The following is a 72,089-nucleotide window of genomic DNA, read 5'->3' as shown; positions in this document are numbered from 1 at the left end:
CTTAAGAGTTTAAAAGAGGAGGCAAATATAAAATAATTGTTGATTTGAAAGCCATCAGCTTCATGCTGGTTTATGAAAATATGACAAAGGCATGACCTCTCCTTAGGGTAGGTAATATTTCCAATACTTTGCACCCCTTTTTAGATTTTAGCTTCAAATCCAGGTGAAGCCAATGGTCTGATAATTGTATGGTTTTTAACAATACAGAATGGGCATTTTGAATGGGCTGTGACTGGATAGGATGGGTGCCAATGCAAATGGTCGATGTATGCTAAGTGGGTGCCAAAGGCACATCATACTTTGCTTTGATGTTGAGCTGCTTTCATGACAGCAGAATGGCCACCAGCTTTAGTCCTTCCTTGTCAGCCTTTCCTTAGGATGAAACAGCTTTGGACCCTCTGGGGCTCCAGTGCAACAGCACAGTCCTCCAATACTGGTGGCAAAAAGCTCCATGAAAATATGAATTCACACTTCTCTCATTCATGTCTTCTCATCCCCATCCCAAAGCACTATCATACCATCAGATTCAGAGAGGGAGCAAGCAATAAGGTAAGGAAAGTGCAGGAGCCTCTTGGTTTTTTTGGTCTGGGTATGTGTATGACCAAACTGCAGAAAATCTGCTCTTCCCAGAGCAGTAAGTCCAGGTGAAGAACAGGAGAGAGATACCTCCTGACTCTCCCCAAAACTGGGCCTTGTTAGCTTGTTAGTCAAAAACCACATTTTCTGCTCCATCAATAAATGGAGCAGCATTTCACATGTTTGGTTCTCTGTGAACTGTTGAGTGTCACAAATGGACTCTATCACTATCCTTGTGTGTGTGCAGTGACACCTTTGACTCATTTCTCCAGGCTTGGTCCATGTGAGTCATTTTAATCTATAGCTAAAATAAACATTTTTTACCTACCTCCTTGGTTTCCACTTGCAGCTTTTAAGCAAACCACCAACTTTGTAAGTGTTAATCCAGCTAGTAGATAACTAGCAATGCAACACATTTTCAAAGTATGGTAGGCTTTGCAAATTCAACTTCTTTTATTGGTATCTTAAACATTAGTCCAAATAAGAAAATGACAGGGAAATGAGTTGATAGATGTTCAAGCAGATATATACCCCAGTAGCTTGTTTTTACTTAAATGAAATTTTTGTTCCTAGAAATGTCTGTGTGGTAATCTTCTGTCTTTAAAATGGAAAAAAGGCTCCTGATTCTGCTTTCTCATCTATTTCAAATCACTCAGCTATGTGTCATAGGCCATCATTTATTCCTGTACCACAGAGACCAAAAGTATTCTCATCACTGTGTTTCCTGCTGCTGTTAAGCAATCTTCTTCCGGAAGAAAATAATGCATTTATTTTTAAACCCCTGGTGTTTAATGTACTTAATGCTTATTTCCTGCCTAATTTTGACCTTTTCAACCAGAGTCAAAACCTCTGTTTCTTCACGAAATCTGCATTGGTTGTTCTTCAATGTCCTTGCCTTATTTCAATGTAGCTGCAATAGCTGAGGAGTTCTTTCTTTAGTAACCACAAATGAGGCTTGGGTACAGAAACTCCTCTCTTCCTGATAAATACTTCAACTTTTATGAATAATACTTGTGTTTTTCTTCCTTTCTTCTGGAAACTGATTTTTCTAAACAAGTTGTTGTTTACACAGATCTTTCCTGATTACAAGTTTTAATCTTATAAACCTTGGATAATATATTTGATTTTTACTGAACAAGTAGGTTTAATTATTAAACTAGGCTTAGAAAGGATAAAAATTACAGGATTGTAAAATTATAGAATGGTTTGTGTTGGAAGGCATCTCTAAAGATCACCTAGTCCAAACCTCTTACTGTGTGTGGCAGGGACAACTTTGGCTAGACTAGGTTGCTCAAAGCTCTGTCCAACCTGGCCTTGAACACTTCCAGCAATGGGGCATCCACAGCTTCTCTGGGCAACTTGTTCCAGTGTCTTACCATTCCTACAATAAGAAATTCCTTCCAGTTTAAATCTACTCTCAGTTTAAAACTGTTTGCCTTTATATTGTCTTTACAGGCTCTGCTGTAAAGTCTTTCTCTGTCTTTCCTATAAGCCCCCTTCCAGCATGGAAATGTCATAGTGAAATCTCCTTGGAGCCTTTTCTTCTGCAGACTGGAAAACCCCAACCCTCTCAGGCTTTCTTCATAAGATCAATGTTCCAGTCCTCTGATAATTTTCTTGATCCTCCTTTGAACCTGCCCTGAAAGGTACATGTCTTGTGAAAAAATTCTTTATGGACTTGTTGTCACATAGAGTTATTTTTTGTTAACATTTTTCCTTGTAAGGAGTTCATCTTCAAGGTTTTTATTCTGTTTGTTGCTTTTTTTTTTGTTCCTTTTCTTTATATAAGAAAAATAGATTAGACAGTAATTAATGGAAGATCGTTCCTTCCTTCTGCTGTTGTTACAACCCAGATCTCCAACACATTCCTCTATAGGGACTCATTTTTATGGGCAAAATTTATCCTGAAAGAAGAGAAATTTCTGTGCATCTTCTGTGCGACTTCTCTGAGGCTGGTTTCTGCTTATAAAAACCTCAGCTTCATGGGACTGGAGGGTGAGATACCAGTGTTTTCAGAATCCTATCTTCTTTTTATCTCCAACCTTAGGAACCTGGTCAGTTTTGGATGTGTGCCATGGTGATCTTGTGCTGCATACAGGGTGCCTACAGTTCAGTAGGTATCAAATTGCATCACTTGTTTTTAGGCAAAATTAATAAAACTAAATGCCACCTGTATCTTTCTTTCTGTTTCTTTTAATGGCTTTTAAAGTTATTGGCCAATTTTAACACAGTTTGTCAAAGGATTCATCAAAAGTACTTAATTCATGAGATGCATTTAGTGAAGTTGAGTGGCTGGATGGCAAAGAGAGGGCACAGGAGGAGCCCCATACGAGGCAGAGACTAAAGAAGAAGTTTTAAAAAAGCACAGGAATTATTCTAATACTTCTAGGACCGCTGATTTTATTTTTTAAGCATTTATGAGTTCTTAAAGGTCTCCATGGTGATCACTGACCTGGCTTGCTTTAGGTTAGCTTTCTGGGGCACAGTGCACTATTTTATTATTTATATCAGGAAAGTAGAAACCAACAGAACTGATGTACAGAAAATTCCTTCCAAACCAAGTACACTTAAAAATGTACTATATGATGAAGTGTTTCATAAACTTGTGTTTTCCAAATGCCAGTTTGAGCACCGCTTGTCCACTAAGAACAGTGCATTTTTGACAATCTCTTAGTGTCTCTAAGTCTGTATTGAGTGGTTCTCTGGAATAGTGTGCTGATTAACTTCAGAAACAACATGTTCTTCTACACTTTTTCTCTAGACTGGAAGAATATAATCTCTGCAAAACATACATAAACTAGATAGAATGTATATATAAACTTGATAGACTGCATATAAACTAGGTAGACAATTATGTTGGATTATAATTAATATAATATAATATAATATAATATAATATAATATAATATAATCCAACAATTATGTTGGATTATATTTTTGCATTCTAGAGTAGCCATGAAGATTGTGTTGGTGTCATAGCAAAACCAGTATTTGTTATTTGTATATTTTTTCTAAAATTAAAAATGCCATTTTATATCTGTCCTTGGTCCCCCTTTCAAATATTAAATTCTTTATTTAATTATGTTCATAATCAAAAAAAGCTTGAAAAACTGCTTTCATACTAAATTATTGTTATTTTTCTTAGACACTTATTCATGGTAGTTTTTTGTAGGTTTAATTAGAAGCACTCACACGACAACATAACTGTCCTCTCAAGTATTTTTTTTTATTTAACAGCAAAGAGGCAGTTCAACAAATTCTTCTTACAAAAGCATGTGCAAAATTTTCCACATAAGAACTAGATAGAAATCCGTTTAAAGATTTTTAAAGAAGGTAGGATATGCACTTAGGAAGAATTCAGTGTAGAAAAATTCTTCCATGCACCCAAAATTTCCTTTACTATGTTTTCTAAAACCCATAAACACTGTAAATGTCAGATACAGTCATAATGGTGAAGAAATCAAGGGTTTTTATTCTGTAACTATTCTGGAAAATGCTCAGGATTTTCCCTCTATTTTTAGTTTTGCTTTTATTACCTCAGATTTACAGCTAGTCCTATTGGAAGTGCCAAATTGGTTTGTGAAATGGTATCTCTTTTTTTTTTTTTTCTGTAAATACATTCTTGGATCAAATACTTCAGGGTTTAGAAAGGAGAAGACTAGAAGGCAAAGGCAGCAAAACGGGGAATAAGCCTTTAACCCAGAGTAGATTTTCTGCTGTTTTAACACATCTTTTGTTTTTCTGATTCCAAAAAAGAAGTTAATTTCACAGTGGTGGAGGTGAAGGCAACAAATGTTCATCAGCTGATGGGCCTGCCTGAGTCTGCTTCTGTGGCTCTAGAAGGTTCTCCATATCAGACTACAGAACAGCAGATAATAAAGGAGTCTAACAAAAGGGGCACAAGAATGACTTCACCACCTGCAGACATCAAGCAGTGAAATCACAGAACTCCAGAGGATCTGTTTTTTTTTTTCCAAGTCTAAATTCAATTTATTTGGGTGATTTACTTCAAAGCATTTTTAAAAATAAACTTAATGAATGTGATTTTAAAGGAGGTTAATTTTCACATCCACCTTGCAATGATGTGGAAAATAAGTAATTTTATGGTATTTCCTAGGGACATCTGAAGCAAAAAGGCAACATGGAGGAACACATGAACATAGTGATTGAATGTTGGAGGCTTGGAAGATGCCCTGCTGAACATGGCTTGTAGAAGAAAAGGATGAGCAGTAAAATAAACTGTAAAATGATAGTAGTAGTGATTTCCTGCACTAGTAATTTCTCTTAGTCTGACTTGGAGAGCCTTGAGTCTTGTGCTTGCTTCAGGCCAGAAAAATCAAAGCTTCTGGATGTTACTGTTCTGTGGCTCTGTTTTGGAAAAATATGCAGAGATATCACTCTAATCCTTGTATTTTCAGCTGCTTTTATTATATGTCATTCAAAGATTTGTGTGCTGATAGGAAATGCTATGAAAAAAATGTTAATGTGGAACAGGTAGAAAAAACTATTGAAGTGCTCAGAATTACGTTTACTGTCTCTGTTCAGAAACTAAAAAATAATCACAGACTATTTTCTTAGACTGGACTCTCTCTACAGACCTTATAAAAAATATTTTTTTCCATGTAGTTTCTACAGTTATTATGTTTTAGTCTAAAGGCAGAAGGCAAACAGCCCTCTGCTTTTGTTTGTCTCTGCCTCTTTCTTTGTCCTGTCTCCCCAGCCTTATAATATTCCTCTTTGTCCTTTCTCTCTGTGTATCCTTTTCTTTTCTTCTTTACCAATTTGTCTCAAAATCAATAAAGTAAAGGCTGAAAATTAGCATGAAGAAAAAAATTCAAGCAGATCCAGTATTAAAAGTTTGCCTAAAAACTGAAAAACAGTGTCTCAGAGAGGGCAACATTTGAGCATCCTCCTGCTGCAGCATAACTCAAAGGCTGATTTTCAACCCTCTGGGAAAAGCCCTCCACTGGGGAATATGAGAAGGGGCAGGGGGAGACTTTCTTTGCTTATTGTAGATGGAGATCACTCATTTTTCTCCAGGGATTGCTGATGGTGCTTTTCTGTTGGCTGCTGTGGGGCCACAATCTTGTCCTTGTGTTGCTGAACTTGGTGATTTGACAAAGTGGCTTAATCCCAACTACTTGTAGCCATCTAAGCCATTAGGAACATTTTTCAAAGAAAGCATATTTTCTTAATGTTTATTCTGGTTTTCCAGTTTTCAGTGGAAATGTATTTAGGACAGGGTAGGTTAAGCAAGCTTTTAAAATATCATTCTGGAAGTGTTTTCCTTGTTAGTCAGGCATAACCTATCTTTTTAGAATTTGATGATTTTTGACTACTGACAATTTGACTTTACATGAAGAGGGGAATGATAGTATTGGTAAAAATACACAACTCTCAGAAGATGTTCAATACCATCTACCATTTTCTTTCTTTTCATATAACTGTCTTTATGCTGTTTAAATGAAATTCTTGATGGGTGTAGAACAATTTTTTTTTTAATTGAGGAAGAGTCACTAAGCTCATCAGGATAGAACAAATTTGGTACTAAAGAAGATAAAAAAATCTAAATTTGAACCAGGGAGGCTGTCCTATTTTATCTCACATTGCATCTTCTCAACATGTATATGTCTGTATCTCAAAATGCAAATATGTATGTAGTGGAAATTAAGTTTGGATCTCACAGTGAAGAGATCAGTAGTTATATATTCAGAATGTAGTTGCAGCAGATTAGATTGTAAATGAAATATGTCTTTCCTTTTGAGGGAAAACTTTTGAAAGACAAAAGAAAAAATATGGTTAAAAATAATAATGGGAAATGTTTAATACCTTAATTGTTTTTCTAGGGGGATGTCCATGTATAGTATTTTAGAAGCAAAAATACATGCATCTTCTATGGCAGAAGAATAGTGTGGAATCAAGTATTTAGTGGAATAAACTACTTTGGAGCCATTTCTGAAATCTGTTTTAATATTTAGTAGAATTTTAAAGCCTCCAAAATTGAGTGCTCCCCAGGAGGAGAAAATTATAACTTGGCAGATATATTTCATATTTATGGTGGTTGCACCTATAGATAAATTCATGTCAGAATTAAATGAATCATTGGAACAGGCTGCCAAGGAAGTGGTAGAATCACCAGCCTGGGAAGTGTTTTAAAAATGAGCAGATGTGGTTCTTAGGGACATGGTTTAATGGTTGATCTTGTAGTGTTAGGTTAACGGTTGGATTTAAAGATCTCAGAGGTCTTTTGCAGCCTTAATGATACTATGTTCTATGACTTTCCACCCTTTCTTATTTTTTCTTTTTCTTATTTCTTGTTTGTAACAATGCTTCACCACTTTGAAGAACCATGTATAAATTCTTACTTCTTAACAGATACTTTTCATATCTCAGAGATGTAAAAAGCTTACCAAAATTATAAGATCATGTGCAATTCATTTACCTTCTGGATACATAATTGTAATTCAAACTCAAGTGGAGTGTACCCCAAAAATCCATTTGTACAATTATCTTAAGCCACACAGGGCAATCACAGAGAGAAAAAGCAGTAGCTGTGAATATATATGGTACATAGGTTAAAAAATGTTGAACCTGGATCCTTTCTCAGAAGCACCTTCTCTCCAGGAGGAATTATTAATCTGGAAATGGTGAAGTCTAACTTAGCCTTTCAAGTGACAGAATCTGTAAAAGAACAATATTCATGGATATAGTCTGCAAAATAATAAATAAAACTTGTGTTCAATCTGTTGAAATAAGCTGCTGCAGAAATGATGTCTGTAGAAAGCTCATATGATTTAGACAAGATTACTATTTCACATGATTAACACCATCTTAAGAATAATTGGGTTGCAAATAATGAAATACTCTATTTCTTTATGATTTTTTCCTAATACATTTTGGTAAAATATACTAATCCATGGAGTAAACAAGCAGCTATGGAGTAGGAATTGCAGGGACAATGGGTGGCAAGGAAAACCAGTGGTTTGAAAGGAGGGCTAACAAGTCAAGGCAAACCCCAGGTTCATAATTCCAGTGTCAGCTCAAGCACACCACGGGTCTCAGATTAATCACAGGGCCAAGGGAGTGGAGGTTCTCTGAGCCAAGCCACCAGCTGGTAATTGCACAGCAAAGGCTTATCAGAGCTGAGTTACTAAGAAGGCTCCATGGCAACACCCCTGAAAGAGGACCTTCACATAAAAACCTGGTGTGCCTGCATGAAGCACTTCCAGGAGCAGTGGGACTGATTTTTTTCATGGGGTTTGGCTCAGCAGCAGGGATGCCCGTGAACTCTGAAGAGACCTCATTACTTTATTGCCACGGACATTCAAAATAAGAGAAAATCTAATTATAGGGAGATATTATCTGCTTTCCCCCTATGGCACCTATAGAAAGCCAGGAATGTAACTCTTTGCAGCAGCCTTAGGATCATTCATTTATTTTTTTTTTTCAGAGGCAACAAAGGTACAAGAGCAGGGGACTCTAATGGTTCATTCTTCTGTTGTCCAGGCTACATATAAAATTCAGCGTGTCGCTTCTCCTGTAGAATAGCTCTTGTCTCTTTTATTCTCTTCAGTACCTAGAAGCTGGTCCTGTTTTTCAGTATTCCTGATAATGGAGGGAATGTTAATTGCCAGAGGTATCCTTGATTGTTATGAAAAGCATGAAGAACACCTCATCATGATCCTTTGCACTCAGTGGACCTGTCTATATGAGCCAGAGCCTCGTTTTCTTGGAATGAGGATTCATCCCTGAAAATGTCTAAGGTGATCTCTGAAACTCTGAGATGACATGTGCTCTGTGGTTTGTGAAACAGTACTGTGTGGGTCATTGATAGGCAGCATGAGAAGGATTCAGCATTCCTTTGAATTTATTGCTGACTAGCTGAAAAAATAAATCTTGTCTGAATCGTTTTGACATTTTCCTAACTCTTCATTAATTTAAGAGGTGTATCAAGCATTCTACGGGTACCATGTGACTTTAAAGTATACAATGCCCTTTAAACACTTGGTAAAATCAAGGTAAAAATAAAGAAAAATCAACAGTCCAAAGTTCAGATTTGAATTACCTCAGTAAGACACTCAGATTTACACTTTAAAATATAGTGAGATGGTTTTATCATTTACATTGAAATATGTAAGTTTTATTACTAGAATTTACAGGTTAAATTGCTATTGGGAATAATTTAAATATTAATATTCTGGATGAAATGAAATCCATTACTGGTGGAGCAGGCTCATTTGGTCAGCATATGGGAGATTAAGGCAGTTATAGTATCTGGTTTGGTGCAAGGAGGTGAGTCTGGGCTTTCCACATGTCTAGCAAGAGTTTTGGTTGATAGACAAGAGCAGCAATCTGTCTTTCTCTGAACACTTGTTTATCTACCATGGACTGGCTCCAAGAGAAAAGGCTCAAGCCTAAAAATGCCATTTTCCAGCCTCAGCAGCTGGAGCTCCCTCTCTGTCAATCTCCCTGTAAACGTGAATGCATCCATTTTCCACCCTTGGTAGCAAAAATGTGCTGTTGCAATAAATGGCTATTTTGTTCAGGAATGAGTTATTTGCAGATCTTAGAACCACAGAATACTTTGATTTCAAGAGACTTTTAAAGGCCATCTAGTCCAACCCCCTGCAATGAGCAAGGACATTCTGAACTAGATCAAAGTACTTGGAGCCTTGTCCAGCCTGACCTTGAATGTTTTCAGGGATGGAGAATTCATCATCTCTCTGGGCAACCTGTTTTTTTCTGGCTTGATGAAAACCTGCTGTACAAGACAGAGTTTTGCCAGCTGATCACAGAACAGTCTCAGGGAATTTGTCTGTTTTTTGTGCAAAATTGCATAGTGGTGCACCTTACAGAAAGTGTTTACATTTTGATAAACTTTAGATGTAACACTGGTTTTAATTATGAAGGAGATTTTCTTGGAAACTGTATATCTGCATAAGAAACTGGCAGCCTGATTCAGTTCTGTTAAGTATTTTCTAGGAGCATTTCTATCTGTAGTATGAAAATAAAACCATAGGTTACATGCCAGGAGCACGACCAGCTCTATGCATGTCTTGTATTTTCTAAAGCTCATCAGTGACATTTTTTTTTTTTTTTGTCATAGGAATTAAGCATTTTCATTAAGCATGTTTAATGCATTGTCCTTCAATAGCCTTCATGGATGAGCCCCAGATTATTTCACTTTCTTTAACAGCCATCTGTGTAAGATGCCTGACGGCCCAACTCTCCCTACTGGTGGAAAGCAGCAGTTTCTGCCAGTGTGTGGCAGAGCAAGTATGAACTCCCAGGCAGTAAAGATACACTTATGTCTTCACTTAAGTCATACTGTTAAATAAGGGGAAATAAAGCCATTGGGCAATAAAATACTTTATATTTTTGAGATTTCAAAGGATCTTTGCATTTACCAAAAATATCCTTTGGCACGTAGAGCAATTACCAACCTAAAGCATTTCATAATCTTCTTTCACCACAATTGAAAAGTGCTTTGGAAAATTAGCTGGTATGAGATTCTAGTTTATTAAAATAAAAAGGGACTGCCTCAGTCCCATTTACTTTATGAATATGCTGACAATTTGTAATAATGGGCTCTTGTAGTAACAGCAAAAGAGGTGAAATCAGAAAAAAAAGGTCAAGACAACACAGCCACAGGGCATACTTCACTGTAATGATTAAGTCTTTGATGATTTTCTTTGTTCTTCTTCCAATTTGTTATTTCTCACATGATATTTCTTCTTGATGCCACTTGGTTGCACTAGTCAACACTTTCTCCTTCTGTAGGTTTTGTTCACCTTGTGTTGCTTTTCTAATTTTCTCTTATACTTCTATTGATTTTCTTTTCCTTCCCCTCCTCCTTGTCTCTTAGAAATAAAATTTTTAGCCTAGTATTTTTATTCCATGAGCAGTATCACTGAATTTAATCATGCTACACACAGCAAGTAATGACAACAAAATTTGACTCAATATTTTATGCATCCCACTAAGTACCTTTCTAAGTGGAGCCTGAATTTTCCAGCTTTACACACAGCTCGGGTTTAAGCAATTGACAAATTGATCCCAGGCTGATTTTCTGCTTGCATCACTTATTGAAACAAATGTCTCAAAAGGAGCGCTTCCATATGCTGCCAATACTGGCAAGAGTTTTCAGATTCATTTTCACACTTTGTAATCTGCAGTTTATTAACAACATCAAACAAGACAGTGTAAAATGGCCATTTATCGTCTTTGTGACATGTATACATGAGCTTAAATGTTGTTTTTTACTTTATCAAACATGTTGATAAGGGTTGACTGCAAAAGGCTTAAAATTACCTTGCTTGACACTGCTAAATAATTGTGAGCATGGCTGCTCACAGCTTGGATGAATCTACTCATTGCTGAGTAAAATCTGGTCAGGCCCAGAGGGTGGTGGTGAATGGAGTTACATCCACCTGGTGCCCAGTCACAAGTGGTGTTCCCCAGGGCTTAGTTTTGGGGAACATTCCTGTTCAATACCTTTATCAGTGATCTGGAAGAAGGGATTGTGTCCACCCTCTGTCAGTTTGCAGCTCACATCAAAGTGGACAGGAGTGTTGATCTGCTGGAGGGCAGGAAGGCTCTGCAGAAGGATCCAGACAGGCTGGATCCATGAGCTGAAGCCCATTGCCTGAGGTTCAAAAAAGCGAAATGCTGGATTCTGCACTTGGGTCACAACAACCTCAGGCAGTGCTAAAGGCTTGGAGACAAGTGCCTGGGAAGCTGCCTAGCAGAAAATGACCTGGGGATGCTGGTTGACAGCTGGCTGAACATGAGCCAGACTGTGCCCAGGTGGCCAAGGAGGCCAATGGCATCCTTGGCTTGGCTCAGCAATGGTGTGGCCAACAGGACCAGGGCAGGGATTGTCCCTCGGTACTTGGCACTGGTAAAGCCACACTTTGAATCCTGCATCCAGTTTTGGGCCCCTCACTACAAGAAAGACTCTGAGTGGCTGGAGAATGTCCAGAGAAAGGCAGTGGGGGTGATGAAATGACTGAGGGAGATGGAGTTAAGCCTGGAGAACAGAAGGCTCACAGGAGAGGTTATGACTTCCTATCACTACCCAGAATAAGGCTGTAGCCAGGTGGGAGTCAGTATCTTCTTCCAGGTAACAAACCCAGAACCCGAAGAAATTGTCCTCAAGCTGCACAAGGGGAGGTTTAGATTGGATATTAGGAAAAATTTCTAAAGGGTTATCAAACACTGGAGCAGACTGCACAAAGAAGTGGTGTAGTCACTATCCCTGGAAGTATTTATAAAACCATGTGGATGTGGCACCTGGGGACATGGTTTAATGGTAGGCTTGGCAAAGCTGGGTTAACTGTTGGAATGCATGATCTTACAGGTCTTTCCCATCCTTAATGAGGCTCTTTGTGATTCTGTGAAATAGAACCAGGCAGAGTAGGGAGGACAATGGCCACCTTCACCTCAGGTGAAGGGCCACCTCAGCCCCACTCCTGGAAGCCTCACTGGGGCTCATCCCCCCTCATGTACAGGCCACATGAGTTCTTTCTGGGTGTGCTCTGGCTAAATGGGCTTTCTGGGCAGTTTGACAACTTCTGGGCTTCACCCCAACCCTTGACTTATAGTTTGAGCTTGCCAGTTTTTAGCCCTTTGTTCAGTGTGACTTAAATAAACCCAAATAACTTCAAGGAACTGAGGGTTTGTTTTGTGAGCTTTACTGGTACATGTTTAAGTAAGGTCACTGCTCCTGCACCGAGGAAAACTGTGGCATCCACACCTTGTTTTACCTGATACTCCCCACTCTTAGCATCACTATTACTGCACTGTTCTGCAGCTCCGGGTTCTCTGTAGTGTTCAGTGAGTGACTAATAGGACTTGATTAGCTGCCAAAAGGGAAGGGAGAACAACTAACTGGGGTTTAGCCTTCTCCACTCCATCTTGGAGTCAGCAGCCACTCTGTCCCAGAGTCAGCAGGGAATGGTTTAGTCAGCTGGTGCAGTCACAACCCTTATTCAGAGAGCTAAATTCACCCATCTTTCATCACAACACTTGTCTTTAAGCCATTAATTATGTATGAATGAAGGTGCCAAAAAGAGGAGGTAGAGGAAGTGGGAGGGGCAAGGTTTAAGGGATGTATGAAAAATTCCCTTTTCTCTACTTTCAGCTACATCATTTTTCACTCTTCCTTCTGCCAGGCACTAGAACAAGTCAACAAACAGTTCTAAGTACAAAGCAAAGAAGATTAAGATTTAGGTATCATTGGCACATAATTAAGAGAGTTCTTACCCTTCCTGGAAATGAATCATCTGTCTTTTCTTGTTAAAAACGTGAAGAGAAGACGCTGCAGGATCTTGAGCTCTTTGGGGAAAAGTCAGTACTTACCCACACAATCCACTGGGATCATCCTAAAAAGAAACAACCAGGCTAATCCTAAAGTGGCTTTTATGGATTCCCACAAAATTTTGAATGTCATTATCATCTCCTGTCTCAGAGCCAAAGTTGGGGGGAAGTTCAAGTTGTGTTAGCTGATTCCCATTCTGGGGAATGAATGGGGTTACACAGGAACGGTGTAACCACTTACCAGCAGAGCTGTGCTTCCACATCCTTGGAAGCCAACATGCTGTGATGTTAATGCCCAGAGGAGAAATAGTTGTAAATGACAAAATGATAATTAGAGAAACATAATTGTTTTGCTTTGTCATTGTTTCTTTTTGTTTGATTGGTTTGTGTGATTTTTTTTTGTTTGTTTAGTTAGGTGTTTTTTTGTTAAAATAATCTGTATCAGATGAGCTGGTCTGTAGATCAGATATCTGTATCCTTATATAGATATCTGAAGAATACCACAATTTTCTCTTTTAAAGAGAAGTCTTAAAGGTTGTTCTGTAGCTCACATTTACCTGTTTAAGTATCTTTTTTTTTTTCCTCTGGACTCACAGCTCTAGCCTGCTCCAGAAAAGTGAGAAATTATAGAACTTCCAACTGAGGATCTTGATGAAATGAAATGCAGGGCAGATGGCAAAGTGGTGACCTGTTTTGACAATTCTGCCTCTGCTCCAGGGACCTGGCAAGCGTGCCATGGCCAGCTGTGGACAGAAATGCTGCTGGGGGAGGCAGAGTGACAGCAGAGCAAGGCAGATGGCTTCCTGCTGGGATCTTCTCAATTCCTTAAACCCAGTCAGACCTCCTCACTGCCAGTTAGCTCTTCTCTGTAGAACTCCCCTCGTTTTTAAAGTCCCAGAGTCAGAAAGCTTTCAATGCCTGCCCCAGTCCCTCCCTGCAGCTGGCAGTTTGAGGGTGGCTGGTCTCTTCATAATCACCCAGGGACTTTTCTGTGGAAGGAGGACATGCCTTGGGACAGAAGCTATCCCAGTGCTCAGCACGTTATTGGGCTGGTTTATGAAGGTCACAATGAAGGTCTGCACCAGTAATTTTTTTTCAGTATGTAACTTCTGTTATTGACAAGTAAAAGCAAAGCACAAGTCTTATGATGGATGTTTAGTCTGCTGTGAGTAAAAGATGTGTGCAAAAGCTGTTTGAGTAGCATTGCATATACTTTCTTATCTCTCTTTTTGCCCCTTCCTCTCCTTTGCAGGTCTTTTGAAGAGCACAGAACACACCATTTCCTGAGAGCTGTGTTCACACAGAGAGCTAACATTTCTGGATGCAGAGAGACAAGAGAACTTTGTTTCCTTGGCAACTGGAGACACCAGAAAGTGTTTCCAGCATCGCCTACCTTTACACAGGCTCACTATCATTGTAGCCTTTGGTTAATCATGTAATAAAAACAAATATTAGCTGAAGAAGCATCTTGATAGTGTGCTCCACTTAACTCATGTGGTCTCTTCCCCAGCCTCTAGAATAGAAAGTGATCTCTGGAAATGATCCTGTTCCAAAGTGTCCAGTGTTACAGTTCATGGCTGAACATCAAGGTCTGTCTTATCCTGCACATTTGACTGAAACCCATAAATTGTCATGGTTTTCTAGAAAACAATGTCAGAAACTAAACAGCTTTCACTCAAAGCCTGAGTGTGCTGAGGTGATGGAGCTGGGTCTGTGCTGCAGCAGATGGTACCGTGCTGCAGACTCATGCCTGTGATTCAAAGTGGTTCATTCTTACCTCTGAGTCAGGGCTGAATTAATGTCCCACCACATCTTTAAGGTTTTAAACCCCTGTGCTGATAGGAGCACAGAAAGTCTTTAGCTTTTGATAAGAAAAAAGACAGTGCTGAAGCCCTTCCTACCTGCTATTGTTAAATATCACATATTTCCCCCCTCCCAGGTTTCTTATTCATTCAAAGAATTTCACTAGGATTGTAAAAGAAAATACTTCACAGATACAAAATTCCCAGTTTATGTTTGCCCTTCCACTTATATTTAGCAATATTGTATAGTTGACTTTTAATTGAGGAAGAGAGCCTGGAGAAAGTAAAAATTTGTGTAAAAGCACATGTTGTAGTTCCTAGGTTTCAGACAGCTGAATGAAAAAATGATATTTATTTCAGTTTTGAGAGCTGGAATTTATAACTTAAACAATTTTCTACAATTATGAAATTTGATATATAGCTTTATATATAATTATAATTATATATAAATTATAATTATAATAATTATATATATAGCTTTATATATCATTATATTTTTAATTTAAAAAGTCCAAGTTGTTTCTGTTGTGTTTCCCAAAGTCCAGTGAGGTGAACACTATTGGGTCTAAAGTATTACAGCAAAAACCCGGGGGGCATGCAAGCCACGTGTTTGTAAGAACATTACTGGAGGAAAATGGCAGCTGAGAGGTGAGACAATGGTTTTTTTGGGCTGTCTTTCTTCTCTAAATATTTCCTTACTTTCCTCTGAAAGCAGGGCCTTCTGTCTGATGTAAGCCCTTAGAGGGAAGAGGGGTTTCCAGCACTGGTGTGCAGGCAGTCTGGGTTAGGTCACCCTGCCTTTCTCTGCCCTGTGGCTCCAGGAGACTCTGCCCTTTTCCACAGGACTGTTGGCAAGGGCACAGAGACGCTGCTTCTCCCTCTGCCTTTGGTTTTCCTTTCGATATCGTGGCAGTTGTTCCCGGTACTTGCAGCGAGACCAGTTGCTGCTGATAATCCTGAAATTCAGGTTTTCATTTGCAAAGCCAACACAAGAAAAGAAAAGATTATTTTTTAACAGTGCATATGATTTTGATTTGACTTTCAGGAGACAAACCATTTCCCTTAGCCAAGTACTTTCTTTCTACTGTATCATAAGGTCCTACAGCAACCAAGAGCCAAACATTGAACACACATAAGCAAAAAGCATCTCACAACTTAAACATCGCCTCTGGCTCAGCCTGTGATTTGCAGAGTAGTGGTCAAACTCCACCTCATTCCTGTCCCATATAGTTACATTGCAAACTCCATGAAGGGCCAGTGACTACAACTGTGAGCACATATTTTTTGTGCTAATTCTAAGATCTGTGGAGAGTTTCAGCATGGAATTTAGCTAGAGAATGAGCAGCTTACTGTCCAACCATTGAACATTCAAAAAGCTGTGAGTCTGCTATTTATCTTACTTTTTTGTATCATCTGTGCTGTAGATTTACTCAGAGCAATAATAAGTTTCCTTCCCCATATAGAAGTTTTGGACCCACCTGTAGCAATTTCAGAGGGACAAAATGATTGCTCATAAGTGCTAAATTATCAATGAGTGCTAAAACACTCATTGATCTTAAATCTGTCCTGTATATTTTAGTTGCAGAATGTAGAAAATTCTGGGGAAGATGCTAATAAGAAGTTGAAAATCGCCAGTATAATTATTTATAAGATACAGCAACAGTAGTTCCCTTCAATACATGGGCAGGAGACCGCAGATTGCAGAGGATAAAACCAGAATTAGAGTACAATTTGTGTTAGGATCTACTTCATCTTCAAAAAAATGACTTCTTCTTAGGTTTGTGTCCCTGTCTCAGGGATATTTCTGTCACACATTTGTTATTTTGGATTTTTATCCATCGTCATTAAAAGTATAACTTTAAACAGCTCTATACACAGGATCATGAGCAGTTACTGAAGTTATGGAGAAAACAGTGACCACAGTAAAAACCATTATCACATTGGAACAAGCCTTTTCTTCTAAGAGAGGGGATTCTGTACCTTTTAAGCCTCCTACATGATTTCTCACTCAGCTGACATAATTTAGTCTCTTGATTATAGGTTTAGAAAAAAAAATTGGTTTAGAATAGAAAACTCAGTCATATCACAGACATTCAACAAGAGGAGCATGAAGTAAAGTTTCAAGATTGGAAAAGCTTGAAGGAAACCCAGAGCCTCTCTCTTTCTCCAGAGTCTGGTTTTCCTGCTGCACACTTTGAGATGCAGCCAGTCTGGCTGTTTCCAGCCTCTTCCAAAGGAGTAGGAATAACTCAGGCTCTGCCTCTTCTCTTCCAATTTGCCATTTAGAGAGAGTTCTGGTGGGGATTTCAAGGTCTGTATGCAAGTTAAAAGATACTTGGACACATATATTGGTGCCTTGCCAACTCCTGCTTGAGGGAGTATAATAGGGATAAGCTCTGAGGGATGTGATTTCTGTGCACACCACCTCCCTGTTTCTGGCTGCAGCTGGGAGAAGAAAGTGCTACAGGGAATTCTGGGCTTCTCACATGGTGTGGGACAGCTTGAAAAAATCTGTACAGTAATTAGGGTGCCCCTCTTTTCTATGGTAGCCAGCTTCTGACTTAAGGAGTTGCAGGTGCAAAGGGTCAGGGGCACAGTTAACCAGTGAGAAATGTTTTGGACACACAGTTGTGAAGTCAAGGCATGAAAGAGCTGATGGACCAGGCAAGGCATCTAAACTTAAAATTCCCCTTTTATTCAGTGTCTACTAGTCTGAAATCCTGTGGGATTCAATAAGGCAAAGAGGATTATTTCTTGAGGCCTGGGAGTGCAAGGGAATTGAGGAAAGAAAACTTGGAAAAGTGTATTAAAATAAGCATTCAATCACAACAGAACTTATTTCTTGCTTTTCTTTTAATTTATCTGCATCTCAGTGTTTAGAAAGAAGTCATGTGAGCTTGTGAGCTGCGGGGACAGAGGCAGTGGAGAACGTGTGCATCAGTGCAGAGTGCTGCTGGAGCCCTGGCAGAGCGAGAGGGAGGCAGAGGGAGCCTGAGAGAGAAAAGGCGAAGTGGTGGGAGCTGGAACAGCAGCATCTGCTGCTGCTGCACGCTGCAGCTCATGCCTGGGAGCCGGCTCTGCTGCCAGCACGCCTCTCTGAGGGCGCAGGTGCCTCACATCCAAAAGTCCTAGGTGGTCAGTGGCACTTCCAGGAGCCAAGCAAGGCGGCTTTATTCTTTTCTTTTCCTGCCAAGAGCGCCTGTGTGAGGACTCCGCTTCTTTTCCTGGACTGAAAGGTATTCGTTGTCATTAATGTGGCTTTTCTATGAAAGCAGGTATGGGATCAGGAAAAAATAACTCAGGGCAGGGTGTTAAAGCAGATGTGCAGAGAAGTGGTGGGTTTCTCTGTCTTCTTCCCCTTTATAGCAGAGCTTAGGCAATGAGGAGCCCTTGTTAGGACAGAGTTTGACTTAAAATATGAAAGATGGGAAAGACAGGGTTAAAGTGTGGGGGTGGATCTGAGCTGTTCCCATCTGGCTTGCTTCACTATGCAACCTTTGAAAGTGGAGGAAAACTTTCCTTGTGCACTTGGAGAAGCAGCATTACATAGCAAGATGTAAAACTTGAAATAATTTAATATGGATGTGATTTGCTTAAATCTCTGCTTGGCAAATTACAGTTCCCATCACAGCGGAGCTCCCCTTAACACATACAAGTTTCAGAGGTCTTAATGTTCTGTGGCTGTAAAAATACTTCTCTTTCTTTCTCTCTCTTCCCTCTTTCCAGCACACTTGCCTCCTGTTGTGTGCACTCCTCGTGCTCTCGGACTGTGCCCCTATGGATGCCCCCATACAGATTTTCCGTGAGGAGCCAGACTCCACCTGCTCCCCAGGGCCCTGCCGGCCCCGCAGCACCAGCAGCAGCTGGCTCCCGGGCTGGGCAGACTATGACACCAATGCCACTGGGGGCTTTGGGGACGGCCAGCACAACCACACCAGCATCTCCCCCGCCATTCCCATCATCATCACTGCTGTCTACTCGGTGGTCTTCGTTGTGGGCTTGGTGGGAAACTCCCTGGTCATGTTTGTCATCATAAGGTAAGAGGTTTTGGGTACCGGTTGGAAGAGGCGCAAAAGACCGTCCCTAAGTTTGGCAGGGTGGGGGAGAGGGTGGATTGTGGAAGCCCTACAGTGAGGAACTGGAAAAAAAGCAACTGAAATGACCCAAAACTTGTCAGTCACAGTGGTTTGCCTGCACTTGTGTGTTAGAGAGAGAAAGGACGAGCTGGTTAAATGTGATAAGTCCTGCAGCCTGAGGGAAAGCGCTTTGTGCCTGGAGCTGTGTTCATTGGCTGCCCTCTAGGGATGAGATGCTGCTGGCATCCGAGGGAAAAAAGCTCGAGTGAAAGAAGGAAACTTGTACAAGGCAGCTTTTATTTCCACTGTTAGGAGACCCTGAAGGACAGCTTATGTGTCCAGTCATGTGGACAATGATCCATCATTGCCTTGGCACTTAATGTCTTCCTTAACAAGGAGGGAAAGCCAGGAAATTATAAAAGATAAGCTTAATGTAAAGCAAGGGATGTTTTTTCTCTGTTTAGCAGTGTTTAACTCCAGTTGTTGGTGTTGAATTGAAGAAAGTAGAGAAAGTGCTGAAATACCTTTTCCATTGTTTTCCAGGACAGAGGAGAAAGCTCTGTGTCTGTGTTAGTGAAGGTTTCAAACTAAACCATTTGGTGAAATGCACTGATATTTATGCTTGCACTTACACTTGTATATTGGTGAATATTTTAGTTTGCACTGGGCTTCCTCTCTCTTTTTGTCATTGTCATTTGCAATCTGTAGGCATGCTTGGACAGTGCTGTTTAGCAGGGTGATAATGAGCAGTACAGGGCACTGAAATCATGCAACTTCTTGGACTCTTTCTCCACAGCCTGTTTGAATTCTGATAAAGTTTCTAGGAAAAAATAATCCCAGAACTGTGGAGTAGCCATTGCTCCAATGAAATCAGCTTATACATGGAAAAAAAAAATGGAGGTATTGGAAGGGATTCTCTTTTGTAAGGGTCAAGCAATTGCAGAATGATGAAGTAACTGTCAGACTTGATACAAGGGGAAATGATGAGAACCACTGAAGTTATTGATAAAGTACTTCAAAAGATGAGTTATAATCAGGTGCATACTCTTGAATAATGAAAGTAAAATTCCATTTACTAGTCAGTGCAATGAAAAGAGTTGCCTGTGGTCAGTTTAGAAAAAGTGGTTGGCTCCAGTTTTGTGATGTTGTGATTTTTATACCCCTGTATGCCCTTTTGACCTTCATTCAGAGTAGAGATTTAATTTATTTTTGTATTTCTTCTTCAAGAAAAGAGACTTCATACTTGACAGTCACACAGCTGCAAAGGCAGAGATTTTCTAAGCCACCAGTCAGTAACAAAGACAGCTGATTAATTGGCCTGGGCACTGGAAATATCCCAAACTTAGCCCTAGCATGTATGGATTACCCTGGTGCACATATACTTGCTTTTTTCTCTCCTTCTGCTACCCTCCTAAGACTATTTTTGTAGGACTCTAGATAGCTATTGCTCACTTTAATTCTAGTTCCTACATTAACCTTTCCTTGAATTTTCTCTTGGCCCATCTCTCAATTATGAGGTAAAAAAATAAAGAAATTTGACATAAAATAAAATAATGAAGTAATAAACAAATAAACAAATATCTGGGTTGGTTTTTTTGGGGGGGGGATGTTGTTTTTTTTTCTTTGTTAGATTTCTCTCCTAGGTTTTCTGTGTGGCAAATGCTTTAAAGAATCATTAGCTGAAGTGCAGGCAAATACAAGCCAGCAGTTTTGAATTTTCTTATGGTCTTGAAATATTTCAAACATTTGTGCAAGAGGTTTATTTTCTTCATTTTTGTCCAAACCTCCCATGTCCCTCCATTTTTTCCTCACATATACTCTCTGCATGAGTATATGTGAAGTATCTCAGGATGGATTTTAATGACCCATGAACAATGTACCCTGCAGTGATGTCCTTTTGTGAGGAAAGACAAGGTCTGTGGGAAGTTTGGGAAATAAGATGGTAAAGGAGAGGCAGATTCTGTCCCCCAGCCATCCCACAATAGCCCCCCTCGAGCTGCCACAAATCTAAAGTGGGATGGGGATACACTGAGGCTCTTTTTTGCCTTCCAGCTGAGTACAGGCTTTGTCTGAGGCCCTTTGCTGCTGTTTCTCAACTCTGAATTCCAGATCTGCTCTTCTCCTAACCCCCTCTAGACAGGCAGGCAAGGCAGGCACGACTCCTCTCCCTTTGCTCATTTAAATGTCTAACATTGTTAGAATAGTTCAGTTGGAGTTATTATAATAATCATCTAGCCCAACTGCCTGACACTCCAGGCCTGACACTGGGTCACTTTTTGGGTGACAAACAAAAAAAGTTCCTCCCTCTGTTCTGAGATTTTCAGTCAAAGTGTTGAAGTGTCAATGCTGTGGTAGATTCAGGAGACTCCAGAATCTTGAGATGCCTCAGAAACAGGCTCAAATTCAGCCACAGCCTGTGGTATAGGCAGGCCTTGGGCAATTCCTTGCTTTAATACCACTACAGGAGTGGTTTTGCTATTCCTGCATAAGGGCTGCTAAAGAAGCTCATGGACACCAGTGAGTCAGCATCTCAGCAGCTTGTGCATGGAGTGCTGGGTGAATGAAATCTCTTACAGGTCTGGTGGAGTGTTTTTCTGCTGAGAGGGAAAACTCAGAGTTTCCTCAGAGGAAAAATAACAGGAGAATGCCACTTCAGTCACATGTGCAAACTCCTGACAGAAAAGTAGGTGAGTTTGATACAGCTCCTGTGAGAAGACATTTGTGCTGAAGTCTGACTGAGAATGGTCCTTTAGTACAGTCTCAACACCATGGCCTCTTAAAGCATTTCTCAGGAGACCTGGATTCTTCTCTTGGTTTTACTATCAAGTTTCAACACTTTTTCCTGTCATGATGAGTTCACTTCATGGTTTCCTCACATGTAAAATGGAAATGCTGACATTCACTGTCTTTAAACACACAGCAAAAGCCAAAGTCTAATCACTAAAGCTTATAACAGGGCAAGACCAGGTCTATTGTAAACACCCTGGGCTCCTCAGACACACAAAGAGCGATCATTTTTGATGTGCAGAAAAAGCTCTGTGCTGAGCAGACAGGGGACTGGCACTCTGTTCCTGCCCATGGCACTTGGCTCTCCCAGTGTGGGTGGTTTGCAGGATCTCTCCCCATGTCTGGATCAGCTGTGCACTGTCCCAGGGGGCTCTGCTCTCAGCTGGGTGGATGGACACTCCGTGCAAGCCACGGCATGTGGGGTGTAATGCTCTCCTGGGGCTGCCGCCTGTCCTGGGGAGAGAGTAAGAGAGAAAGAAGGCATCACATTGCCTCTTGTATTGGTGGGAAACATAAGCACTGTGTGGGAAGCACAGTCCTCCCCTATGGAGGAGGAGGAGAAGCATGAAATGGGTTTGCAGATACCTGGTAAAGTTGTCTGACCTCACCTGAGGAAAGTCCTACAGCTGTGTGGTTCTTGGCATTAGCAGAACCTACCTATACCCCAAACCTTTTCTTTTGAGATTAGCTTTTCCTCTGAGGTCTCAGATGATATTTTTGGAAGCAAGTTGGCTGAAGGGGATAAAAAAACCTATTTGTGTTTGGAAGCAAAAAGGCTTTTTTCTCCATTCTTCTTACCTCGTGACTTTTTTTCTTTAAAATTTAGGGCTGGCTGTAAGCAAAATCGTAGTTTATTGTGACAGCTGCAGGGAAGAAAATCTCCTGACTAAAGTTACAGCTTTAACTAGGATTTGCACTTATCAAAACCATAAACATACTCTGAAAAAACTCTGGGAGATGCTCTCTCTTACCCTCTCCAGATGCACCTTTTCTATGTATTTATCTTACCCTCATTGTTCCTGAAGTAATTTACTGAGACCAGCTGATATCAACAGAATCCCAAAGAGCCAATCCTGTATTCTTTTAAAATTATCTTTCGAGCTTCCAGTGAACTGAATAATTTTCTACATTCAAGAATTTTTAAGAAGAGGCTGTGTTACAGATATGTAGGTTGATTCCTAAGGGAAAAGAGAAACCTTATCATTCTCTGCTTAGTCTAATGTTGAAGAAAATGTTTTACCACTGATACATTTTTGTTCTTATATTCATTGAACTGAACAGTATTTTACATAACGGGAAGAGTGTATTAAGAAATGTCATATAAAATTGACTCCTTTCCAGATTGTTTTTAAAATTTCTTCATCATTCATTCCAAACAAGAATGAAAATATTTTTTTTAAAAGTACACAACAATGAAATGGATTCAATACATTGGTTTAAATTAATAATAGATTTTGATACCATCAAAAGATCATTTGTTAAATTGCTTTAAATTATTGTCCTAATTTTATTAAATTATGTTTGGAAAGAATATTGTTCTGAAATGAAAATTTAAGCTCCAGAAGAGTTAACATAAGTGAATTAGCTGTTCCCTATTGCTGGCAGCTTGCATGATTTCGTTCTTTTATGAAATCAAGACTTTGGCTGCTAAAGGCAGAGGGTGAACTGTACTATGTGAAGTTTAGGATTTTTAACCTTTCCTTTGCTAATCAAAAATCTGACAGCTTACTACTACCAGCAGAGAGGCATCAAATGGATTGATAGCAATTCATCACGGATTTCAAAGAGCATCTAGCCGTCCCTCACTGAATGGAGGTAATTTTGATCAGTTCTGCAGCGTTAGTTCAAACGTGACATAATTTCCATCACAACTTTGAAGAGTGATCATTACCAAAAGCTTTTACAGATGGCACAAAGAACAAGGCAACAGGAAACATGAAAGAGGACAGGCTTATAGAAGAGTATCGATAGTTTGAAAACACAGACCATTTAAACAAAATGTTACTATTTCTAATACTTTTAAAACCCAGCTAGACAGTGACCAAGTGAGACCTGGGATTTATAAGCTGACAACTTATAAGTCCAACTCATGGTCATGCTGTGATAACAAGAGCTGATACTGAAAATCTGCAGGGAGAGAGGAAAGCTTGAAAGGAATATTTACCACAGACAGTATTAAAGAGAGGCTATAGCTTATAGTGAATAATGTGTTTGGCTTCTGAAAAGTAATTTGGTATCTATCCAGACATTTCCGCTGGGCTAACAGCCAGGTAATCATTTAGTTCAGCGAAAGGCATAACTGGAATCAGTGTCTGGTAGCAAGATGAATTACAGAGAACCTTTTTCAACTGGAAGAAAGTGAAAACTTAGAAGAACTTTCCAGTTTGGCTGCTGGCAAGGCAGAAACCTTGAGATGACTTTCCTCTTGTCAGAGGGGAGAGCAGTGGGTAGGTAACTCATGATCCTGGAGGAAGCACGGGGAGGGTGCACAGTGATGAGATGGTGTTGTGGGGCACAGACTGGCTTAGCCCTTCTGGTGAAATGGAAGAAGTGAGGGAAGAATGGGGACATTTCAGTTAGTTTTTTTTCTGAGAAAGGATTTTGAATTTGTTGTAAAAGGAAATTCTTAACTGGTTGATTTGGATTCCTGGGACACATTAAGGAGAAGGGAAGATAATCCTCCTGCCTTGCCTACTCTCACTGTCTAAACTGTGATTACTTTGTCCCTTTAAGTTAAATTCTCTGGAACAGATGGGTTCCCAAGAAGAGTTTTGATTCCAGTTATGTATTTCTTTCTGAAGAAAAAGCATCCAGCTATACTTAACTTCCAGGAAGTATACTTCAGGTCTCCATTTTGGTCCCCTCATCTCTAAATATCTGATAATTCTCTCAAAGGGAGGAATCTGTGCTCTTCTCCTTAAGGAAGACTTTGTGCTTTGCTTATTGCTATCTTCTTTTGTGAATTTAGAGAGATATGAGGAAAAGGCATTAGGAATATAATTTTGTCTACAGACAGGCATGAGTGCACAAACTGGATTAGTTGAGGGGAAAGGGTGTATGCAGATGCAACAAGGATAATGGAAGAGGGATGTCTGACCATGCTGGCATTCCACAAAATGTTAAAATGATATAAATAAAGAATATGTAAAGGTGCACAGCACTTAAAACAAAAAGTACACGAAAATTAAATTGATTTAACATATTGGTTGAAATTAATACTAGATTTTGATAACACCATAATATTACTTTTTTATTTGCTTTAAATTAGCATGGTTCTATTAGGAAGTTGTCATGCCAGGCTGTGAATTACCGTTGAAATATTTATTTCTCCCAAAGCCAGAGGGTTCAGCTCTCATTAAATTCACCTTCTAATTTCATGAAAGTTAAAATTAGTTTTAGGCAGTTTCCTGTTTTCAGTTTTGAGACATTATTTTTTGTGAAATCTCTGTGTTCTTTTCATGAGTATGATTATGAGAAGACAGTTTTCTTCAGTGTATGAATTTCTGCAAATTCATGGTAAGACAGTGAGCCTTTGGGTCTTCTCTATTTCTTATACCAATCCACCTTGGTAACATGCAGCTGCTCATCTCTGCACCAGAAGTCAGCAATGCATTAAGAGTGAATGTCTAGAGTTTCCAAATTTAGCTGTGCTGCATGTGAAGCCAAGAGGATTTTGCATTTCCTAAATGTATTGTTGGTAGTCCAGCCACTGTGGCTACTGTTGGGCAAAAGCCTCCTTGAGTAGTGACAGATGAGAAACTGCATGGTAGGATTAGTTCAGAAAATCTAGTCAATGCTTATTTAGTGTTCACACTCAGAAAAGTTTTGTTTTACCATGCTGCTGGATGATGGACTGCATCAGGACTTGCTGTTAGACTCACCTTTCAGAATGGCTGGTTTGTCAAAGTGGGCAGGAGAAGAATATTTTCACCATGGAAGCTATAAGCTCTGCTCTTCTGTTTACTGTAACTTAAAGTTTTCTGCATTTCACTTGAATCATCTCCTTCAGGAATGTGTGTGTTCAGCTGGTCTATGCTGTGGGATTCCCTGAGGCAGGTGAGGAAAACAGATACATGGGAGGAGTCCAGAGAAAGCCTCCCAGATGCCTCCTAAGAGGGACTGATGACCTCTCCCTGAGCTGGCTCATTACTGATATGTGCATTTGCTGTCTTACCACACAATCCTGTACTTGTTACAGAGCAAAGTCCCTTGTCTCCCATTAAACCTTATTATGGCAGTGTTGACCAGAGATTTGGGTCTCCACACCTCGGAGTGTGTAGTTGTCCTATAAAACACTCCCAGCTGTGTCAGTTGTTATTCATCCCTGTGGGAAAATGGAAACCAGGTGCATTGCTTTGGGAAGAAGAGAGATACCCATACCCCAAGACCCCTGAGTAAGTGGTTTCTGAGCTCTTTCCTTTTTTTCTGTCCTGCAGAAACATCTAGTAGAAGTAAACATTCAACAAACTGTTGTCTGCTTCCAACAAGGAAAGAAAGACCCTGAGAAAGAAATCTTTTCCTGGGGCTATTATCCCTGTGTCCTTGAGCAATTAGATTTGTTCTCCTTGCCAGGCAATCTCTGTCCTACTCAATTCCATTTCCCATAAAATCATGGGAAGCACTTTGCTAAAGGAGTTCAAGCCCTTTATTAAAAAAAAATAAATTCTTCCAAGAAAAAAGAATAACAGGAAAGGTGGATGTTACCAGATACAGAGATCCAATGTTCACTAGAGCAATGTATTTGTGACAAGTAAAAAGAATTAGAATGGTCTGTGTAACACCCTGGGAACTCCCCATGGCAGGACTGGTCACTGGGAAACATCTGCAGCAGCATGAAGTTTTTCAAGAGATAGAATCAGTTGCCTTACATGGTCAGTATTCACCTCTACTTACCAATAGAGAGCAAAAAAATATGTTACATAGTCTAAGCTAATTGTCCAGGCTCTTTCATAATGTTATTAGACATAATGGTTTTAGATAAAGTACCAATTTAGTGAAATTCTGCATTCTCACTGATTCATTTTGAGCTGCAGTGATTCACAGCACCTTGACCTCTGACCTCTCCTATCAAAGTCATGGAAGCAGAAATTTCACAGTATTTTTTTCTACCATTTTACAGTTTCTTGCAAAAGAGGCTTTTGAGCTCACATAAAAATATTAAAAGCCTTTATCATAGAAGGAAAAAGATGAGTTCATTTTTGTTAAGTAGTGTGAATTTTCTTCCACATTGACCACTATATACATGGACTTGAACTAATTCAGAGCCTGGTTCTTTAGCTCAGGAAGAAAACCTTCCACATCCAATCTAAATCCACAAGATTAAATCTTGTTCAGGCTCTGTTTAGGGCTAGTGCAGGAAAGAAATGGTAGTGGAAAATTGTAAGCATTTTAACTATACCCTTTATCATTCACATAGATTATGCTGTCTGGGGGAAGAATAAAAGACAAATTTATGTTTTTCTTTTTTGAGCTGCTTTAAAATTGGTATCTTTAGATGTTTATTAGTAAAGAGAATTCCACTTTATGGTGTAATTTTGTAGACAACAATTTTATGTCCTAAAAGATTTGATTAAGACAGGCAACCATTAAATATGTGCAGTAACAAGGTTTTCCTTTATTTAAAGTGTCATCTGAGATCCTCTACTGCTAAAATGTGGCAAATTAAAATATGTTAATGTCATATAACCCAATACAAACATGACAACTACAGCATGTTAATTTTTATATTCTTTAAATGACCTTAGCCTTCATTTCATATTGGCATAAGATTTTATATTGGATTATGAATATCCAAGAGAGAGCTGAGCCATCCTTATGACATGGTATGGGTTTGGAATAGATCCTCCTGGATTGTTTTCTGGTTTTTTCTTCCTGTTCTGATGCAGTATTATACTGACTATACTCAGAATATAGCCTTGAGATTTAGAGCTTTCCTGACTAAGCTTTTCAGCTGCTTGCTCTCCATATACTTCATTCAGAGGAACCTAGTGGAACAGAGCCTGCATCCTGCTGATAGGTGTTTTTGCAATTTGCTTTAGATGTTCTTTAGCTTTAATTTTCATTCTCTTACCCAGGTATCTGTGAAAAACCAGTGTTTGTTATTCCTTATTATTTTATGCTTTTGTACTTTCCCTCTGCAACTGAAGAAGTATATTTGTAGTATATTTGTTGTAGGATATTTGCTAGTTTTGCTCCCTTCCCCATCCCTCATTTCACACTGCAGGGAACATTTCATTACTTCATCCTATTACAGTTACATGAAAAAAGTTTGACCAGAGCCTCTTTCTCACCTTTTATCAGCTTTTCTAATGTTATAGTGTGCTTTAGAATCACAATCCTCTCCTCTCTTTGAGATAATAACTTTAAGGGGCACTACTAGCAGATTATTTTCTGAAAGCACACCAGATCCTTAGTAGCATGTTTCCCTCTTCTGTTAGCACAATTTCATTGATAGCGTAGGCTGAAGGTGTGATTTCTTCTTATTTATTGTCTTAAAAGCTTGTCTTAAAAGCATGTTCTATTCCAGAGGGAAAAGAACAGTAATGATGAGTTGACTGAGAAACACAGGGAAAATTTCTAGGGGTCAGTCTATATTCAGTCTCAAAGAACTTTCTGGTTTTGGAAAGTGAATAATGCCTAATAGCTTTGAGAATTTTACTTTTGATATGTAAGTAGACATAATTTAGACATTTGCTCCTTAAAAATTTCATCACATACCCATAAAAAAAAAGCATCCATATGAAGGTGTTGTGTTTCATTTTGACTGTTTTTCTGCTGTTTGATATATCTTCTAGTTTTAAGTTTACAGAGGCTTGAGGCCTGCTTATAGCTTTACAAGCAGTCTTGAGATCCACCAGCTTAAGTGATCTGAGTTTTTATCTGCTGCTTGATATTAGATTCTAGCACCTGGTTTAAAAGAGGGACTTTCCACTCCTATGTAGTATTAGAAATGTTGCCATTCTCTTAAGAAGTCCTTGTATATAACAAACCATTTTTTAGACATGGGATTTCCCATGAGCAGTTTATACAGCCATGGTTTATAAATATTGTAATTGTCTTTGAAACTTGTACCTCAGACACGAAGAAAATGCCATAAATTGCTACTGAGGCACTTATGCTGTAATTATGTTCAGATTTACCCTATCTGTCCTGCTAAACTAACTAAAGCAGATAGAAATATTTTTGCTTAAATGAATTTAGATATTTGATCAAGAATTTTAATTCTGCAAAGGAAGACAAGATTCCCTTACACAATCACTTACACATTGTTTTGACCTTGTTCAACTGAGTGGAGAGTATGGTGAGATTACTCCAGACCACAAAATATTATTTCCTTCTAAGTTTTGGTGCAATAGAATGAGTTGCAGGAAAGCAGGCAAATCCCTTATCTTATGAACTTTATCAGGGTCTGCTCGAAAGGGTCTGACAGCAACAGCAGTCACTCTGTTACCTAATCTGGACATTTGATTAAACCTGCAAGCACATATCTTCAGAGGCATGTAGGCATTTAATAATTTTCAGGTGTTTAATTAAAAACATTTTAATTTTGGATGATTGAGGAGTTTGGAGGATTGAGTCCAGATTCTCAAAGGCATTTCTGAATTTTCTAAGCTTCTAAATGAATGTATGACTTTATCTATAGTGCCTAATAACTTTAAAGGCCAATACCACATATACACAGGCCAATGTTTCCAGGCAAAAGTAATCAAGCTCTTTACTAGCCCAGTTTTACAGCACTTGTTTGCTATTTTTCCACTTAGTCTATGGAGGAGAAAAAGGGTAAAGGGTACTGGGAAAATATGGCATATAGAGTTGTAACGACACACACATAAAATAATTAAATTAAGGTTGCAAGGAACGGGAAATATGAGATATAAAGACTTTGAGATATTTGCTTTTCCAAGGCTAATAAAATCTTAGATATTTTCCCCCAGTTTTCTGATTTTCTTAAAGAAAAGAAAGGTCAAGCTAATTCCTCTATACTTTTTGAATGCAAACTTTCCCTATCCAAACCCTTGGCGAAGTTTTTAAAGATCTACAGATATAATGATTCAGGAGAATGATTACTTGTGTCACCTCTGCTTATCAAAGGTCATTGCATTTCTTATGAATGTTCCTGTGTTAAGTATAGTAACTTATATTTGACTGAAGCAAACTCTGTGTAAACTCAGCAGACCTTGATTTGCAGGCATCAGTGGATGGAAAAATTACTCCTTTCTTTTTCCCCATAATAATCACCTTAGCTGTTAAGAAACAGCTGTCATTGTTTCTAAGCTGAATTTGTCTCTCTTAAGAGTTTTATGTATTTTTTCTTGTTATGCTTTTCTGTGTAGTCTGAAAAAACTCTTCAGTACCTGCTATTTTCTCCCTGTGAAGTTCTTCAGACACTGTAATCAAGTCACCTCTTGGTGTTCTTTTTGATAAACTAAATGTGCTCAGATTTTAAGTCAGTCAAAGAATTTTCTCCAGTCCCTCCAGTCCCATTATGCAACCATTCCAGCTTTCCACAGTCTCTTTATTGCAATATGAACAAGACAGCAATTCCAAATATCATTAGGGATGTCCGTAGAAGTAAAATTGTCCTTCTACTATTCTATTTAATTTAATGGAAATTAGTCCATTTAAGCAGAGAGTTTTGAGTGTTTAGTGAACTTTTTTTTGGTCTTTCAGCTGAGATACACTTGAAGATAGTATTTTTCTTTTCTTCTTTTTTTTTTTTTAACCAGGAGGGAAGTTATTTGTCTGATAATATGTCCTGTATTTGCTTTTCTCTAGTTGTAAGGACTCATATTTTTGTTTGAACAGTGCCTTAAGTGCTATAATGTGACCTACAGGACAAAATTCCTCCTCTCCTGGAGGGTCTGTTGAGGAGATTGATCTAGTGGGAGAAGCCCATCTCTGACTGATGGTTCAGTGTGTGGGTGAGAAGGATGTATTCTCTCTTCCCTTGCAGATTTTTTCCCCTTTGTTTCAAACCACCATTTGTTTTTATTTCCTCAATAAGTCTTGATTAGAATGTTTTAGAAAAACCAATGCTATTTCTAACATTTCATATTGGTCCTAAAATGAAATTCCTGCCCATATTTTTTGGACAGCTAATTTACATACTGGGCACAATTTGACAGCACTGCCTAATTTCTTTTTAAAATAGTTTTTTATTTGACACATCAAAGTTTTGAAGGCAAATAGACACATTGTGCTATGCGTTTGTTGACTAAAGTGGTTAAATCTTATATTTCCACTGTAAATTATTTGTGACATATAGCAAAATGTGGCTATGTGTGTTTCTATGTGTGTTACGTGTGCACTTCTAGTTTGGACACACACCCAAAATATGGGACTGAAGCAGTTTTGAGAAAGAAAATCTCATTAAATCCAATGGTAAATTAACAGCAAGGAGCAAACACAACTATTGAGGAGAAGCACAGGAGTGATAAGTAAATTTCCATGTCAGCAGGCTCTCCATCATCCTTTGTACCCATCACAGAGAAGGAAGCAGTCTTCCACAGGCTGTCTTCCAAAACTGTCATTGGGGTCAAACAAAGCAGGGTGTCATCTCAAAACACAGATCCTATTATTCTATGTAGGCTGAGGTTCCTACCAAGGAACCTTACTTTTGGTGAAATTAAAGAATGCAGGAAAAAATACTGCTATGACAGTTTTTTTCCCACTGTGGTATCCTACCTAAACAATAGTCATCTTTTACATTATCAGTCATAAAAGAGAGGCCTGGGAAAAGCTGGTGGTGAGAAAGGAGAAGAAATTGGCAAGGAAGGAACAAGGAAGGTAAATGACTAAAATTGTATCAGCTGGCATTGTATTCATTGAATTCAAGCAAGACAAACTATCATATAAGAAGCAAACTGGCTCAGCAAACATAGCAATTAACTTGTTTTCTTACTGGAGAATGGCATAACAGTTTATTCCACAAACCAAACCCAGAAATCTCACAGTCACTGACGGATAGCTATAAGAAAAGGAAACAAAAAACATCTTGATCACTTCCAAATTTAACAGTGATATTTTCTTGCAGCGGGATTTGAGGAAATAGAATTGAAATTTGTCTGATTAGATTAAATGTATTCATATACCTGTTTTGCATGTGGTAAACAGCTCTAACTGCTAACATGGGTGTTGTGAGATTGAATAAAATGTGTTCACTTTTATCCCAAGGGTCTTGCATTTGTGTGCATTTCTATCACAGATGAGAAAAGACTGAAAAAAACCCAACGATGGCAAAGCCTGACTGATGAACTGTTACATATCTGAATGGAAATAATCCTATCTTATAGTAATAAAGCCTTACTTTTTTTGTTCTGCAGGTACACAAAGATGAAGACAGCGACCAACATCTACATCTTCAACCTGGCTATGGCAGATGCACTTGTTACCACAACCATGCCTTTCCAAAGCACCGAGTACCTGATGAACTCCTGGCCCTTTGGTGATGTGCTGTGTAAAATAGTGATTTCTATTGACTATTACAACATGTTTACCAGCATTTTCACACTCACCATGATGAGTGTTGATCGATACATTGCTGTGTGTCACCCTGTGAAGGCTCTGGACTTTCGTACACCTCTCAAAGCAAAGATAATCAACATCTGTATCTGGCTGCTGTCCTCATCTGTTGGAATATCAGCAATAGTTCTTGGAGGCACCAAAGTCAGGGAAGGTGAGTGCAAGCATTCAAAATTCAGTCTTTTTATTTCTCAACTGACAATAAATTGTAGGTTCAAATATTGATCAAACCTTACTTATTCCTTCTTCAAAATTACACCTAAATTCCTGACATCTTGAAATATATAGTAGAACATCACAGTAAAACATATAAATCATTTAAGCTCAGATGCCCACACCAAATAAAAGAACAAAATGCACTTTGAAGCACTGCCTGTACTAGAATGAGACCATCAAAAACTATAAGCAGACATCAGGGGAAAATTATCAGGAGTTTAATTACAATGGGCAAATCTAGAATCAGTTTAGGTTGAAACTTGAAACGTGGGCTTAAGGTTCATTTTGTAGATGTTGTGAGAGTAGTTCTGATAAGTCCCAAGAGCAGAAACTAGAATTCTTGGGAATTTAATATCACCGGCCATTTCACAGAATTTGAGGGCAAAGAAAGAAAAAGAAAGTAGGAAAGGAAAAGTCAGTTGCAGGAGAGAGAAAATTAAGGTAAATTATATATGACAATATCTCAAGATCATATTTAAAAAAGGATGGGAATTTATATGGAATCCTGGAAAAGCTGAGAACAAGGATTGTCACAGGAAATGGAAATTCAAGCTATGGTAGGGAAACAGCCACAAGAACACAAAGTCAATGAAAACTGTATGCAGACCATGTATAGGCTTTGCTTGAAATGCCTGTTCCATGAATGATTGTGGATTTAGCCCCTATAGCTCCTGACTCATTACCCTGCTATGGGGTTAGTCTGATTTTGGGATCTTCCTTGAGCAGGAAGGGAGAGAAGCATTTTCTCACACATGTGCTTCATACCCACCGGTGTAAGTGCAGTGCAGGGGCATCTCGGGGTCTTCATAAAGATGGAGACTTCTAACGGTGTCCTTGGTTTGGGGTCATCCCATTACTGGATGGCTGGATAAAATACAGGCATTTATTTGGTAGGAGTCTTGTTTGAGATGTAAACAACCTTTTGAAAAATTATTCATAATTTCCTGCACTGCCAACCTTTTCTATTTAGAAAGGTTTCATTCCTCTTGAGACAAATGCTTACCTAAGGGCACTGTTTCATCTGGCAGACAATAAATGCAGGATGTTAAGCTGTTTGACATAGACCAACGTGAAAAATCATTTCAGTAACAGCTGCTCAAGGGCTGATAGATTTGGCTGAAGACATATAGATTTTGTTCTTGCTGTTAGTCTTCTGTTATGGAGGTGACAGAGAAGTCCTCTGGAAGCTCTTCTTTCAGTGCTTTTGGGGATCACGTGTCTTGGTCTGCAGTGCTGTAGCTCTTCTCCCCAGTATAGTTTTGACAAGCTCTATAAAACAAGGTCTGCCTGGGGGAACATTAACTTCAGGCGTGTTTGGAAGAATGTCTTGCTACATATGAGATCTTGAAGGCCATGGGACACTGGCTCAGGCAGGTGTTTTCTTGGAGCCTGCTCAACTAACAGAATATTCCTGTCATTCAGTGTCAGCAGCAGGTTTAGATCAAGGGGCTCCTCTGAGGCCAGTAATGATTTAATGCCTTTTCCATGCCATGTAGAAGGCAGCCCTTTTTTATAACTTATGAAGTAGAGGCTGGTAATACAGAACACAGCTGGGCTAAATGAGGTTGGAAATATTGGCAGCTGCTTGTCAGCTGCTACTGTTCCTCCCTGCTTGTCTGATCTAAGGTCTCTCTTGAGCATTTAGTGTCAATTACCTTGTCTGGTGTGCTCATGAATTGCTCTGATAAATGCTGAAGTGGAAAAGCGAGGATGCTCCCCGTGCCTGACAGCTGGAGCTCAGGCCTGAAACTTTATGTCATGTTGGTTAAAACAGTTGTTGTTTACATGCTTCAGGGCCTCTGTTGAGTTCACATTTAAGCAACAACTGAACAGCAAATGGAAAATGATTATACTTGAGGTTCCCTCACCGTGCTCAGTTAATCCATTTTGTTATCACAGCTCAGAATTGCTCCCAGGTGTGTCCTTTAGATACATTTTTCCTGCAAAATAAATTTTACATCTGTGTAAATTTTCCTGCTCTGGCTGTAATGGAGGTTTTCTTGCTGAAGGATTGTTCAGCTATCAAAAAAATAAAGGTATAAAATTAACTCTTCATATTGCCAGTAAGGATATGAAGGGTATGAAAATTACACAATCAATATTATATATATAATATGTATGTTTCCTAGACCAATATTAAGATTAATCTTAAATGATAGTGTATCAAGCACATTATAAAATATATTCACACCAACTACCATATGGAATTCAGTTTTTCCTTAAATATATCAATATATTTGGAATAGTTGTGTTTCCAAGTGGAAAATGTCAGTATGAAATCTGAAGATTGTGACACTATTCATAAGTTCTGCAACTTTTCAGGCAGTAAAAATAGAATATAAATTGGATTTTATTATGTTCCACTTCCAAAGTTCCAGAAAATTAATATAGTGTTGTGCATTATGATCAGATTTTCTATTGACTGTTTCCTACTTATGAACTGGGAAAATGTAAATGGATTCCATAAAGTACTATGCTATGGTATTACATATATCAAGTGCAATATGTTAATAATAATGATTCAGAATAAGATTTTCTGTAGAAAGTAAACTGCAGTGAGACACAAGATAATAATTAAGTTCGTATTCAATAATTTGGAATTCTAAAATAACATTGCCAACCAAAAATTATAGCAAAATACCATGAGGATGACTTAATTATTTTGATAAATATGTGAAATTATGTCAATAGATCTGAAGAGGCCATTTCTTCTGGGAGTGAATTTCAGTGAGTAGCTGGATGTGGTCTGGAGCAGCCATCTTTGACCACACTTCATTTTCATCCCAAGCATCTGGAGGCAGCTTTACTAATTTAGATAACACAGCTGCATCCTGATTTTATGTCATGGCTGCTAAGCCATGCTCTATTACAAATAACAGTAATAATTGACAGGAAAACTTTCAAGATGATTGTTGGCATTGCTAGAATGAAATTAAGTGAAAGCAAGTATGCTTATGAAAACCTACATCACAAAGGATTTAGATAAATTCACTGAGTGTCAAGTCACACTTGTGCTGTCATCTGAGTATCCTGCATCAACCTAGAAAAATATGTCTTTTCCACGTTCAGCTTTCAGAATCATACATATTATTTAAAATAAACCCCAAAAATATTTAGCATTTTTAGCTGTAAATGTTTTCTATTAAAATGTTTCTGTATTCATTATTGCCCAGTAACAGCTTTCTGATATCTAACCATGGAAATGTGTGTATGGCACTATAATGATAACTTCCTCTCCTAATTGTTTTTCCAAACAAATTTTCTGCAATATCTTTTTGATTTGGAGAGCATTTTTATAGCAGGGAAGTATGGCCTGATTTTTTTTTCTGATGTGTCCTGATGGAGACAGATATGAAAAAGTGATGTGCAGGAGTATACTGAATCATTCCACTCTTGGATCTGAATCAATGAAAAACAATACATAATAATTTGTAGAGGAATGACAAACTCAGTAGGGAAAATGATAAAAAATCCGAAGAACTTTACAGGATAAAATTTAAGCTACAATTCAGAGTGAAAAATCTCTGTGTTACCCTGACTTATTTTCAGTAGAGTTAAACTACTGACAGTAGTTGTAAATTTACCCCTTCTCTTTCCTTTTTATTTATCTTATTACTTATTTTTCCATATATTTTATATGTTGGAAGGCTCTAACGATTTCAGCAAATTAAACCTCAAATATTTCCTTCTTTAGCTGCCTCCTGTCAGATGAAATATTTCTGCTGAATACATTCAAGTGACAGCCTGTGGCTCTGAATCCTGGCATGGGCAATGGGAGAGGGAGTGGGCTGATCTCTGTGGCCCAGATCCTGCAGTCTCTGCACAGGCTGCATTTCCAATGACATGATCTGCAAAAAGAGTAGCTGCCATTTGACTCCATGCACACATGTATTTTATTTGCTTCTATTTAACAGAAGAGAAGATGTTTCCATGGGTTTTTCTGAATATAAGCATTTGTGTGTACCTTAATTGTGCTGTAAAAGGCACATGGGAAAAGATTATTACTCAATTATTATATATTGGCAAAATCTTATCAATATCAAAACCTCCTTCAGCTTCTACCATTCATGATATCAAAAATCTTTCTCCACCCACAGACAAAAACATATGTAGTTTGATAATAATGCTGAGATTTCTACTCTGAACATGGTGCTCAGTCTGGTTTTAAATCTCAGTGAGATTCAAATAGAAACAACTTTACAGATTTTGGTTTTGTGCTCTGCTTTTTTTGATCCTCCCATGGGAAAGAAATTTCATACAATATTTTGCTTTTGAAAAAGCTCAAAACTCAGTAATTTCTAGACTCAGCTGCATAAAACCAGTTTCAATGGTAACTGAAAGCTTCCTTAGAGTGATTTAATGATAACTCCATTTACTAATATCTCAGTACATGCTAATCACTTTTCCTAGGTTACGCTCTGATAATGACATTGTTTAGAATATCTAATAACAAAGCAATTTTCTTCTTGCTTCCTTCATTTTTAGATACTGCTAGCACTGAATGCTCCTTGCAGTTTCCAGACAGAGATTATGTGTGGTGGGACATCTTCATGAAAATCTGTGTCTTTGTCTTTGCATTTGTTATTCCAGTTCTCATTATAATTGTTTGCTATACTCTGATGATTCTGCGCCTGAAAAGCGTGCGGCTTCTCTCTGGGTCTCGAGAGAAAGATCGAAACCTGCGCCGCATCACCAGGTTGGTGCTTGTGGTTGTGGCAGTCTTTATCATCTGCTGGACTCCAATTCACATTTTCGTGCTGGTGGAGGCCTTAGGGGACGTGTCCCACAGCACTGCTGCCATATCCAGCTATTACTTCTGCATTGCTCTGGGTTACACCAACAGCAGCCTCAACCCAATCCTTTATGCCTTTTTGGATGAAAACTTCAAGAGATGCTTCAAGGACTTCTGCTTCCCCTTCAAGATGAGGATGGACAGGCAGAGCACCAGCAGAGTCAGAAACACTGTGCAAGACCCAGCTTACATGAGGGAAGCAGGTGGGGCAAACAAACCTGTATGACTAGTCGTGGAAATGTCCTCCTACTGTCCTCAGGAGAGAGAGGAGTCCAACGACTTAGGACTGACACAGATTACCACTGCAGTTTGAAATCGACTCACCCAGACAAACATTACTGGAATATTTCAGAAATCCCAGCAGTTTGAACTAAAGCAAATTCATTATCGATAAACAAGAATCTCCTGAAAATTGGCTCAAATGAAAAGGACCTGAATGATGGTCAGGTTTTGGCACCATATCTGCTGAACTTGAGCCAGCACTAAAACACACTTTTGCAGAGTGAAGAGATAGTGTTGCACCAGGTGATTCTGGATAAGAATAGTTCTTGCTCTTCTCTTTACAATGTATAACTTTGTAAGAGGCAATATTCGGTCATAAAATTGAACTATACCAGAAGCTTCTGCCCCAACAGTGATTGCTTCTAAAGTACGGAGTTTGACAACTTGATCCTCTTTAACAGTGAAGAGTGTTAGGTTTCTGTGGACAATGCCACAGCTATAATCAATATTGTCCTCAATTAATATATCTGTAACCCTTGTTTGTGCTGTGAAAATCGAGGTTGAGCATGATCTACCCACACACCAAAGTGATTTTATTGTGTCTGTGTATGGTAAAGCCTTTTGGCACTCAAAAATACTGGAATTTAATGAGAATTGTTATCACATGTTTAATCATCTCTGTGTAATGTTTTGTAAGTGTGATTTTCCAAGATGGTTGTTTCTTTACTGAGTCTGAATAATATAATATGCATTTTCAGAGTGTATATTGAACAAGAGGCTAGAAAACTTCAAATGCTTCACTTGTTCCAAAATTAATGAAAAGTCGTGTTAGATTCATTACATGGAGAAAACACTCTCATGTGTAATTTGTTTTCCTAAACAATATCTAAGCAGACTGAAATAAATATTTGACAAATTAGAAACAAGGGAATTAGCACATGAACTAACTGAATTTATACAACGGAAATTAAATATTTCTGGATGCTTTAGTGGCATTTGATGGAAAAAGATCCTGGTTTATTGATGCTGATATATTTTCTTTGATACCGTCCTATAACTTCAGAAATTTTCTCTGTTTTCCTGTGAAGATGGTGGTGTCAAGGCACAGATAAATAAGTTACTAGCTTGCTGAAGGTAAGTTTAGGGTAAAATGGAGCCTAACTTCCAGTCTGTAGATTTTTGTCTTCCTGATGTTATATATTACGACTCCCACTACTGCTGTTGCTGAAATTTGGCTCTCATTATCTTCACCCTGAACACATACACCATACATCTTCTTGTTAATTTTGTTCTCTATACAAAAGAAAGAATAATGTGGGTGCCTTCATTTCATGGAAAATTTTTTCAGAAACACAATCTGATTTGGTCCTATCAGGCCAAAAATGCCTTATGCACACCAGTAGAAATAATGAGTTTTTTCTTGGACTAGCTGGCAGTCCAGTTCCTGTAGAAGTGCTGTAGAAATTCAGCCTTCTGCAGGACTTCATATACTTTATTGTTAATACAGTCATGTATGTCAATTTTTTTTATACTAGTTTGATAAATATTGTTGAAATATTCAAGACAACTCTTTCTGGACAAGTCTAGCACCTTCTGATTGTTTCTACATGAAGAATGATTAGCTGACCTCAGGATGCCTGCTTTACCTGGGGAAGTGAATGATGCTTACACAACTGCTGAGTCTCACCTCCTATTCTGTCATTCATTCATTTTTTTAACATGCATCCATCTTTCTAAACTAAGTCCTCACTTTAAATGGCGACAAAAAGGGAGTGTTTAAGGTACAAGTTGAAAATCCAAAGTATTTATCAAGCTAGGAGCAAGTGAAATGGGAAAGAACTAGAATCTAATGAACTATTTTCATTCAAAATAACCTATGTTCCTGATCATGACTTACCATTTGCATATGTAAGTCTGTGCTTGAATAGGGTTTTTGTTCTACACATTATGTGCAATGCTTTGCATTGTAATGAAAAATCAATGTTCTTAATTTGCAAAAAGGAGGCTTCTAATAATATTTTTGAGGTTTATGTTTTTAAGAAGGAGATCATAATTTCTATCACAGTGGGAGGAAATTATAACTTCCTAACAATTAAGCTTGCAAAACGTTATAGGAATATGTCCTTAAGGTTTATTTCTACAATTGAACATTAACAGCCAAATTAGTCTGAATGCAGTAGAAAGGTGTCTTGGAAGTTTTCTTGTCAAATTCTCTGAAAAACAGCAGAGAACTGGCCACAATATCTTTCACACATGAGAAAGTACATAAAAAATGATACTATGGTTTTTCTCACAGAATTTGCTTCTAGGTGGCTGAATTCCCATTGCAAAGCTCTTCACTTTCTTTGCAACTCCAAGCCAATGATTTTCTCTCTCTCTTGTGCTGGCTCCAGGATGGAGCAAAAGGTGAAGGCAGGGTAGGAGCTGCCTGGCCCAGGAGCAGGTCTGAGTGGGGAATGGAACAGTAGGGAGAGGCTGTGCTGTCCCATGGGCCCTGGAGGATGACAACTTGGGGCAGACATAGGCAGGCAGCTTGGGAATTGCTTGTACTTGCTGCAACCACTCTTATCTCCCTTTGTTTTTGGAGGTTCCAAAAATTCGATAGTGCAAAAGCATGGTCATGGAACCTGCTTGTGGGGCTAAATTCCAATCAATCAACTAGTGGGGATAGCTAATATGTCACTTTCTGTGTTTCTGCTTCTTTTAGCTGAGAAATCTTTTATTTGGAAGATATACTTGGTGTTCTGGTTCAGGACAGACTAACACATGGCAGAGAAAGGATGCTTAGATGCTGAGAAACCCCAAGTGTAGTTAATGAACAATATCTCAACATCATGAGAGATTCAGAGGAAAACTGAAAATGAAATTTTTGTCCTGTGAAAGGCAAAGGGAAAACACACCATTTTGATCCAGAACTCCTCTTGGTTCTGGTAAATTAATGTCTTTGCAAAGAAGACAGGGAGATTGTGCTGGGATTTCATTTTCCTTAATTGCTTATCAATTCTTAATCAAACATAACCATTGTAAATATGTCTGTTTTCTTCCCAATGAAGTTTTTTCTTCAGAAGAAAATGTGGATTCAGCATAATTGATTGAGTTTGTGATAACTTATGTAATCTGTCAAATAAAAAAGTAATTGTGCCTGGATATTTTTAACTGGATCTTACAGGTGTCCAATACAACATAGTGAGCACATCTATTCAATGCCAGAGTGATAGATTGGAAGATATTTCAACTGATTGAATCAAAGAATTTTGGCTCGGGCTTTGCTTTTTGCTGGACTACATGTGGCTTGGGAACTGTTGCTGCATAAAGCCCTGACATGCAAGGTGGAATGATCTCAGACTGCAGATTTTGATCACTTAGTTAAAAGTGTTTTGATGTCCAGCTGTGTGGCTAATGCAAGAGAGTGTGCAAGCACTGGGAGCTGCTTCCTGGAGGAAAGCAGCTGAGAGCAGGAGCTGCTTTTCCTGCAGTGTTGGGTAAAACCTGTCACACGGTGTGCAAGGGCTGCTCAGCTTTGGGTTACACCGCTGTGATTTAACCCCAGCTGGCAACAAAGAGCAATGGAGTCACTTTCTCACTGCCCATTCCTGCCCCTCCAAAAAACCCGTGGCTTGGGATAAAACCAGTTTAAAAATGGAAACAAAGTAAAATGCACTGATATTGATACTAATGCTAATAATATTAGTAATAAAAAGGTGACAGAAAAATAAAACCCAGGACAGACACCTGATGCCCAATACAATCACTCACCACCCACTGGCCAATGCCCAGCCCATCCCACACAGGGCCTGGCTCCTCTTGGCCAGCTCCCCCCAGTTTATACACTGAGCGTGAAATCCTGTGGCATGGAATTCTCTTTTGGCAAGATTGGGTCAGCTGTTTTGGCTGTGCTCCCTCCTGTCCTCTGGTGAACCTGCCTGCTGGCAGAGCATGGGAAACTGGAAAGTCCTTGACTTGGTAAGTGCTGCTTAGCCACAGCTAAACCATCAGTGTGTTATCAACATATTCTCCTACTAAATCCAAAACACAGCACTGTACTGGCTGCTCGGAAGAAAAATAACGATAACCCAGCTGGAATCAGGACAACCCTTTCTGGAAAATAATCATGGAAGTTACCAGCCTGTTCAGTCTGCTTTCCCTCCAATGTTGATTTTTAGTTGGCAGCAAATACAAGTTCTCTTCTTCAGTTTTCAATTCTGTTAATACCAATGGCTTAGGGATCTACAGAATAGAAATACCTACCTCCTTCATCAATAAACAAGCCCTGGGGCAGACTGATGGCTGTAGGAATCTAGGTTGCTACTTCCCTGCTGAAAGGAATACCAAAAATACCTACAGCTTTGTACTCCACTGCAAATTTGTAGCAAACCCTGTAGTAAGCCTCCTGGGGGTATTATTGTCTATTAGTGCTTTAAAGGTGTGAAGACTTGATAGTGGGTACATAGTATGAGAGAAAACTGTATTGACAGTGACAGCAGTTGCTTAGGAAAAGTGTATAGAAGCTAGGAGACATGAAAAATAGAGGTTGTGAGCACTTGTGTACCTATGTATGGGTGTACAAGATTTCTTTGTGCTTTTAATTTATATACTCTGATTTTATATATTTTACTTCTATATATTATAAAGCAACCAATTTCTCTTCAAATTAGCTGAAATGAGTTTTAGAAGCTTTGAAAACCCAAACAATTTAGAGTGTCTTGATGTATGGAGATAAAGTAAACAACCCTGGTGCTGAAAAACAAAACATTTGGCAGAGTGGGAGAACGGTGCAAGGTAAAAGAAGAGTTTGGAAACTACTGTGAAATACTGCAGACTTTCTTGGTAGAGGCCATAATGTCCTGGAAGAAAAGTACTTATTACTGCTGATGCATGTCCTCCCAAACTGTCTCTCATTAAAGCAAATACTTAGCTGTCTGTCCCCAGAACAGCCCCTATAATTTTTTAAATACTTTCCTGTACAAGAAGCTTTTCAGAAAGCAACACCAGGAAGCAGACATGAAGGCAGCCTAATGATAGACCTGCAACTAAATCTTGCTCTTCAGTAAATGCTTACTATAGGAAAAAAAAAAACAGTTGACAATATTTATCTTCTATTTCCAGATATCTGAAAGACAGCCTTGAAAGTCTGCATCTGTTGGACAAATATTTGATTGATCAGTGAAAATACCCTTGTACTGTGAAGTTGTAATGTACTTGGCAAAACCACTCTTAATTATCCCTGGGAATGGCAGGATGCATTTTAGGGATGTGTACCTCCTTCTGTCTTCCCTGAAGAAGATTTTTTATGGCCAAAACTGCCCTAATTGAAAAATTCAGCAGAAAACTAGCATTAATATGCTGCCATTTGTAGCAGATAAGCTGGTATTTTGTGCTATTGGAGCACTTTTTTCCTCAGTCTGATGTTTCTTATCTCTGTTTTGTGTCATGGTACAACAAGTGTCTGGAGTGGACAGCATAGAAGTTAGGTTTACCTAGTGTATCCTTCCCTCTCTTCTTTCAACTCCTGCTTGAGTTCCAGTCTTCTTTTTTGGTGAAAAAACAAATTAAAAAAAAGACATAGAATTATGTAGGCATAAAATTGTTATCTGTAAATCCATAATATGTTTTTTCTTCTTTGTTTTTCTTTCATTCTGTTAATTCCTATATATGCCTAAAACTCAAAGATTACCTCCAGCTGTATGAATCACATTAAAATATGGTGGTTTTGCTTATGGGAGCTGTCAGGTGTTACAATTCTGCCCCATATGTAAGTATGCATATACAGTGCTTCCTGGAATGGAGTTTCTCTTTTCTTGTCTGACAGGGCAAAGTGACATTTAGCCACTCTACTGCACTTTGCAGTTGGTTCTTAATTGTGTTTGTGCATTTTAAAAGTGCTTTGTTGCTGATAGTGCCATAACCCAGATGTACATACAAATTTGCTCCTCAGAGTGGCAGCCATAAAAGTGAGAAGTAATTATAATGATAATAATAGGATCACATAGAATGTTATGAAAATAATATTTTTCTTCACAAAATAAGACTTTAGTGTCATTTCATTCACTTAATGAAAATAAAAGCATGTACTGTCTCTGGGATCAGGGGGAGAACAGAAGCCTTCTCATCTCATGAGAACACTTCAGTTACAGCCATAGGCTTTATTTGGTTTTATACAGTGAAAAACAAAAGCCTTTCCATTTAAAACTGCAATTTCCATATTCAGCAAACCTTCTGCAACACAGAGAGTTTTCCATGTGCATTTTCACAGTGCTTTCAGCTGAGCAATCCATACAAATTTGAACCTTATGTGGTAGGACTCAATCAGGATTCCAGCATGGTTTATGTGCCCTGTGTCCCCAAGTTAATGCTTTTGCTCCAATGCTATTTTCATCTGCTTGAGCACCAAATGGTAGCAGCTGCAACTGCTCTTGATGTTGAAGCCCAAGAAGCTTGTGGGAGAGAATCAATGCTGGATGACCCCCAGCCAGGGAATAAAATGCAATGACTCCTGTGATTTCAGAAGGCTGAACAATTGCTCTATTAAGTTATACTACATTATATTACATACTACACTAATCCTATACTAAAGAAAAACTCGTGACCCTCACAGATAGCCATGACACAGCTTTGACCTAATTGGCCAATCAATCCAAACAACCATCACCAGAGCCCAATTAACAAATTACTTTTGGTAAACAGTCTCCATAACACATTCCACAGGTGCCAAACAACAGGAGCAGTGAAGAGATAAGAATTGTTTTCTCTTCTTTCTCTGAGCTTTCCCACTGCCTTCCCCAGGAGAAATCCTGGGCTGGTTGTGCCTGCTGCTCTCTGTAAAGAGAGCTGCAGCCACAGGAGAGGATTCCAGACCACAACTCTCAGGCAAAGGAATGAGCTAAGCAAGGAGTTGTTTGGGTTTGGCACAGGCTTGTCATTGAAAAAAGGCAAAAAACTTGGACATGTATAAGCCTATAGGTTTCTATAGTACTAAATGGCAGCTGGGCAAAACACAGAAAGTGTGCTACTGCTGTAAAAGCTTCTGTTAAATTCTGCCTATTCTTTAAAGAACAGCAGACCTTTCTCTCCACAGGCTTTGTACTAAGGGTAATTGCTCTATATGTGACAGAAGCCCCATTTCTGATTTCACTCTGATAGATGAATTTTAAACAGAGAATAAAATACAGTTAAGTCACATTGGCCTAATGACAACCCCATGAAGATCACAGCTGCAACTCAAATCCCATTAGCATCAGATGAGTAATACAGAGCTCTTTTCATGACCTCACTTGCTTAACTCTTCATATCAGTTCTGGACAGAAGCAAACAAATTTGGAATCCTACACATGACATATACGTGATATAACGAAGTAGGTTCACTCATACAACCATTGTACAACATGTATACCATTTTTGTTTGTTTGTTTTTTAATTTGTATAGGAAAAGGTAGTGTGGTTTTATAGTGTGATATTTCTCATTTATGGGGCTTAAAAAATTGGACAAGTATTATGTTGTTCTGTAGCAAGTATTTCATATTATCTTACTGGCATTTGATTAGCAATGTAATTAATTCCCCTGAGTCAAATCTGTTTTGCCCATGCCAATAATTGCTGAGTGTTCTTTCCCTGTCCTTATCTTGACCCACAAGGCTTTTGTTATATTTTGTCTGCCCTGCCCAGTTAGAGGAGAATGATAGAGCAGCTGTGGTGGGCACCTGGTGTCCTGCCAGGGTCAACACACCACAGGAGACAGCTTGCTTTTGTTTGGGAGCATATGCCATGCCAGAAGATGTGATAGGAAAGTTTGGAACAGGCAATGGACTTTGCATATCTTTTCTGTTGATGCATATCCAGTATTTGCTAGACTTTTTTTTTTTTAAATAAGAAAACACAAAATATGTTTTATTTTAGCTCTACCACCTACTTTTATTGCTCTTAAAAGCTTGGAAAAACCTCAGGCAGGGCCTGGAGAGCAATTTTTTTAAAGTGATTGCTTGGGGAAAGAGGTCTTAATGAGATGGAATTAATTTCCTCTCCCTTACAAACAGGAACATGGGTCAAAATCTGTCAGAGAGAAAAATATTGATGGATTATTATGATATTAGCATCTCTTTGTGAATTAGCAAGCTGTCTTGTGTCTTGATTTGGTATGAACATTTCACACATCCTGGGTATTTCAGCCTTGGAAGAGCCCTCTGAGTCATTGCTTTAACAAATGGAGGAAGGAATGGAAATTTGCTGTTTAGCAGGAAAGGAGTAGGGAGCTGGGGAAAGATGTCTTGTTTATTAATAGAGCTGACCTGAATATGGATTTCCTTCCAGAAAAACATTATGATGGATGGAGTGGAAAAAAGAGGATAGGAAAAGGAAAGTGGAAAAAATAGGATAGGTCTTTTATTTTTTGGAGGAAAGTGGCATCTTGCTCGTGGCCTGACATACTCAGCCTCTGAGATGAGGAATCCATCCTTGCTGTGCCTTTGGAAACCTCAATATTATCTGTCTCTTAAAAGATATATTTGAAACCCATTCAATCTAGCCTCTGAGGAATCACAATATTATTTGTGAGGACAGAGAATAGCACATATATTAGCAGGGTGATATAACCAGTCTTTTCCCTGTTGGTGTTTTCTACAAATAGCACCCAAACTGCAAACTGAATGCACTACTCAGGAAATTTCTGCTTTATGGTGTCAGTCTGGCATGAATTTGCCAGATGGTTCCCTCCTCACCTTCTGGCTGCACTTGCACCCCAGAAAGCCAACTGTATCCAGGGCTGTATCAGAAAAAGAGGGGTCAGCAGGTTGAGGGAGGTGTTTCTTCTCCTCTGGAGAGTTATTCTAACCCCTCTCCCCCACCTGAAGTGCTGCATCCTGCCCTAGGGTCCCAGCAGGAGAAGGATGTGGACCTGTTGGAGTGACTCCAGAGGAGGGTCATGACTATGATGAGAGGCTGGAGCACCTCTCCTATGAGGACAGGCTGAGAGAATTGAGGCTGCTCAGCCTGGGGAAAAGAGGGCTCTGGGGCAGCTTTCCAGTACCTAAAGTGAGCCTGCTAGAGAGCTGAGGAGGGACTTCTTACAAGGACACGGGGAATGGCTCCTGAAAAGGAGTCAGTTTATATTAGGTATTGGGAAGAAGTTCTCTGTGGGGTTGGTGAAGCATTGGAACATGTTGTCCAGAGAATCTGTGGATGCTCCATCCCTGGGTGTGTTCAAGGCCAGGTTGGATGGGGCTCTGAGCAACCTGGTGTAGTGGAGTGTGTCCCTGCCCATGGCAGAAGGGTTGGACCTAGTTGATTTTTAAGGTTCCTTCCAACCCAAACCATTCTAAGATGCTGTGTTTCTATGGCATTAAAGAAGGATTCATATGGGAATAGGTGAATTTTTCCTTAAATGGTCTTAGATTCCTTTCATCTGGATTGTCATTCATAAACCTTGCATATATTCCCAACATGTCCCGTGCTCTCAGTGTGAGGGCCCTTTATATCTATTTTCCTCTGTACATGTTCCTGCTAGTTACCAATTCTAGAAAACTATTATCTGATGTCATGCTTCAAAATGCACCTGGTGCTGAAAGTCAGTGAGAAATTAGGAGGTTAAATGTGCTGTCTGATATGTATGATGGGTTCAGAAGTGTGGTGATTTTATGCAGAGTCACTGCCTCTGTGGTAGAAAGATGATTTTGCTAAAGCAACACTCCAATTTGACATGATACATACTACAAACTTTTGTGGGTTTTGATGAAATATTTTCCAGTTCAACATTCTTTGTTGTTCTCAGTGGAGACAAATACACTTGTGTAGCAAGTGTAAAGTGAATTTCCTTGTAGATATGCAAAAAAGGCAGATAAAAAAGGGCTTTGACTGAGAGCTATATCCAGAATTTCCCAACTTAATAAACAAGTTAAACTGGATGCATTAAACCTTCCTGCAAATTCCCTCAGCACTTTCCCCCTTGTCAGCTAATCTCTTCCCTTCCTTCTCTCCCAAGCAGATCCAAGTTTCTGTTTGTTTCCCCTCCACAGAGATGAGCTGTGTGCAGTGAAACCAAGCCTTCCATTAAGCATGTGCTTAAATGTTACACTTGTTTTTCACGTCTGATAAATGTTCTCTTTCTGATTTTCAATTTTCTGGTTGACAGCTTGCCAGAAACTTTCTTCACTGAAAACTAGCTTATTGCTAATTTTGACAGCTGTCAGAAAAAGTTCCTGCCTGTGCTTTTATTTTTGTAAACAGCAAACAGAGCTCACCACATCCCAGTAACTAGGATACAATGATGCCCTAGGATGCCGCCGTGAGAGTTATAGTCATGACTAGGAAGTATTGTTTTGTCAAAACTGAAATTCTTTTTCAATGACTTTGCTTTAATAAAACTTTTCCAGGGGAGGTTTCTTAGCATGAATTTTTAGTGAAAACAAACACAACAACCTCCAGAAGGGCTGCAGTTTAGGTGCTTACCAGGGATGAGTAAGAGGAGGAGGGGAGAGAGTTTAGTATGGCTGAGAAGGGGTGTTCACAGACTGTAATGTGGATCTCCCACGTCCTAGACAGTGGTTGAAACAAAACATTTTGGCACTCATTTTGAGTTGTACAGACCTCACTTCTGGATAGATGTGAGACCCAGGAATGGTTTGTGCCTTGGTAGAGATGATCTGCATGGAGGGCTTGAGACAAGATGTGTTCTTGCAAGAGGCTGTGAAGGCAGGACAGCCTCTTAGCTGGGTTCCCTGCCCAGGCAGCATCTGAGCTGCTGTGTTAGACCCAACACCAAGGCCACGAGTGGTGTGAAGCAGGAGAGAGGCCATGACAGCACCGCCAAAAAGTGTCCTGCAGCTCTGCTGGAGGAGGCACTCAAGTAGGGAACCGGCTGGATGAGTGTCTCTCCAAGCATGGGAGGCTTTTCAGGTTTGCATTTGAAGATTTTTCCTTTCCTCCCTCAACATTTTCAAGTGGTCTCAGTTTTGTTGTTACAAATTGAATTGTTTTTCAGGCAGCCTGAGCAGCTGCTTTCAGCTGAAAAGAGCTATCCTCTTTTTACAGTTCTTAATTTCCTTACCCTCTGCTTTGTTAATATGAGTTCATGTAGGCAATATTTTGATTGATCTGAGGCTTGGTGTGAGAAACCTTCATGTTTCAAGGTATCATATGCCAAACCTCAGGGAGCTGGGCATAAGAGAATGTGCAGATGCTAGCTCTATTCCACACCATATTGTTAATTTGCTTTAATAAATATAAGTGAAGATAAATTGTATCCATGAGAAACTTGCATTGGTGGAAACTGGCTGTGAAAACAATGAAAAGCTGGTAAATTTCTGCTCCCTTACAAAGCTTATGGTATAACTCTTCAATTAACAGCTCCAAGAGTGAAAGATTGTCCTGCAGGTGCCCTGAACCAGCATTTGGAAAACTGGAGCTTGCTCCCAGAAACTGTCCCAGGTATTTGTTTTGAGGTCAAAGAGATCAGGTGGGCAAAATTTGCAAGGTAGTTTCAAGCAAGATTAATGTGGAAATGCTAAGGGAGCTGACTCCCTGAAAGAGTTGGGTGACAGTATGTTTTAAAAGCAGCACTTAAGGCATATCTGCTTCTTCAGATGCCTTTACCAAGATGGCCTATAGGACTTTCACAGCTGTAATTGTGGCTGGAGAAATTGCTTTAGTACAGGTCTGAGCAGGTTGGAGCAGGAACTCTCTGCCTATATGGTTAATGGTCAGAAGTGTGAACCAGGACCTAATATGAGAGACATGTAGAGAAAAAATGTATTAAAGCCCCTTTCTACACATGACAGTTGTGTGTGACTTAGGTACTGCAGTGGTGGGGTGCAGGTGGGCTCCTAGAACACAGATCTGATGATTTAAAGTCTGATGGTTGTTTTCTAAGCAATCCAAGTAAGTACTTTTGTTAGAACTAGAAGTGAGTATAAGGATATATCTATCATATGATGGGAGAAAATATGGTGAATGAAGTGTTTGCATAACCTTAATTCTGCTCAGAAAGCATAGGGAGCATATATTCTGTGTGTTGGACTATGGTACAAAAGCATTTGAAAAAACAACTGAAATTCACCTCTGTAATTCATGTTTGAGACTGAAATGGTGCTAGAAAATAGCACGGCAACTTATGCAATTTTGGTAATTGAGATAAACAAATATGGATTTCTTAATTTAACAAATTACTGAAATAAAATTGCAGTGTGTTTATCATGCAAGTTACCTACCTTGATATTTGTTTAAAATGCAGTATGACACATCTCCTTCAGGGCTCCTTCTGGTGTTTATGCTTCCAAATGCTGATGAGTTATTTACTTTGCCATACTCCTTTTTTTTTAAAGACCTTCAAAACCACATAATTTTGTTGAAATTTTTGGCTCTTCAGCAGGCATTTCTGCCACACATTGTAGGTGCTTGCAACAGGTCAGAAGGGCCATATGTGTGAACTTTAACTTTTCTGAACATTGAGGTGGCTGGAGAAATATGTTGAGTAACCCTGAAGTCTTCTGCTGGCATGCTGTGGACCTTCATTGTTCAGTTTGATATAATCTCTCACATGTGGCTTACCCTTGACCCAGCATATGAGAATTCTAAGGGAAGAATTAGAAGGTAGCCATTAGAAATTGGATAGTTTTTTGAGAGAACTTCCTTAGGAATGCAGGACTTAAAACACATCTTGTATTCCTTACCTCACAGTCAGATGGGCAGATGCAAATGTGGAGATAAAGATATAAGTAAGCTGATGGAAATCATGGTTTTGATGTATTGTAGATAATTGAAAATCACAGAAACACTTCCATTTGCAGTTGAATATAAATATTCTTCTTTCTTTTAGAAGAATATTCTCTGTAGGCTCTGTAGACTCTACTGAACTTTCACTAAGAAGATAGGGATGAATGCTTTTTAAAAATGGGGAATGCATTTGAACCAGGATACTGAGACTACACTGAAAATACTGAGGTTTATAATGAGCAGTTCCAAGTACCTCAGACTGAGGTTACTCTGCCATCTTTTATACTGATCTCTTTGCTCTCATGACCAGTGACAGGACTCAGGGAAATGGTGTGAAGCTGAGTCAGGGGAGGTTTAGGCTGGATATCAGGGAAAGGATTTTCACCCAGAGGGTGGCTGGGAACAGGCTCTCCAGGGAAGTGGTCAGAGCACCAAACTGAACAGAGTTCAAGAAGCATTTGGACACTGCTCTCAGGCACATGGTGTGACTCTTGGGGATGTCCTGGGCAGGACAGAGAGTTGGACTCAATGATCCTATTGGGTCCCTTCCAACTCAGCATATTCTATGATTATTGGCTCTTAAAATATTTACTTGATTGGGGAACCAAAAGATTATCAAAGAATGACTGGCAAACTCTCAGGAGCTTAACGTAGCAAAAACAAGAGCTAGTAAGAAACAGCTGCTAAGAAACACCCTAAACACAAACCTGTAGTTCAGTACCAGAACAGAGATCTTGAGATTGAGAATCTTCAATTTTTCTGTACCCACCTAAACCATCATGAGTCTCCTGTCATGAAACTATGTTAAAGTAGTATATGACATGTTAATAAACTAATTCAAAACCACTTTTAACCTGCTTCACTTTTTTTGTGCTGGTTTTTCTAGATTTCTGAGATGTAACAAATTAGAGTCACCTCAAAAGTGGCCTCCAGATAGTGACAAAATGACTGTTTATTGTACTAGTTTTGCCACCCAGATTTTACATTTGCCAATAACTTATCCAGAACACTAGAAAAAAATTTATCCTGGTATTTTTTTTCCCCAGGCTTATATCTTTCAAATTATATTTCATGCTGAATTATAGGTATTATAACTGTAATGACATTGACTCATTTCTTTATACAGCTTCTATGCCAGAACAGGTTTTTTTTTTTCATTTTTATCCATTATGGTAATTTCTATCTCCTGACAAGTATCTTTTGCTCAAACAGTTATTTATGCTTTGATGTAGCATTTTTTCTGCTAATGCTTGGCACTGCTAGCTACAACCTTTTCTGCCTATTCCTTGTTCCTTACTTGGGCACTTACTGCATCCATGATCCACACCATCAGTGTTCCTGGGATACTGGTTTGATGGAGGCAATAGTTAAGTTTCTCTTAACCCTTTCATGCTTTTTGATTATAAACTTCCAACTCTACTCAAGGATAAATGTAAAACCCCACCAAAGCCAAAATGAGGCCTCGAAACAGGCAAAGAGAGTGGAATATAAGAGAGCACTATGATTAACATATTTCAAAATCCTGGACTGAAAAGAAATTCACAGACTTGTGAGAACATTTCCAATATAATTCAACTTCTAAAATTTTTCTTCAGGATTTTAAAACTTTGCTGGTTTTTTTTCCTAAATAGAATATGGAATCTAGATGAATTTATGATTTCTCAAGAATAGTTGATTTTAATCTCTGTTCTACTGAGTAGTTCATCCTAGATTGCTGTAATTTGGTACTGTAAGTTGCTAATTTGGATTTATGTTGAATTTATCTCTACTGTTGGCAGTGAATGCTAAAGACAAACATAACTACTTATACTGGAGTTTGTTTTCCATACTTATCTCTTGCTTTTTTTTAATATCACACTGAAAATATTAGGATGCTACTTTTTCTTCTGGAAAAATTCTAAATACACAAATGTCCTACATTTCTACTGAAAAAATGGTTATAACTGTGCAACTAAAAGGCAAGGGACTTTTAAATTCAATGCCACACTGAAGACCAAGATGTTTTGTAGTTAAAATTGGTACCAAAGTGTCGTAAATCAGCCACTGTTCAAATCTGCCTCCACCTGACCACACATTTGTGGTCTTTAATTCAACTGGACTCAGCTTGCTTGGGCGGCTATTTGTTTTTGTCACCCTCATGATTATCTACTTTATGTAGAAAGTGGATTTACTTTTGGAGTAGAATTTAAAATTTTGTTAGAAATGAGATGAAAACAAATCAAGTTGACTTGTTGGTGCTTACATATAGGGCTAAAAATCAGCAGACTATTACTTGTCAGCTAACTAATCAATATGAAAAATATTGCATCATGATACTGTCAGTTTTCAGAAAGAAACATGTAGCTTAAGGTTATACGAACAAACTTGCCAGTTGGTTTTCTTACCAGCAGTTTCCCCCAGAATGGATCTGGGGAAGGGCTTAATCTGGAAAGGAAAACTTCCAAATGATTTCCCCCTATTGAGCAAGCCATTGAAGTAAGAGACACATATGGCGGGCTCATCGTAATTGCTTAGAGTGGAAGCTGGGGCATCTTCAGTCTGTTTGGGATCACTGGCTCAGGTTTCCTCTGGGGGAAACAGAGGCAGAGCCACTCTCACCTATCTGTGGGAGGCTTGCATATTCCACCTCTGCCTGCTAGAGCAGTCTGAAGAGTCACAGCTCCTAAGGCCAGCATCAGCCTTGTGTACTGAAGGTGAAGTGAGGGCAGGGTACCGCAGGAATGCAAGCATCTCTGCTGCTCATGCCTAAAGAAGGAAGGGATTATGTGCAAACTGTCAGAGCCAGAAGACTTCTCTTGTCTTGCATAGTTATGCAGGTTGCCTAGGCAATTTGCAATTATTACATATGTAAGAACAGCTAGCACTTCAATGAAATAAAATGTTTCGGTTTAAATTTTGTGGTTCCTTTTATTAATAGCATGAAATCATGGGTGAGAAAGCATGCATTTATGAAAGGTTTAAGTAAAAATATCACGTTATGAAAAAATTAAACATGAGAGGGAAAAATCTGAATGCACCTTTTTCAGCCAAATGATTTAGCAATATGTTTTTGTGGGTTTTGCAATGAAGAACTTGCAAGAAGAGAGCGTAACAAGTGAAAATGCTTTCCTTTCTTATGATAAGACAGACTGAGTACCAGATAATTCTGAAAACTTCCAGCTGCCAGGCTGTGAAAATACCATGGTTTAACATCTAGGGCTGACACATGCTACAGCAGATATGTCAAGAGAAGAATATGATTAAAAGGCCTTTAATAGAAGTGCTAATGATTTTTTGATCCCTCTCATAGCATCGATGTTACTGTGACTGAATTGCTGAAATACTGCTTCACTGCTCATGACAGAGTGCAGTGAAACCCGGAAAAATTGACTTTCACATTAGAAATTTGCTTACCAAAATCCAACAGACATTAATGCAGTGTGTTTTGCTGGGAGGAAATATTGAATTTTTCAATTTTACAATTGTCTCCTATGAAGACAGGCTGAGAGAGTTGGGGTTGTTCTGCTTGGAGAAGAAAAGGCTTCTGGAAGAACTTAGAAGGGGACTTACAGGAGGGTGCAGAGAGGGCTTTTGATGAGGGCACTATAGCATATAACAGGAGGGAATGGCTTTAAACTCAAAGAAAGTAGGTTTAGGTTAGATATTAGGAAGGAATTCTATACTGTGGGGGTGGTGAGGCACTTGAACAGGTTGCTCAGAGCTGGAAATGCTCAAGACCAGATTGGATGGGGCTCTGAGAACCTGTAGTGGAAGCCACCTCCCTGTGACAAGGAGGTTGGAACTAGATGGTCTTGAAGATCCTTTTCAACCCAAATTATTCTATGATTCTATGACTCTACATCTATCTTTTCTGTTGTATTAGAAATTATTTTTCCTGTGACAGTGAGGATATAAATAAGCTCATATTTTTCCTGCAAAAAAACCTGCATTTTCAGAACCATTGTAATTTTATTCAAAAAATATTAAAATATGAAGAGACTTTAAACAAGTAAAAAAGGGCATACTTTAAACAGATTTTTTTTTGAGCTTGTGTACTGAAATGAAACACTTACATACATAAGCTTTTTCTATATACAAAAGCACATGATTAATGAAATGTAGACAGGAAAACAACTCCTTAAGCAATTTGTCTGAAGAAAGTTCTAGAGCTACAACAAAGCACTCACTCCATTTCACTGAGTGATGTGAGAAAATCCAGGGAATATTTATTAGCAGAAGTTCTGCAAAATAAATTTGTTGAATTAATTTGGTTTGCCCACATTAAAGAAGAAACATTGGGAAATTCAGAAGTCATTATTTTGTGTGAGTGCCCTTCAAAGAGAAAATGGAAAATGGTATGTGAATTTTATAACTGTAAAGGGAGTTTAGAAGCTGCTGTGGGATGCCTGAGGGGGACATGGTGGAGTTTTTAAACTATTTCTCTGCATATTGAATTTACTGAAGGGCTGCAAGTATCTGTAGCTTTTAAAAATGGATGTACATTAGAGTTGTAAAGAATTCCATGAGGAAATTACCTAAGGAATTTTGCTTTAAAAATATGAATTACTTTTTAATGTAACTATTTTTGATAGGAAATTGATTAAGTAGGGAGAGACTAGACTAGATCATGAATTTGCAATGTTAGGCAGTGATGCTCTCTGCTCTGTTCACTACTTATTTATGACACACAAAGGAAATGTAAGTGATAAATTGATTTACAAGTTTGAAAGTTCTCTCAAGTCCCATTTGAGAGACACATTTGTATGTTTGTTATTCATTCAAAACTTTTGACTTGCAACAGCTCTGCTTCTTTATTTACAAGTAATTCTGATTCTGATCTCACTTGAACTGCTATAAACAGCATTTTAGTTGTGCAATAATGTAAGAGAAATAAAAATTGATCTTCCTTAAAGAGATCAATTGTATAGTTTTGTGTATTGGATGAGCCTATTAAAGAGCTCTAATTGAAAGAAAGCAGTAAATAAAAGGAAGATAAAGTTCTCTAGGGAAAGAAGGTAATCTGATTTTTTTACAAGGAATTGCAAAGCAAAAAAATGTGTAGCTGATATGAAGTAAAAGATACTTTAATCTCCAAGCATAATAGCATAGAGCAAATTCAGATGAAAGATCAGTGTAGAACATGTCATAATACAAAAAATGGGTGTGTCCCACCTGCCTTTAATTGATAATGTATAAACAGATATTTGCCAGAACTGCTGCATAAACTTAAAGCTTCTGTTTTTAACTAAGTACATTTCTTTGTTAGTTAATAACCTTTGTTTTATTTGTTAATCTGAGGCATAGCTGTAGCTAACTTGTTATCCTCTGGAATCATAAGTCAAGTATTCCTTGTGATTTATTAAGCTTCTGGGAGTTTGCCCTGTATAAAGAATATTGGATCTGACTTGAGATTTTTCATGCATTATTAAAATTCTTTCTGGGTTAATTCAAAGAGGCCCAGAGAACAAACTACATACCATTAAGAAAGGAATGTGTGAAAATGACTGTTTAGATTAGATTGAATGCCTACAGGGATTTCATTTTCTTAGGGCTAAGACAGCCTTAATTTGGATTTGCTTAATTGACTTTGAAAATTATGTCATACTATATTGATATCACTTTAATTTTGAATGAAACTGAACAGTTAGAGATTTAATTCTGTTTAATAAATGTATTTAAATTTATAACTAATTTATCTGATTCCAACTTAATTTCCTTAGTAATATGTAGTTCAGTTCTTTTCAAAAGCTGATTGTGGAAAGTTAACATTAGTTTCTGCTGAAATTACTATGTAAAATGCATATTCATAGAAGTTACTAGATGACTTTGGAAATGCTTTTATATCTCTGATACATACTGTGATATTTGCAAACTGCAGTTTGTCAGCTTTCGTCCTTTTCCCTACTATGAATGTAATTAGTCTTGACATGAATGTGAAATGGGAACTTTATTGCCAATATATTATGTTATTATAAAGTGTAACAAGGCATTTTTTGTAGTCCTTAACCTCCTCTGTAGAGACAATGACTTGTAACAAAATCAGCATGCATCCAATTCTAGAGCCTGTTGGTCTTCTATACACTTATTTCAGTTACCTTCATTGTAAGTTCCTGCAGGCACTTTTTTCCTGATGCTCATTGCTTAATCTTGAACTAAGCAGAATATCATGCACTCGGATCTCCAGCTTTATTCTGTGCCCTACCCCGTGCCAACTCCAGATCCATCCATAGGCCTCATACCTCCAAAATGCCCTTTGCATAATCTAATCAGATTATGCAGAGGGTAACTTCCATCTTGACTTTTTTATGTTTACATTGGTATGGATGTAAAGAGAACAGGTTAGCACTGGAACAGCTCTGTCAGAATTGTTATCTGTTCATGAGTTCGCCTTTTTTTATATTTTCAAATTACAGACAAACTTCAGTGCTTGCACATGAGCTTGTCCTAAATATCACCAGTTTCTTTTCCTCCATGATTCCCAGAAGTCTTCAATATTTTCAGAACGTTTTGGCATCTCTAAAACTTGGCACTCAGGTCTCTCTGCCTGCCCTGGGCAGGGAGGTTTTCTTTGGGCTTGCATTCACCACTTTAAGATGAGGAAGGGGTTAGAGGGAACAGACCTTATGCTCTCCCTCTATCACATTTCCCATCAGGTAGAGCACAACAGAGAGGCTCTGTGATTCTCTCTCAGCACTCCATACTGAGCTAAAAAGGTGTTAAACTATTTGTGGCATTCATTTATAAGCTTATTCAGTACAGATATTTTAAAGAATAATAATGTAAACTCAGGAAAAGTATAATTTTCAGGGTAGAAAAAATTATTTGTCGTGAGTATACAAAAATATTATAATGATAAGCTGGAGTCTAGAAGGGTTAAAAGTTTTCTTTTAGTAGAAGAGCTATTAATTTCTCATGTAATTTACACTTTTGTTAATGATAGATCTGGCATGACTATACATTGCTTGATTAAGTTAGAGTGAAGTCCAAAATATGCATATACTAAAGCATGAAAATTTAGTTCCAAAATGGCACTTAGTTTAGTTCAAAACTGTTTCTGGAAAATGATTTTTCTCATTGAAAAATTGACTCTTCTTTCTTTTTGAGTTATGAAATTATTACCATATTTGATTTCAAATTTTTAAAGGTAAAATAAATTTTTAATGGCTTTTTATTATGAAATATGCACATTGGTTCATCTTTCCTGGTTGTATTTATTTAAACATAGCTTTTCAAATTCAAATGGTACTTCTAAGATTCTTCAGTAAACATGGAGTAGACCTTCAGGGAGGTATTTATTCTAGCCTGCAACCAGTTCTGAGAACTGTGGCATAAGTCACTTGCTCAAGCATGAGTTTCTGAAAGCAATCTATCTTTTATATGGTTAAAAAATGATCTAAGACTGAGTTGCTATTTCTAACACATAGAAAAAAACCCCACAGTCTCCTACAGAAAAATCCTTACCCAAACCCAACATAAAACATTTTATTTAGACAATTTCAAATGTAAATAGAAATTCAGTCAATATATTTTAAAGTACCTAAAGAGCATTGTTGATTTATGTGTTTGACATCCCACACTGTTGGTTGCATGGGGAATTAAGGACACTGTAATTATGGTTCCAGATATATAGATTTCTTTATTCTTGCCATTGTTGTTGAAAAGAACAAAATCACAGGAAATGGAAAAAATTTGACCAGCTGAGAAGGGATGTGCAGGTCTGTGAAAGTCCTTCCAAAGATGCCAGCAACCACATCCTATTGCATATAAATCTCTGTAAAGTGCAATTCATTAGCCCTCCCTTTTCAAAACTGGGTCCATCTCACGTTTCTATGGCAAAGACAAGTGATAAAATTGTTAGTTTTTAGAAACAGATTGGTGTGTGTTCTTATGGGATGTAAAACTGCATGCAATGATTGACAGAGAATGGACTCTGAAAAGATATCAGATTCTCATTTTGAGAAAAAAGATTTGATTTTACCTGGATTGTGAAGCATGAGAGTGAGGGAGCTGTTAGATCTCATTTCTAATTCCAGTAGTCAGCTTTACTGTGAAATCTTGTTTTCACCACCTCTGTGTTCATCACTGACTGGTTTCAAGGGGAGTTTCTCAGTGACAAGAAGCCCTCTCAACTCATCTGTTCCTCAGCTTCTCCATTTGCAGAACAGGAATAAAAACTCTTTGAGACTCTGGATCTTGTTTTAAAATATCTGAATGCTCTGAAATTGGCAAACTTTCCTTTCTACTTTGCTGTGAATGTTCCAAATGTAGGAGGTAAACTAATTCAGCAAATTAAACCACTACACTTTGCAAAATCTTGGAAAAAACTTTGCTTCACAACAGAAGAAAGATGCCTGTGTGTTTGCTTTTCAGCCATCTGTCAAGTCTCTTGGCTACCAAGTTCTCAAAGATCTGGATGATGTTCAATTGATTTGTTGATTTGTCATGCTGTGTTATGACTATGGTTTGGGACTGTGGGCTTCTTGTAAAAATTTACTTTTAGTGATTTTTAGCATCATCCTTGCATTATTTCAATTTAATTCAAATTAATTAATTTTCTACCTTCCTTTGATACAAGTTACTTGCTTTGTTTTAGTTTTTATCATCAGCCTTCAAAGAAGCATGAATTTGCAAGCACAGATTTGTTTTTTTTAATTTTTCCTAGCCTTTCTCCTGCTGAGTAAAGTTTCTGATATTTTTAAAATGATTTATTAATTTTAGCTTACTTTATATGGATAAATTTTAGGTTTCTGTAATAGTAAAATTGCAATTTTCTCAGAATATGCTTTAAAAACTAACAGAACAACATATGAAGGATTATATTTCAAAACTTTTAAAATCAGTAGGAGTCTTCCCATAGGTTTAGTGGGTTTCATATCAGACTCCTTGTTGATCCCTTATCCAAGTCCATATTGATTTTCCAAGTGCATCTCTGGAACAAAAATCTATGTATAGCAGCTGGTTGGTCAGTCCTGACTATCTGCATTTACAGACATACATGCAGTTTTTCACTACAATTTAAAATGATCTGTTATCATATAGAAAATTAGGCTTGATCATTCCCTCAGTTTAAAATAACTGTAAAGTACAAAACAAAAGTACAATAGTGAGGTGAGAGAACAAGATGGTGAAACAAGAAATATTCTAGTGATTTTGCAGATCAGCCTCAGCAGTGGAGAGAAAGCAGGGCTTGTGGAAGGGCTTGTGGATGAAGATAGACAGGCAAAATGGAGCAGAGGTATAATAGAGTAATGCATGAAAATTATAAAAAGGCTTGCCAAAGACAGGAGTGAAGTAAATATGCAGCAACATGTCAAAAAAATGGATATGGGCAATTGTACGCTATTGTGACTCAGTGTATACAGATTCATGTCTTATTTTCTTTTTTTTTTCTTTTTTTATATTGCTAAGATTGTAACATTTCATTAGAGACCTGCAGCTACTGTGTGTACACATTGATGTTTTCTGTATGGTGTGATTTCTTCCTACTTAGTTATTAAAGCTGTCAGAAGGTTGTAGATTTTATAGGATTTGTTGAACACTGGATCTGTGGTAAGAAACACTGTGAATCTGTGGTAAGAAATTTCTTCACTGTTTTCTTCCTAAGGAAAACATATCTTGAAAGTCCAAGTGAAAAAACATCTTGCATTTCCCTCCTGGAAGATCTGTTGGAAAAACAAAGTGTACTTTTGCTTCAAGCTCTGTGAGCATCATTACTTGTTTCTGTGGGAGCTGTAGAGGGCAACTCAGACTCAAGGACTTTTGGGAGTTACTTTTGGTTGTGAAAACCCAGCATTGGCCCTGCAGCACTGGTTCTGAGGCACACAGGGTGCTGAGCTGGAGAGGCTGCTGCTGACAGCTGGGGCATCCAGCTGTTCACTCACGTTGCCTGAAACCCTGTAAGTGCACTAGTGCTATAAAAACCCATTATGAACAATTCTGATTTAAAAAAAAACCCAAGAAAACCCCAAGCTCTCTTCTTTACATCAAGTGTTTAGTACACTGTGTTCTCAACAGTTAAAAGCTTACTGTCATTCACAAGGACTGTTCTTTCTTTAATACTGGAACAAAAGCTGAGATCTTAAACAGTTGACCATGATGGTTTTTTCTCAGATGATACAGGCGTAATTGTGGTGTGCTAAAAAATTGAATTCAAAGCCTATGAGGGCTGCTATGAGCAGATTTAAGACATTGGTCCCAAAGAAGGATATATTTCTATTTCTGTGTGTATTTACATCCATTGTCTGCTCTCTGTGATATCTAATGTCATATGATTTGATATATTAATTTAAAACAGCATCTGGACAGTGCTCATTATGGCTCTTCATTAGGCTTTATTCTGGATTGAAGTCATGCAGCACCTTTGCAATACCATGAAAGTCCACCTCAGCAAGCCTAAATCATGGTCTCACTTGTAAAGCTGACATTGGGAAAGGTTTAGCACATACTTACTAAGTCTTTCTAGGAGAAGGTCCTTTAGTTAGAGTTACTGCAGGAGACCTTTGTTCATTCTTAGGAAAAGGCAGCACAGACCTTTCACAAAGTGAAATCTAAATCCTATAGTGAGTACTTACACAGTATGTTGGATGTGAAAAGTAGAGTAGGGAAAACCAGACATGAGAAAATCCTTTGATGCTGGGAATAAGTAGGTGAACCTTGGCACCATGGATTTGTATCCTCCTTCAGTAAACCTTTGGTGAAAGTCCACATCAATTCATTTTAAGGAAAGACTTGAAATATTTTTATCCCTCTTCTACATAGAATGTGGGATACTCTATTTTTATTTTTGCCATTGCCTGAGAGGTCTGAAACTCTCAAGTCCAAGGCAAGAAGCAGTAAACTATTAATTGGAGATGCTTTAGGTGTGTTGTTACTCCAGGGACTGCATACTCAGCTAATGACTGAGTGACACAAGGCCAGAAACAGACTTTGAAAGGATAGAAAATAGGGCTTGCCTTTTCCCACAAGAGCTGCCTAATCACTTATAACAGTCATGTTGCTATTCCTTTATTCTTACAGGTTCTTCCTGACTGAACATTTAAAAGATTTGATTTCTTTAAGGGTGAAAAGAAGTCCAAGTGCATCTTTGAGGTCTCTGATCAGAAGGTATTGAAGAAAAATTGTGAGGAGGGTTATTTTGCATGAAAACAGGTATTTCTACTCTCCTAGAAGACAATGGTCATAATCCAGTTTTCAGACATTTGATCACCAAGTTTAAGAGCCACTATGAAGAAATTGCATTCAGAGGCATATGTACATACACAATAATTTCATCCCTTTTCCTGAAACATATTGGCCCCTGGCATGCCATGGAGTTGAGCAAAGTTACCAAAAGTCTTTCAACAGCAGGTGCAAAGCTGATGTTAGGAAGTTTCCATCATAAATATGGAAGGTGCTTTGCAAAGACATCCATGACCATTAAATGTGACTTTCTTCAGATTCAGTGTTTTTGTTACAAAAAAAAAAAAGAAAAAAAAGAAAATTAAGATATTTCAGCTAAATGCACTTGAATCTTTCAGTTGAGGTACCCTGTGACTAGTTGTATTAATTATTGCATTTAAGACCATCTAGGCTCCATATAAAATAGGATGATTGGCAGCTATTGAAGGGGAGAAGGCAGTAAGATAAGAGTCTATACACGAAGGATAATGGAGGACTGAAATGAGCAATGCGTGACAGTAATAAAAAAGTAATGTTCCTCTCTTAATACAGGCACAAAAGAGTGACTTCAGATCTGGAAGAAATTATTTCAGCTGCCTTCTGAACCTGGCCTCATATCTTTTGTTTGGAAAATGTCTTCATGTAAGAATGGATTTGATAGCAAGGAGAAAGGCTCCAGGCAGGGAGAAAATAGCTGCTTCTACATTAATGAATAGACAAAATTACAGCTAATAACTAAAAACATAGAGCTCTTAAATTTAATAAAAATCATCACCTTGCAAGTTTCTAAGGTTTGGTCTCACTCAAAATACCAGTTGTGTTTCTGCTGTGATTTAAAAAAAATTACAATTTTATATAGATGACTCCTGTTGAAATGACTTATTTGTCTGTAACTACTTCACAGTTTGCATAAAGAAAAGACAGAACATGATTATCAAGAACTTTTTCAAAGCTGTTAACAAATTATGCTGTCATTTAGAGAAGCGCACACAAAAGAGAAATGTAAAAAAAAAAGATGATTTTATATTGAAGGAGATTATTACTCTGTTGCACAAAACTTAATTAAAATAATGCTAATGGTTGTTTCAGTTGTTATTTACTGTTGTGAATGTGTACTATTGTGATTTGTACATAAAGATTGCACTATCCCAGTCAGAAATGACTTCAACTGGATGAATGTCTAAGCTACACACTGGAGAACAATACCCTTTCCAGCTTACCACAATTTTGCATATACCTTTGATGCTTTGTGAAGGCTGACCTAGAACAGAGACTAGACAGAGCTAAAGAATAAAGCAGGTATTTATTAAAAGGCTTTAATGGTTACACCTTGAGCAGTACAAGAGCCCAGCCAGGGCTACACCCAAGATGAACCCAAAATGGTCACAAAATGGATGACCAGCCACGGGGTCTCACACATTTAATAAGTTCTGGTCTATTAGCATATTGGAGTTAATTGTCCAATTATAGATTTAGATTATGAAGTCCCATCTGTCTTGTTTTTTTTTTTTTTTCTTCAGTCTACCATTGTTGTTCTACCTCTTGGGCCTGAAATTTGAATTGTTTGTCCTTGGTACCCAGCTAGAAAGGGAATTGTTTTGTCTACCTACTCTATGTAAAGAGCTTACTATCCCCTAATAAGAAACTCAGAAGTATACACTAAAGAAGTACAGAATGTGAAAAATATAAAAGCTAAAAGGTGAGGCATCACCTTTACATTATATTCTATTATGCAATCTAGTTGGCTTCAAGATCCTTTCCTTCCTCAAAACAAGCTGATGGCTGAGTTGCTGAGGTTGGAGCAGATCTAGGAACATGGGATTGTGTGGACACCAATATTGTATTTATGAGGTGACCCCAACGTCTGGGAAGAATGATACGCAGAACTCCATGACATCAGAAGGCTAATTAATTACTTTATTATACTATACTATATTATAACTATTTTACACTGCATTATACTAACAAGAACTATACTAAACTGAGGACTCGTGACTGTTAGCTGACAGTCCCAACACACACACATGTGGATTCAATTGGGCAATGAATCAAAACACCTTCACCAGAATCCAATCAAGCGATCACCTTGGGTAAACAATCTTCCAACATAATCCACGTGTTCAAAAACACAGGAGCAGCAAATGAGGTAAGAATTGTTTTGATCATTCTTTTCTCTGCTTCTCTCTCTTCAGAGGGCATGTGGATACCAAATACCAACCTGCATGTGTGCTACTTGTGGCGGTGGGAATAAACGTGGCAGGTCCCTGGAAGCATGCCCCAGAGCTTTTGGGCTGTAAAGGCATTAACATATTTGCTAAAGCTTCATCTTCTAAAGTCTGCTTATTAAATTTTCACAATGAAACAAATCTTGTTTTATGGCCGTATTTTGATTTTTTTTTGCTTCACAGTTTAATAACATCAGGGACAAAACACAGCACTCATGTCAGGATGCACTTGATCAGCAGAAAGCAACTACAGCTGGCTCTTTGTCTCTCTTGGGGTTGGAGTGAGGAGCAGATGATCAGGGTCACACCAGCTCCAGGAGATAGCTGTAAAGAGGGCAAGGAAGCCCAGAGGCAACTTTGTGCCTCAGTATTGATCCCACAGGTTTTGTCAGTGCCATTTCTGCCTTCCTACTCTGAGCTGTTGGGGCCAACCCACACACCGTCGGCTACAATTAAATATAGACACCAGGCATGACAAACAGACAGGGCTTGTCACACACTGGGAGAAACAGATTTTGTGTACCCTCTCCAAATGACTGAATTACTGGAGGCACAATAAGACGTGTAATACTGTAGTCTGATGTCAATAAATAAAAAAGTCTCATGCAAAGCAATAAAGATGGGGGAAAATTTTATATCTGTGAATCTCACAGCCTCTAATACATGGAGTCCTGATGTGCAAGGTGTGATGGATCGAACTGAATTTCTGATGTTTTTCATAAAAATCATGATTTTCCAAGTTTTCAGGCTTAAGCCAGCCTCAAAATACAGTTGAGTATCAGCTGAGCAGCTGAGGAGGTTGGAAATTGCAGGATTTTATCACATGGATGAAACAGGCTGTTAAGAAAAATCAGTGACATCCTTTTCATTTAATGCCAGCTTGGTGAAATCATGTTAAGAAATCAAATTTAGACTACATCTTTTCATAAGTCATGCTGAATATAACAAAAAACCCAAAAGAAACCTCAAAGCAGTCCAGATAGAATTTGTTTCTATAACTCTCTATTTTGGAGTGATATATGTAGAGGTCCTAAAACTCCAAAGAAGCCAAACAGTTAACTGAGCTCTGACATAAGTGAATAATTTAGTCTCAAGGCCCTAAGGTGTTGTGTTTTATTGTCTGAGGTGAACCCAGAAGTGATGCAGAAGCAGAGACAAGTGTTTTTCAAAAACCCATTCAAAGGTGTCAAGCTCTTGTTTTTGGAATGAGACTGAAAGAAGTATCTTGTAGCAGAAATTATGGCCAAGAAAAAATGATCTGCATCAAAAGGACATGAAGGATAAGAAGCTACATCCTTTCATTTATTATTTATTCAGTAAGATTATTAAAAAAAATAAAAATGAAACTATCCGGAATTAAACATGAACTGAGTGAATTTTATATAAAGAGCATTTAATAAAAATGGTTGCATGTGAATATTTTCTGTAAAGGAAAACTATATAGATTCACTTGGAATGACAAGCTTTGCACAGAAAGTTGTCCCAGTAATATGAAGAGATGTAGATGATTTGATATTCTACCAAGTGCCTCAACTGAAAAAAAATCTTCCCCACAGATGTTGTATTTTTCTTTTGGCAAATAAGTTCTGCAATGAGAGATCCTACCTTCACATACCTTCTGTTTCCAATGATTTAAAGAGGGTCTAACGAAAGCATATTTTCCTGTTAATTATAATTATCCTGCAATTTATATAATCCAACAATTAACAGATCTCAACTTGTAGATTAAAGCCAATTTCCAAGTTAAAGCTGTGGCAATGTGGAATAAGAACAGAACAGGACAATCTTGCAAAAGCTGAAAAGCTGGGTGGTGTGTACTCACAGCAGGTCTTATTCTCTTCTCCTTGAGGACAAACATTGTGTTAACTTTAGAGTTAGCAAGATTTTTTCTTTTGTTTTGTTTTGGTTGGGTTGGGTTTTTTGGTGGTTTTTTATGGGTGGGGTTTTTTGTGTTTGTTTTTTGGGTTTTTTGTTTTGTTTTTTTGGTTTTTGGGGTTTTTGTGATGATCATACACCACAATATTATTTGTATTAGTCTGACTGAAATGTGACCAAACCAGAAGAATCTCTGAGTAATCCTGGATTTAACAGGAAAAAACTACTTACCTGTAATGGAGAAAATACCTGTTGATGTGGTCTGTCTTTTAATTTTTCTTGGTGTCCTTTAAGTTGCTGATATTAGTAAAGTGTTATTGTTTTATATACCAATAACATGATTTTGTTTTCTCTAATTGGATCTCCATTCACAAACTCATCTCACCCACAAAATTGATAGAATATCATGTTCTTAAACTCTGAGGCAAGACAAATATACTGAAATCAAAACAATAAATCTGCCTTAGGCTTAGGCAGAGTGAAATATTTTAATTTCTCACTTATTATTTATTTCTGTGCTTTTCAAAAGAGAGTGGGACTTAATGGTTGGCCTGAAAGCTGTGGGAGAAAAAACCCTCAAAAAACAAACAAACCCAAACTAAAGTTTTAAAATAGAATTGCCAGGAAAAAAAAGAAGATGAGCAGAAGTGGAATGTTTTGGTATGTTTTACAAATACAAATTAAATACTGCAAAAATGAAAAAAAAGCCAAACAGCCGTGACGCCATTACATGACATTGAGATACTTTTTTACTGAAATATGAAAACACATTTTTGCATGAATCGCAGAAGGAAAATACTTAGAAGAGAATCCTTAACTCTCTGCATGGGAAATTATCAAAGGAATTTTACTGATAGTGAAGGGAGACCCAATGGGCCATTGAATTATTAGTGGAAATTTATTAATAAAGGGAATATTTGTGATTCATATCAGTAGAATTCTTCTGGGTTTCTTCTTTCTTTGTATTCTGTTATTACGTAGAAATTCTTCATTTTCTTTTATTCCATTGTAAAGAGTGCTTTATACAACTTATCTACTTCTAATAAAAAATATTCATCTGTAGAAATATCCTTTGTATTTAGTAATTTGAGAACAGATCTTTTGATTTTCCATCTCAAAATCCAGCAGATTTTTGGTGCCTGGAAGCAGTCAGCAAGTTCTGTCAAAGGTCCATCTTCTACAATTGTAGAAAATAATGTTTTGCTGAAGTTCCTGAAAGCTTTTTAGGATAAAACTATATCACTGCAAGAGGCAGAGGAACCATGTGCCTTACATCCATTCCATTAATTCTTATTCTGTCCTACTTCTCACTTACTTTAGGAAAAAACTCAACTCCTACTGTGTTTTAAACCTGGCTATCTTGTTTCCCTTTTAGAAGTTCCTCTTCCTTGCTCTCTCTTATATTTTTCTCAAACCATTTTGACTTCCACTGGTCTCTCTCTGAATTGGGTAGATGGTTCAGTTGACATTAATGGCAAGCTTTACTTTCCCAAAAGGAATATTTCCTCCTGAGCATAATATGTGTCTCTTCCCTTCAGGACCTCCATGTCCTGTGGGTGTTTGAGTATTCTTTTATAATTATTGCTCTCCATGTCTCAGGTAAGGAAGAAGAATTGCAACTCTTTTGGGTAATTAAAACTTGTCATTATATAACCCCCTTCCATGTTGTAATCCCAGATTCTTACACAAAAGGCATTTGCTGCAATGAAAACTTTCCATGACTGACTAAAACTGCTGAGTAGGGAGTGGAGCAATGTAAGTGTACTGCAGATCTCTTCAAAAAGCAAAACAAAATTTTGTTCAAATGCAGAGAGAATGTCCATGCCTATTCCTAACAGACAGTTATTTTAAAACCTGTGTTCCTCTGATTTGGAATAGTACTTCCATTTTTAAAAAACCTTAATATGTTCTCTGCTTCATTTTTATTGCAAGGGCAGCTGAGATAAACTGAAGGTAGTACAGATGATATAGGAGATAGGTTTACCTAGTATTGCTGGTATAAAAATCCATTCAGAATTTTCAAGATCACAGTTTATTAACCTAGCTTTTGGCAAGCTGAGATGACTCACTGCAATATACCATTCATTTCACAAGAAACAAGTTGAATATATGATTTGTTGAAGTCTGGAAAGTCATTGCTTATCAGAGCGAGGATTTTTTTTTTTTTTTGTGAGGAAGTATTTATGATTATATCACTTACCAGGAGTTGAGAAATAATTATCAAAATCACATTATTAGGCCATATATATCTTCAGTGTAATTTTGCAACACCGGTGGAAGAATATCTGAAACACATTTGGCTATAATGTTCCATATTTCAAAACATTTGCAGAAAAATGTAGTTGCACACATTTTTAAAGTGTGTATTTTAAATATTTTTAAAATATTTTAAATATTTTAAAATAAATATTTTGCTTAGTTTCTTCTAAAATTATAAATTATATAAATAATTATAAAATGCAGTCTAAATTCGATGGAACCTGGGGGGTTTATTTATGGAGAGGTAGATTTGAGCTCTGTATTGAGACACCCTGAATCAACTTTGGAGCCTTATTGACCATATTAAATCAGCTACTGAAATTAGCTTGCCTGATAGTCTACTCCTTCCTTCTTATTCTCCTTTTCCTGCTGTTGCATAATAATGCCTTTATCTTCTTTTAAGCCTTTGTTCTTACCCTTTACGCTTAGTATAATTCACCTATTCCACCAAAGCTCCTTTCTTTATAAGCTTTTTAAATAAAGGTAGGTAAAGATTAAAGAGGCTAACCCTTTTTAATGCACATCTTTTGCTTTGCATTCATCTCCCTGAAGAGAAAGCTGTTTTGGTCCCCTTGGTTAATTTTGCAGTTGCACCTTGTGGGCAGGAAGAAGAATAAAAGAACACAATGTTTAGAAGCAGTTAGTAAACCACTAATTTCAATTTTTATCAGCATCTGTCAAACTGTTATTCATTTTTTGACACTTTTGGAGGTCATAGTTGCTTTCAGACAAGGTGGTGACTGTTTGAGAAGTTCCAATTTCAGATTGTCTGTAACAAGGTCTTCCTCACTAGCTAAGAAAAGAGAACACAAATAAGATTTTCTGCTCAGGATATTTATATTAAGAAAAAAGAAGGACCAGTGCACGATAGTGTAAAAATAAGCTTGTTCTATTTGTGTAAGAAAAGACACAGTGTTAAAAAGATACAGACAAAAAAGAGGCCTTATGTAGCAAATACAAAAGTATTATGGCTTTTTTATTGTTGTTGAGAAGATGAAGGGAAAATAAAAAAATTATAGTCAACAGAAGGTGGCAATGGATACTGAAGATTGGAAATGTCATAGAAGAGCAGCTGCAGTTTGTTGGAAGTTCATATAGGTGATACTGGTTAGGATCAGTAACACAGGGATACAGTAACTTACATCTGGATCTGTGGGAGGTGTTATGAATCCAATTCTCATTTAAATTCACTTGGAAATGGTTATGTAACATTCGTGTTCTCTTTTTTAACACAGATCCTTTTAATCTTTGTAGCAAAGTCATGGAATTTATTTTCATTTTGTGAAAACAACCTGGTGCTCAAGAAAAGACCCAGCGTTTATTACAATAAGCACTTAGAAAGAAATTGTAAATAAGGACTTCTAGGAGCTATGTGAAATTATCCCAGCTGTGGAAATATTGCTTCTATTAACTTTAAGTGATTATTATCGTCACTTTGCAAAACACAGTAATCCTGAATGACTGGGGTTTCTAAACATTTTGTTCTCTTTTCCTTTGTTGCCACTGCTGAGGAAACATTTTAAAAATGGGGAGATGTATGGCTTACAGAAAGGACGGGACATGAAATTGAATCATGTCGAGTAGGCATTAAAAGAAACTGTATGTTCTAAATGAGAATAACTTTGTGATGATTAATATTGAGCAACTTCAACAGTTCATGTGAGATAGTATTTTCTGAGAGCAAAAAATAGAATACCAATACAGGGAAATGCCCAGTCTCTGAGATTTAAAAACACATCTGATAGAGCCAATTTCAAAGTAGTACCCCCCAAATAAAAAGCTAAAATGACACAAGCAATCTGTATGTGTTACTGGGTTGGAGCACCTGGCTGATGCAGTAACTGAGCTGAAGTCTATTCCCAAGCCCCTCTCCTGAGTTCCCGTGCTTGTGGAAGGTCTCCACTCCCTGTAGTGGCTGTGGCTCAGGAGCTGTGTCACCCTTCCTGCCACCAAGGTACCTCGGGCTGGTCTTGCTTTCCCCCTGACAACATCACCCAGGTAACAGAATTGTGCTGTAAGGGATATTTGCAGTTTTTGCTGCCAGGGTGGAAGAAGTAAGGAATTTTAATGCACTTTAGATTACTGTCATGAGCATCTATTTATGATGAGGGACTTTGAAACATCAGCAGGGGTGGCTGAGTCAGTGGCTTCCAATTAGAAACTGTTATTCACTGAATGAATAAACCCCTCCAAAAGACCAAAGCCCTTGCTTTGTTTCTCCCTAACTCTCTGTGAACAAATAGTGAGAAGGCAGGGCACCAACACACTCAGGCTGTATTTATGCAGGAGTAGTAATGATGGCAGAGGTCAGAGAACAGAAAGTCCCAAGCCACAGCAGACTGCTTGTTTCTGTCGTGTAGTTTAAAATAGAAAAAAAATGATCCAGGGGCTCAGTTTTGCAGTGGTTCCTGATTCAATAATAAGAAGAGATGATTCCAGCAGTTTTGCTAATAGACTTCAGCAGTGTCCAGCCTCAAAAGAAAAATAAAAGGAATGGATGGATTCACCTGGGGAGAAGAAAAATTAGGGCCTTTAGGCTCCTCTGCCAGTTAACAGGAGTGGCCATGCCTTGTCACTAGCCCTAAAAGATATTTTTCTTGCAGTCAGGTAAAAACAGCATCTTCCCCCGAGAAGGAAGATAGGGTTTTGTTAAAGGAGAGAGCTTCTCTCAGCTAAATAAGTTAAAATAATTGTTAAGCTTTTGTCTTCTAAACCCATCAGTTTGAGATAATGAATCAGCTACAAAGTAAAAAATAGTGGAAAGGAAGCATCACAAAAGAATATTACCTCAAAGGAAGAAAAAGCCAACAGTGTTATTCAAGATTCATATTGTCAAAAACTGAATTCAGTCTGCAATGAACTGTGAATTGTAAATGTAATAACTTCAGTTCAGTTATAGTTTATAATCACCCCTAATGATGACTCTACTTGGAAAAATTACAGAAAAGGGGGAATATAGTTTAGTTTAGTTGTTAACAAGCTGATTTATCTGGTGATTACAATGATTTCTGCTTTTTAGTTTCCCTTATCAAATATTTACTGATTGGAATTATACAAAAATGTCAAATTTCATGGTGTTTCATAGCTGAAGAGGAGAAAAATAAGTGGGCTAAATATATTGCCCAAACTGAAAATAAATATGATAAAAATTCTGACTGAATAGATGCTGCCAGTTTTTTTAAAAATATTGATATTTATGTTTATGTTGACACTATTTGGAATTTGATATTTTTTCTCTTTTCTAAATCAGCTGAAATTTTAGGATACTGGCTGAGAAAGTCCCTTGTGAGGCTATCTTGAAGACCAAAACAGTCCAGGAAGGTCAGATGCCCTTTAGGAAGGGAAATCTCAGAGGCACATAAACAGACTGTTGCCATGTGCCAAGAGATGAGCTGGTGGGGTTGAAGGCCAACCTGACAGAACAGAAAGCTTTGTCTGCAACTCAGGGAGAAAAAGAGAGATTTTAACCTTTATAAAAATAGGCAGATAACTTAGGAGGGCTACAAGGACGTTGTAGAGGAAAAGATCGAGGTACTTAGTGCCTTCTTTGTCTCCGGCTTTAGCAGTAAGAGCAGTTGTGTTATTGGTACCCAGCCTCTTGAGCTGGGAGGCAGAGACAGGGGGCAGAATGAAGGCCTCATAATCCAGGAGGGAACAGTCAGTGACCTGCTACACCACTTAGACTCTCACACATCCATGGAGTTGGATAGGATCCATGCAAGGGCACTGAAGGAGATTGTGGAAGAGCTCACTAAACCACATCCCATCATTATCAGTAATCCTGGTTAACTGAGGAGGTTCCAGGTGACTGGAAGTTGGCTGAGGGAGCTGGGGCTGTTTAAGCCAAGAGAAAAGAAGCCTCAGAGGGGACCTTATTGCTCTTTACAACAGCCTGAGAGGAGTGCATAGCCAGGTGGGAGCTGGTGTCTTCTCAGTAACAAATGTCAAGACGAGGAAACAACCTCAACATGCACCAGGGTAGGTTTAGATAAGTTATTGGAAAAAATTTAATCATGAAAGGGTTGTTGAGCACTGGAATTGTTCAAATAATATGTGGATATGGCACTTGAGGACAGGGTTTTGTGGTGAGCATGGTGGTGATGTTGGTTTGAGGGTTGGACTTGGCGATCTTAGAGGTCTTTTCCTTCGTTAAAGATTCTATGAGTTTTTTTGATTAAGGCAGTGTGAATTTTTTATCATTTCTAGTCATTAGAATAAACACTGTTGGTGATTGTTTTTTCTTAGCAATAATTTTATATCAGTAAAAGACCCGTTATATAAAATGTTAAAGGAAAATTGAAAGTGTCTCTTACCAGAAAGGTTGAATATCCTCAAAAACACTGCAAAAGTAGTTTGACAGAGTAGTTTTTCAAAGGTAGTTTTTCATCTGGAGGAGGAGGATGGAAAAGCCTAAACAACTCTGTCTGTGTATTCCTGATAGAGTCAAACAAAAAAATCAATGGATAAAATCTGAGATGTGAATTTACCTCAGTGTACTCCAGGTTCTCACCATAGATATAGAGGCGTGTGACAAATCCTGGCCTAAAAGTACAAGCTATGCCCTCACAGCGTGGAAGAGATGAGG

At 38.2% G+C, this 72,089-nt stretch overlaps 1 protein-coding gene and 1 long non-coding RNA gene across 4 annotated transcripts; one reads left to right on the top strand and one right to left on the bottom strand.

Moving 5' to 3' along the window:
• Positions 1-17,633: 17,633 nt before the first annotated feature.
• On the top strand, positions 17,634-49,495 carry OPRK1 (opioid receptor kappa 1). 2 transcript variants are annotated; one of them, XM_077185574.1, is made up of 4 exons: positions 17,634-17,932; positions 18,423-18,733; positions 31,882-32,234; positions 36,887-49,495. In XM_077185574.1, exons 2-4 carry the CDS (start codon positions 18,474-18,476, stop codon positions 37,312-37,314), a joined length of 1,041 nt encoding a protein of 346 aa, XP_077041689.1. In that variant the 5' UTR covers positions 17,634-17,932; positions 18,423-18,473; the 3' UTR covers positions 37,315-49,495. The 2 variants fall into 2 exon arrangements, with proteins under 2 accessions (XP_077041689.1, XP_054490724.1); XM_054634749.2 differs by having other exon boundaries at positions 17,635-17,932; positions 36,782-49,495.
• LOC143695174 (uncharacterized) lies at positions 32,175-58,135 on the bottom strand. 2 transcript variants are annotated; one of them, XR_013184158.1, is made up of 4 exons: positions 57,967-58,135; positions 49,505-49,867; positions 33,300-34,236; positions 32,175-33,160 (listed from the first exon to the last, which is right to left on the bottom strand). It is a non-coding gene; the product is annotated as an uncharacterized LOC143695174 (long non-coding RNA). The 2 variants fall into 2 exon arrangements; XR_013184157.1 differs by having other exon boundaries at positions 32,175-34,236.
• Between the last annotated feature and the right edge of the window lie 13,954 nt (positions 58,136-72,089).

The sequence above is a fragment of the Agelaius phoeniceus genome, chromosome 1 (assembly GCF_051311805.1).
Source record: "Agelaius phoeniceus isolate bAgePho1 chromosome 1, bAgePho1.hap1, whole genome shotgun sequence".
Lineage (NCBI taxonomy): Eukaryota > Metazoa > Chordata > Aves > Passeriformes > Icteridae > Agelaius > Agelaius phoeniceus.
This window is presented reverse-complemented; position numbering and strand designations above follow the sequence as displayed.

Bases quoted from the DNA above. Each gene is read 5' to 3' on its own strand.
- OPRK1 (XM_054634749.2), top strand. From the start codon at position 18,474: ATGGATGCCCCCATACAGATTTTCCGTGAGGAGCCAGACTCCACCTGC. The intron at 18,734-31,881 runs GTAAGAGGTTTT...TTTGTTCTGCAG, and splicing joins GTCATGTTTGTCATCATAAG to GTACACAAAGATGAAGACAG. The intron at 32,235-36,781 runs GTGAGTGCAAGC...CTTCATTTTTAG, and splicing joins AGGCACCAAAGTCAGGGAAG to ATACTGCTAGCACTGAATGC.